This window comes from Daucus carota, chromosome 6 (assembly GCF_001625215.2).
Source record: "Daucus carota subsp. sativus chromosome 6, DH1 v3.0, whole genome shotgun sequence".
Taxonomy (NCBI): Eukaryota; Viridiplantae; Streptophyta; class Magnoliopsida; order Apiales; family Apiaceae; genus Daucus; species Daucus carota.
The window spans coordinates 8,479,217-8,550,471 of record NC_030386.2 but is presented as its reverse complement, the minus strand read 5'-3'; the positions used below and the strand labels follow the sequence as shown (position 1 = coordinate 8,550,471).

The 71,255-nt window shown below is 36.3% G+C and overlaps 7 protein-coding genes and 1 long non-coding RNA gene across 13 annotated transcripts in view; 3 read left to right on the top strand and 5 right to left on the bottom strand.

Moving 5' to 3' along the window:
• Positions 1-961, top strand: part of LOC135147177 (uncharacterized) — a 17,347-nt gene extending 16,386 nt beyond the window's left edge. Inside the window, exons 4-5 of the mRNA XM_064080029.1 lie at positions 1-200; positions 578-961. The exon at positions 1-200 is cut by the window's left edge and continues 128 nt beyond it. Of these exons, the coding sequence (XP_063936099.1) occupies positions 1-200; positions 578-961 (584 nt within the window). The remainder of the gene's footprint in view (positions 201-577) is intronic.
• Positions 962-9,383: 8,422 nt separating this feature from the next.
• On the bottom strand, positions 9,384-14,039 carry LOC135147176 (uncharacterized). Its single transcript, XM_064080028.1, has one exon. The coding sequence runs from the start codon at positions 14,037-14,039 to the stop codon at positions 9,384-9,386; it is 4,656 nt and encodes a 1,551-aa protein (XP_063936098.1).
• Positions 14,040-28,763: 14,724 nt separating this feature from the next.
• Positions 28,764-30,316, bottom strand: LOC135147175 (ankyrin repeat-containing protein BDA1-like). Its single transcript, XM_064080027.1, has 2 exons — positions 29,690-30,316; positions 28,764-29,471 (listed from the first exon to the last, which is right to left on the bottom strand). The coding sequence occupies exons 1-2, from the start codon at positions 30,314-30,316 to the stop codon at positions 28,764-28,766; spliced, it is 1,335 nt and encodes a 444-aa protein (XP_063936097.1).
• A 1,902-nt stretch (positions 30,317-32,218) lies between these two features.
• Positions 32,219-33,611, bottom strand: LOC135147174 (ankyrin repeat-containing protein BDA1-like). The gene is made up of 2 exons (XM_064080026.1): positions 33,036-33,611; positions 32,219-32,920 (listed from the first exon to the last, which is right to left on the bottom strand). Exons 1-2 carry the CDS (start codon positions 33,609-33,611, stop codon positions 32,219-32,221), a joined length of 1,278 nt encoding a protein of 425 aa, XP_063936096.1.
• A 4,558-nt stretch (positions 33,612-38,169) lies between these two features.
• On the top strand, positions 38,170-40,252 carry LOC135147153 (uncharacterized). Its single transcript, XR_010284685.1, has 3 exons — positions 38,170-38,233; positions 38,311-38,480; positions 38,836-40,252. It is a non-coding gene; the product is annotated as an uncharacterized LOC135147153 (long non-coding RNA).
• Positions 40,253-47,548: 7,296 nt separating this feature from the next.
• Positions 47,549-50,133, bottom strand: LOC108224424 (uncharacterized). Its single transcript, XM_017399047.2, has 3 exons — positions 49,588-50,133; positions 48,187-48,393; positions 47,549-48,043 (listed from the first exon to the last, which is right to left on the bottom strand). Exons 1-3 carry the CDS (start codon positions 50,080-50,082, stop codon positions 47,951-47,953), a joined length of 795 nt encoding a protein of 264 aa, XP_017254536.1. The 5' UTR covers positions 50,083-50,133; the 3' UTR covers positions 47,549-47,950.
• Positions 50,134-50,621: 488 nt separating this feature from the next.
• LOC108227745 (uncharacterized) lies at positions 50,622-52,802 on the top strand. Of its 2 annotated transcripts, XR_001808049.2 has the most exons (4): positions 50,622-51,502; positions 51,608-51,796; positions 52,245-52,408; positions 52,480-52,802. XR_001808049.2 is itself a non-coding variant. In XM_017403059.2 (3 exons), the coding sequence occupies exons 1-3, from the start codon at positions 50,840-50,842 to the stop codon at positions 52,263-52,265; spliced, it is 873 nt and encodes a 290-aa protein (XP_017258548.1). In that variant the 5' UTR covers positions 50,622-50,839; the 3' UTR covers positions 52,266-52,802. The 2 variants fall into 2 exon arrangements, 1 of the variants encoding a protein (XP_017258548.1); XM_017403059.2 differs by having other exon boundaries at positions 52,245-52,802.
• A 145-nt stretch (positions 52,803-52,947) lies between these two features.
• LOC108227744 (D-ribulose kinase) lies at positions 52,948-58,237 on the bottom strand. Of its 5 annotated transcripts, XR_001808048.2 has the most exons (10): positions 57,906-58,237; positions 57,397-57,629; positions 56,978-57,117; positions 56,644-56,896; positions 56,412-56,544; positions 55,630-55,718; positions 54,930-55,207; positions 54,525-54,842; positions 53,971-54,040; positions 53,228-53,298 (listed from the first exon to the last, which is right to left on the bottom strand). XR_001808048.2 is itself a non-coding variant. In XM_017403058.2 (9 exons), exons 1-9 carry the CDS (start codon positions 57,970-57,972, stop codon positions 53,107-53,109), a joined length of 1,404 nt encoding a protein of 467 aa, XP_017258547.1. In that variant the 5' UTR covers positions 57,973-58,232; the 3' UTR covers positions 52,948-53,106. The 5 variants fall into 5 exon arrangements, 4 of the variants coding, with proteins under 4 accessions (XP_017258547.1, XP_017258545.1, XP_017258546.1 ...); XM_017403058.2 differs by lacking the exon at positions 54,525-54,842 and having other exon boundaries at positions 52,948-53,298; positions 56,412-56,493; positions 57,906-58,232; XM_017403056.2 differs by lacking the exon at positions 54,525-54,842 and having other exon boundaries at positions 52,948-53,298; positions 57,906-58,226.
• Between the last annotated feature and the right edge of the window lie 13,018 nt (positions 58,238-71,255).

The window sequence follows — 71,255 nt, the reverse complement described above, 5'->3', positions numbered from 1 at the left end:
CTTCTCAGAGGATGTTAAAGCTAAGCAGAAATGCAAATATAATTACTAATGTATCTGATCAAGTGGAAGAAAAGGAAGCTGGTTTAACCAGAAAAAGAAAAGGTGATAGCAACCCAATCTCTGATATGACTTTAACCACTAACAATGCTCAAGTTAAAGTTTCAGCAACAGAAGAGAAAGTTGAAGACAATAAAGCCTCGGTACAAATCTATACAAGGAGAGCCCAATGCTCACCAAAGTAAGAACTCATGGAACCAGAGGAAAGGAACCTTATGACTCAACTGGTCTAGGTCACAGAAAAGAGAAAATTCAAACAGGCTCAGCAACTACTTTCAGAGATCCTTATCCACTGACTGAGAAGTTGGGAGAAGCTGTTACACAGAAAGATCTTGACAAAGTTGAGTCAGTACAAATTCTGATGGATACTCATGATGGGCCAGAAGATAAAGAGAAAATTACTATATTTCTGGAGTCTGGCAGAGTTTATAGAATCTCAGAAGCTGATTTATTACTGAAATCTCTGAGAGAGCTGGAACATTTTCACTACATGTTGGAGATCAAGAATAAAACTACTCAGAGATGGTCTGATCTGATGAAGAGGACAATCAGTGAAAAGAGAAGATTTTATGGAGTAAAGTCTAATGAGGAATACATTTCACAAATAGCTCAAGATGATGGTTCTGAAATTAGCATGGAAAAGAATAGCTCTGTGATGGAGACTATTGCAAATACCAGAATCTTGGGTTATAACAATGAAGCAGACAGGCCAAGAGTAATACAGCTTGGAGAGGCAATGCAGAGAAGCAAAGTGAATGCTTTGAGAGCAGCTATCTATAAAACTGGGGATGAAACTGAAGAACTCAGAAATGTCAAAGCTCAGATGATCCAGACTTTGAAGCTGAAGGAAGAAAATCTGATCAACCAGTTTGTCAGAGAAAGCTATGGATATAGGTTGATTTGATAGATAGTTCTGCTGGTTCTGTAAGTTGTAATTAGTTCTGTGATTTAATTATTTCATGTATTTGTCCTTGATTATTTTTGACATCATCAGTAAATATATAGAACTTGTTCATTCTGTCTAATGTACAAGTTGGGGGAGATTGTTACATATTTGATGATGTCACTGGTATCTAACTTGTTCTTGTGCAGAAGCAAATGTCAGAGTTTATCTGGAAATCAGAGTTTGATGACTGCCAGCTGGATCAGAGTTTAACGAAGATCAAAGTTTGCAGGCGGCTGATTTCTAGGAGAAGATCTGGATAAACAAGGAAGGAGAATATCAAAGAGATTATGCTAATCAGAACAGGAAAAGGATAGCTACTGATTAGATTATTTTAGGAAGCAGATAATTGTAAATCAATCAGTAGATATCGTGAAACTGTGTATATAATCACAGCTTAGGGTTTACTCTAGAGGAGTTATCAATTGAATATCATTCGTGTAACCTAGCAGCTCTTAGTGATAAAATATAAATCACTAAGAGATTATTTGTAACCTACTGTGATTTGTGAATAAGAGTTTAGTTGAATTATTCTCTTATACTGGTGTTCTGTTATTGATTGTGTTAACTATATCAATCTATATAGTGAGTTTATTCGGCCTAACAGTGATTGGTCACGGCGTATACTTCTGGTAGCTTTTGGGAGGAGCTTTGGCCATTTTGATTATTTGTTCAGGATACGTGGGTGCACCCAGTTCAGTTTGATTTGATTTGTGATTTGACGGTGACGTTGTATATGCCGTACACGTTATCCGATTTGTTGCACACATTAGGTACCCTATGATGTGTGTATCTGAATCTGTTCTGATTTGATCTCGGTATGAAATATCCTAACCCCTCGTTGCTTCAGCCTATTATTTTAAAATAACTGATTTATATTATCGTCAAAATATTTTAAATGTTTGTTGTTTTAAAATAATTCCAATCCGTACTGGGCATTTGGCTCATGCCGTATTCTTCTTCTTGCAGGTATTTAGGGGGATCCGGGACTGTGATGGAGAGCTACCCTCATTTATAGTGATTAAGATTTATGGACCTTTAGTATTATTAAGATTTTATTGTTTAGTGATTCTATATACTCAAGTTTATCGGATATTAGTGCTCTGTTTGTAGATTTTGGATCTGTAGGTAACCTCTCGTCTTAATTTAAGATGGGGGTGTTACAGTACACAATTAAATATTGATGAGTTTCAAAACAGATTATCTTATGTTCAAAAGATAATGGAATTTATTTTTATCTCTGCAACTTTAAATTCATATATTGATGCAGTATTTTTTATTATTGTATATCATTTCACTCTCTTATACTAAACTGTTGATTTACAACATCATGTTTAACCCAGAGTTTACTTTTACTTCAAACATTCTAATTAACTTAAAATTTATATCTCTTGGCTTTCGCCTATCATATTCTTGCTGAGCATTGTTGCTCATTCTTGCTATTCCTTCTAACCCTTTTCAGCTAGGGATAAAGATGATTCACTTAAGACTAGGCAAGGATTGCAAGTGGTTGAGTTTCAGACAGATGGTCACGTAGATTATCCAGGATGATTTAAGACTAGATGCAGTTGGAGTTCTGCAATTCAATTGAGTTGGAAATTAGATTTGTTTATTTGGTTATCAGCTACTCTTTTTATCGAGGTTTGGCTCATAATGTAGTTTAATTTGTAATTAAAATTTGATAGTTTTAGTTTCTGATTTCAAAGTTGTAACTTGTATGCGATCCTGTTTTCAGGGGGTGAAATTGATTTAAATTTAAATCATTTTTTTTTAAATATCCAGGTTTTGAAATATTTGTTTTTACTTTCTTTCAAAAATACAGGTTTTAAATTATTTCTATTTACACGTGGCACCAGATCCAGACCCCCGGATCTGAGGTATGTCACAATAACAAATAATTATATTTATATTTTACACAAAATTTATACATCATTTTATACATTATTCTTTTTATTTGTCGTTAGGTTAATTTATATATTAGTGTAACATCTAAACTAATTAAATTTAAAAACAATTATAACACAAAAGATAGAAATCACATAATTTATAATAACATAATACTTATTGGAAAACAAAAATAGATATTGTTGATAGAGGAACTTGGTGAATCAACAAACGTGAGGTTCGTCGACGGACTTAGGTGTTTCTCGGTGATTATATGACGGAGATTCGCTGTGGGTGGTGGTTTTAGGTATTTGAGGGTGGCTGAGATCAAGGGAATATATTTCTGCTCTCGTTCTCACAACTCTCGATATATCCCCTTGATGTGCCTACGTACCCCTTTATATAGGGGATCAAGCCGTACGTAGTTCTATTGAACCAAGACTCCTAGTTTGATCAGGACTAGGCCTCTTGGGGATAAGACCAACCGTGGGTCGATGACTTATCACTTAGAGTTCTACTCCAGTTAGAAGTAAGCCTTGAGGCATCTACCTTAGACTCCTAGTCCAAGTACATCACGGAAACGGTATCATCTCCACTACGAGAGATGACACTAACCGCTACTCTTCGTAGCATGGAGGAGACATCGGATAGAGCCGTGACCACTCCTACGAGGCGTAGGGACGCGTCCTTACCCCCTAGTGAAGGTTCCCACTAAAAGGTAAGACAAATGAGGAGCCAAGTTACACGATCGTCCCAGTCCCCCAATGAGGACTAACTCACCAGAATACAGGACCCGGACATATGATCGGCCTTCATGTTACCCCTGAGGGCCTTCTACAATCATGATCACCCCAAGCCCCCGCACGAGGACAACCCGGCAGATAGCAGGATTGGGGATTATAGATCACGCCCGGTCGTAACCCGGGAACTACCAGATGAGCCTGATAACTACCGGATGAGCCCGGCACTAATCTTCATATCCCTCGGAAGGGTAGGTCTTCGTATCCCTCGGAAGGGTCGTCATCGAGACTCACTCAACCTCACACACATATTACCTTTCTGTGGGCGCGACCACGGAGGGCGCGCCCTTAATCTTCATCATCTACTTCTTCTTATACTTCAGACATATGACACCTGCTCTTGAGACAGAGGGCCGCGCCTCCCGGGATCACCCCGTGGAGGGCGCGCCCTTCCTTATCCTCTTGTGGCCAAAACTGGCCATAACAAGTACTCCCCAGATTTGTTAGATATTGCAAATGTCTAGGAAATCTTCATAACTAATTCCTGTATTCTCCAAGCTCAACTGTTAACGCCCATGGGCGCGCCTTCATCGAACGGCGCGACCTTCACCCTTCAATGAATTTGAACAGTTTCTGACCGTTGCGAATGGACAGCTGTCCTTCACACTATAAATACCCTTCAATCTTCCTCATTTCGCCATTTCATCATATCTCTCCTCTCGACGGCGACCAGCGGCGATTTTCAAGTTTCAACCGGCGATTCACTATTTCTCGGCCACTTTTGTCGATTTTCTTCAAGCGAATCGACTCCCCAGTCATTAAGGTACATTTTCATTACCTCCTTGTAGGATTCCACCGTGTATTTAGTTAGATCTAGCACTTTGTCTCTTCATCTCCCACTGTGTTCTTCGTGTTCTTGATGCTGTGTATATGTATATATATATCTGTACGTAGATTAATTTCGCGTTTGATCCATAATCACTTATGAACAACGAAACAACATTTGTTTGTTCGATTTTATCAAGAATGTCGAGGGCGCGGCCTCCGTCTAGGGCGCGCCTTCCTTGTACCTTTTATCAAGCCAACCACCCTCACAGTAATTTTCACCCAACCGTCCTACCAGCCAAGGGAAGCGCCCTTAAGCGAAAGGCGCGACCTGGAGGGATACGTTCGAACCATATTCATCTACACCCTTTACTTAATCCTTTCATACCTTCCATTTATTAACCTCAAGGGCGCGTCCTCATGTTTCCTTTCATTTTCTTTTCAGCTGGCAGACGAGGGCGCGTCTCCTCCTTTTCATCCTTTCAGAGAATTCCTAGGTCGCATCGGGATCTCTGTTTCTCCTCCCGAGGTCTTTCCTCCTTCCCCCTTGAGAAGCCCACAAAGAATTCCTCAAGAATTCTTAGACAAGGTTAACAAACAAATAGCAGACGGCACCTTCTGCTCTGATATGGACTCTTCTTCTCCTCAACCTCAAGATACGCAGAATACCCAACAACCTACAGGATGGGCGCGCCCAGCCGACTACGATTCGAAGATCGAGTCCTGGTTTGATGACATTCCCGCACGCTCCAAAGCCGACAAATCAACCCAGGGCGCGCCCTCTAGGACAACCAAGGCCGCGCCCCCTAGAGTCGACAAAGGGAAGAAAATTGTTGAAGTAAGCTCTTCTCCGCCCCATCCTTCTCCCAGGTCCGAGGAAGATTCCTCACCTTCCCAGGGCGCGCCTTCTAGGGGCTTCATCATATCCTCGCCTGACACTTCTCCAGAACCGTACGAACATCCCACAATCGAAGCATGGGAAGAGGATGTTGACTGGGGACAATTCGAAGATGCAGATGACCTTTCCCCCAGGAGGATCGAAAACATTAAGAGGAAAGCAGGCAAGCTATCCTGTGTAGACCAGGACTCCTATATCTCTTGGGATGAGTTAGATTGGATTAAAGCTTACTATCATATGGAAGGGAAATCCGTTGTCCCTAAGGATGGAATACGTCCTCATCGATTCGACAAGGATAACATCAGAATTCCGCGCATGGTCACCTCTCAGGCACGTTCCTTTAGGTGTGACCGCGCCCTTGCCACAGTATTACATCGACCTCTGTAACTGGTTCGAGGTCGCGCCCATACAACTTTCACCCAATTCTTATATGCTGGCGGCTGGGCTCTACATACTTTTTGACAAAGTAGGTCTGGGCGCGCCCTCAATGCGAGAGGTGAGCTATTTTTTCAGACTCGCCCAAAGCCAACCTGGGTACTTTTACCTCGTTGTGCAACACGAGCATAATAAGAAGGGGCTCTCAGAGGGAAGAAACACGCATGTGAAGAAGTGGAAAGACACTTTCTTCTATGTGTATAACACCACCCGGGTCACCACCCGATTCAATCCTAATCCAGGTATGCCCCTGTCTCCTTTACCGTAAGCGGGCGCGCCCTCGTATTCGTTCGTGAAGGGCGCGTCCTCTGCTTCTTTTTAATTCCCAATTTTTTACCCCTTTCATTCTTCCTATAGTTTATCGCGTGAAGACATCTCTTACCACGGAGGAAACTGCCCGTGTCAACAAAATATTTGACCTCCCGGCTGCAGAAAGAAATATCCCTTCCGTTGTCACAGAAGAAAACTTAGTAAAAATCAAACTTCTACCTGAAGAAGTCGGTACAACAGTTGCCTGGAAGAGATTCATAGACAGTCGCCCCGTCGGTGAGAAAACCAAAGGGGTTAAGAGGAAAAGATCCGAGTCTAGTGACTCAGAAAGTGACAACGAGGAAGGTAGGGCAACGGCGCGCCCCCATAGAAGGGCGCGCCCTTTTTCCTTATTATCTTTGTTGGGCGGCATCATTATTCATACTCCCCCGATAACTTGTGTATGCCAAAAATATCTTGCTTTGTATTCGAGGTTGCATCTGCTTCTTTTCACGACGAGCGAGGGCGCGCCCTCGCACCTTGCTATTTACCTCATATTTACCATGCATTTTTCACTTGTGTTATTCTACTCGCATGTCATACAAATATTGACTTGTATATCTTTATTGCGAGAGAAGGCGCGCCGTTCCTCATGTGGGCGCGTCCTATAATGTGTTTAAACCTATTCTAACCCTTTTTCTTGGTTTCAATTATGCAGATATGCCTCGTCCCAGCTTTCTCAACAAAAAGACCAAAGGCTCCCAACAACCAGAGAAGGGCGCGCCCTCCAACTCAAAGCAGCCTCAAGAGAAGGCCGTGGCTTCGGTTTCAACCAAGACCACCCTTGACCCTCCTGAGACCCTTCCCCTTGAGCAGCCAGGAAAGAGAAAGAGGCAGCAAAGAAGGGACGCGCCCTTCCTGAGCCAGTCGGCGCGTCATTTTGCCGACATAGGGGACACCTATGTCGAGGACGAAGAGCTTTCCCAATGGAGGGGTAAGCCACAGCAGGAAAAAGACTCTTTTCTCTTAAAGAGTGCGGCCGAGTTCCTGGTTCATCTGCACGACAAGGAAGAGCGTCGGCTGGAGGACGCGGCTGCCGCAAAGAAAGCCGAGGAGAGGTTTTCCAAGCTGAAAGAAGACCTCAAATCCCAACGGGAGGAGCAGAGAAAGGCTCTGGAAGGTTGGAAGAACTCTCAGAAGCTGTTGAAAGAGGAGCAGGCGCGCCTTGCACCTTTGCAGGCTGAGGTGGAAAGGCTGAAGAAAGCCAACGAAGACTTAGCCGATTCTAACAAACAGCTTAAGGAAACTCACACTTCTATCACAGCCGCTGAAAGAACAGAGATTGAGGGCGCGGCCTTTGACGACGGTGTCAATAGTTATGTGGCTACTTTCGTGGCTGGCGCGCCTTCGTTCGACTGGGCTACCCATTTTGGCTCAGAAATGGCCAAGTGGGTAGAAGAGTTCAAGGCTGAGCAACCGGAGCTCATTGCTACAAAAAAGGTGGAAATCGAGGAAACTCTAGCTAAGGAGGCCTCTGCTCGTCAGGCGGCCGATGAACAGGCGCGCCCTCAAGATGAGGTTCCCAAGGACGCGTCTGTTGATCATGCCTCTTAGTCTCCTTTCTTTACTCTTCTGAACTGTGGTACAATTTGAGGAGCGGGCCCTCTTTTGATGCCTCGCAAGTTGTACTTAAGCATATTTTTGTCTGTTTTTTTAAACTTAACTGCGCCGGGGGGCGCGCCCTCCAGTTTTAATTGCTAATATATTATGCTTTCTTATTTATGAATGACAATCGCCCCCCATAATTATACTAATTGCAAAGTTATCCTGGTCGTACCAAGGTTAACGAGGGCCCGGCCTCTCTGTAATTAGTACCTACTCATGTTATGATTGCCTAAAGGGTGCGGAGATTCAGTTATGTAACCTTCACCACTTTGCCCTCAAGGGCGCGCCCTTATGCCGTGTCATCTATATAGATGCTGTTACTTTAAATAATAACACGCTTTTGCAGTTGTCAGATTTTGAGAGGGCACATCCTCCTTGTTATGAGGAGTATTTTACCTGTGACATACTTAATCTTATCCGGAGGGCGCGCCCTCCGGTAACTTATTGCCACCGTTTATTTGGATCATTACCGTTGTTATTTGTTAGTTATCACCTTAATCTCACAAGGGCTCTCCAGGGCGCGGCCTCTCATGAACAATTTTGCACCAAGGGCGCGCCCGTTTGTTATCTCGTAAGAGAGCTGTATCTCAGGAATTGCCTTGAATAGTGTTTCTATAGCGAATCCATAAAATCTTTACTGTCTTTTTGGTAAGTGAATCGTTTTGTGTGTATTAAGGGCACGCCTTACCAGCAAGTATCTTTTATAACCCTTGGATGAAGGGCGCGGCCTTTGTTTGCCTGAGCATATGGTTTCAGGGTTTATCCCCTTTTATGGAGGGCGCGACTTTAACTTGCCTTAAGATATTTTTAGGGCTTGTATCTTTGTGTTATCAGCAAGGGCGAGGCTCTTGAGCCAATTCAATCAAACAGTTTAACAGCACACTGCCAACACATCTTTTTTGTGGAAAATAGACTGGCTCTAGGCCTTTATTAAGATGGTTGAAACATAACATGGCCTCTGGCCCATACCTAAATATTTCTAGGAATAATGCGCTCGAGTACGAAACTGCACCCGTCCCAGGGGGCTGTTAACCCCAAGGGGACATAAAAGACTTAGCAAAAAACCTTACAGAAAGACAATGGATTTAAAAGAAACCTGATGTCAACTGAACTATAGACAACAACTGAACTAAAGAGATGATGTAAAAGAACACTATAGACATCAAGTGAACTAAAGAGATGATGTAAATTAGGTACATATACATTAGTTAGATAAGACACGGATGTGAAAGACGAACATAGACATCGGCTAATTTAACCAGATGATGTGAATTACAGTCATTTACATCAGTTAATTTAGGCAACTGATGTTAAAAATGAATATTACATCAGTTCCACTGCAAATGTGTCCATTTTTCTCTTGTGTGTCTCATGTTTAAGATCCTATGCAGCCTCTATTATTACCATATTTCATATTAGAATCATGCAAAAAAGATGATTTTTAATGCATAGACATCTGGTTCTTTATTAGGACTGCTGTGAAAGGTGGTGGTAGACATCGGTCAGAAACCGATGTCTAAGACCCCTACCTTTTACATCACATGCGAAGACATCGGTCCTGTTTTCAATAGACATCGGTTTTTAACCGATGTCTAAGCCCTTTTTTCTGGTAGTGAGCGTATATGCATCGCCACTCCCCTAGACTAGGGGTGACATTAGTGTCATGGCTAGTCTATGCAGCCTTTGGCTACTGGTAGTATTTTTTTAGGTGCTCCGCGTTCCAAGGACGCGGAACAGGCTTCCCATCGAGGTCTTCCAACCTATAGGTTCCTTTCCATAGTATCACCTTCACTCTGTAGGGGCCTTCCCAGTTAGCCCCGAAGACTCCATGCGAAGGGTTCCTGTTGTTGAGCACAACTTTCCTAAGGACGAGGTCCCCTACTTGGAATGGGTGAGCCTTTACTTTGCTGTTGTAATACCTCGCTGTTCTTTGCTGGTATGCAGCTAGTCGTATCTGTGAGGTAGCTCTGATTTCTTCAATCATATCCAAGTAGAGCCTTTGATTGACGTCGTTGTCGTGTTTTTCAAAATAATCTCGCCTGAATGATCCAGCTCCAACCTCTATTGGAACCATGGCTTCGCATCCATAAGCTAACACGAACGGCGACTCCCCAGTCGTAGTCCTAGGAGTCGTGTTGTAAGACCATAGCACCATGGGGAGCTCCTCCGGCCAGTTTCCCTTGCTATCCTCCAGCTTCGTCTTCAAGGTGTGTTTAATGATTTTGTTCACTGCCTCTGTTTGCCCGTTGCCCTGGGGATGGTACACTGCTGCAAAATTCTTCTTGATTCCTAGGTCGTCACAGAGGCCTCTCAATTCCTTGCTGTCGAATTGCTTTCCGGTGTCCGAGATCAGCTTGTAAGGGATTCCAAACCTGCAAACAATAGAGTTAAAAACAAAATCCTTGATCTTTTTGGCTGTGATGGTGGCTAGGGGTGCAGCCTCCGCCCACTTGGTAAAGTAATCCACAGCTACCACCGCATACTTCACACCTCCCTTGGCTTTAGGGAGTTCCCCAATCAAGTCTATCCCCCACATGGCAAAAGGCCAAGGACTGGTCATGCTGGTCAAGGATGTTGCTGGGTTATGGGTGAAGTTGGCAAACCGTTGGCACTTATCACATGCTCTGGCAAAACCGAAGGCGTCACTCCTTAGGGTAGGCCAGTAGTATCCTTGCCTCAGGACCTTCATAGCTAATGAGTTGCCTCCCGAGTGGTTTCCACATATGCCTTCATGGACCTCCCTCAATACATAGGTGCACTCATCACCGTCTATACACTTCAACAATGGCTGGTTGAAGCCCCTCTTATATAGTTTGCCATCATACTCGACATACCTGGCTGCCTTATATCTTAGCCTCCGTGCTTCGGCTTTATCTTCGGGTAACTTTCCTTCCTTAATAAAATCCCATATTGGTGTCATCCATGTTTGATGTTCGACGCCGTCTCCTACCTTCATGACATCTAGTTCTGGGATGCTAGGCACCTCTTGAACTTCCAATCGAATTACCCCCAATAAGGAAGCCTCTTTCTGAGACCCCAATTTTGCCAAGGCGTCGGCGTCTCCGTTGAACTCCCTAGGTACCTTGTTTACTTGCACCTCCTCAAATTGATCTAGCAACCTCTGGACGCATTTGAGGTACATGGCTGTCTTAGGTCCCTTGGCTTGGTATCCTCCTTTTATATGTTCTACCACCAGCATTGAGTCGAGCTTTACTACGAGCCTTCTAACTTTCATCTCGAGGGCTAATTTTAAGCCTCCCACTAATGCCTCATATTCTGCGTCGTTATTAGATAGTTGGAAGGTGAAGTGGATGGCATTCAAGAGCCTGTGTCCTTCGGGGCTTACCAACACTATGCCAGCACCTGCCCCATCACTATTCACTGCTCCGTCGGTGTGCACCGTCCACCATAGTTCGGGGATGTCTTCTTTCGGGGCGTCCGGTTGTGGCGGTAGGTCTGGGTCATATTTGATTAATAGGCCGGAGTTCTCTCCATCTTCTGGGAATTCTAGAATGAAATCCGCCAGGGCCTGACCTTTGATGGCGGTTCGTGGTCTGTAATCAATGTCGAATTGTCCTAACTCAACTGCCCACTTCATCATCCTACCTGTTACCTCCGGTTTATGCATGATTTGACGAAGAGGGTACGCGGTCCTCACCTCTACCTTATGCGCTTGGAAGTAGGGTCGTAGCTTTCGGGATGCATGTACCAAAGCGTACACCAACTTTTCCATACTTGTGTAGCGAGTCTCGGCGTCCAACAACCTTTTACTCACATAATAGACCGGGGACTGACCCTCCGCGTCCTCCTTCACCAAAACGGCACTAATGGAATAATCTGAGACAGCTAGGTAGAGTACGAGCGTCTCACCTTCATCTGGTTTAGCTAAGAGGGGTGGCTCGCCCAAGTGTTTTTTGATTTTCACGAAAGCGCTTTCACATTCTACCGTCCATTCAAAATCCTTGGAAGCACCCTTCACGGCTTTGAAGAACTCTTTGCATTTTTCGGAAGACTTCGACACAAACCTGTTCAAAGCGGCGATCCTCCCGGTTAAGCTTTGGACCTGTTTGACATTGGTTGGAGACTTCATCTCTATCAAAGCTTTGATTTTCGTGGGATTGGCCTCGATACCTCTGTGATTTACCATGAAACCAAGAAACTTCCCTGACTCTACTCCGAAGACACACTTTTGAGGGTTGAGCTTCATCCTGTACTTCCTTAGGATTTCGAACATGTCAGCTAGGTGGGACACATGATCATTGGCCTTCTTGGATTTGACCAACATGTCGTCAACGTACACTTCCATGGTCTTTCCGATTTGATCTTTGAACATCATGTTTACGAGCCTTTGATAAGTCGCGCCTGCGTTGATAAGTCCAAATGGCATGCCAATATAACAATATAGACCTCTATCTGTAATGAATGAGGTGTGCTCCTGGTCAGGCTCGTACATGGGGATCTGGTTGTAACCCGAGTACGCATCCATGAAACTAAGAAGAGCGTGGCCGGCCGTTGAATCTACCAGCTGATCGATCCTAGGTAGTGGGAAGCTATCTTTAGGGCACGCCTTGTTGAGGTCTGTGAAGTCTATGCAGGTACGCCACTTCCCGTTGGGTTTTTTCACCAGTACAGGGTTTGCTAGCCATGTTGGGTAGAACGACTCTTTTACTAGTCCCGCTTTCATGAGACGGTCTACCTCTTCCTGGAGGGCCTCAGCTCTTTCCCCACTTATTGGTCTACGCTTCTGTCTAATACCTTTTTTGGTGGGGTCGATGTTGAGATGGTGACACATAACAGCCGGATCAATCCCGATCATGTCTTCATGACTCCAAGCGAATACATCAAGGTTGGCCTTTAGGAACTCTGTCAGCTTGATCCTTACCTCAGAACTTAGTTTCGACCCTATTTTGAGGACCTTGTCGTCACTCCCCGGTGTAACCTGTATCTCGACTGTGTCCTCGGCTGGTCCCGTGTTCTGCACGAGCATAGGCAACCTAGGGTCTAGATCAAAATCAAATTGTTGGGGGGTTGCCTTGTGTTCTGGGGATGCATCCTCGGGTGTTCCTTCAACGGGTACGGGATCATCCAGTTCCATCACTACCTCTGCCTTGTCTATCTTCCGGATTTTGGTGGGGGGTGTGACCTCTACCTCCGCGACTTTTTCTCTACACTCTCCCACCTTTGGCTCATGTGCGAGGGGTAGTTTATCCTCGAAGTGGATGTGTTCTTCTGATGGTAGGGGTGAGGGCACGCCCTCCGTATCACTTTCTGGGTATTCTATGAAGTAGATGGCGTGGACCGAATGGAGTTCTTCGTGGGGTCTCACTCCTCTTTTTTCTTGAAAATTTTTGAGTGATCGGCCATAGCAGTCGCGAGACTCGTACTGAGATCCCTTTACGCACCCAACCCCTCCGGGAGTAGGGAACTTTAAAGTGAGATGATAGATGGAGGTGACTATCCTCATGTCTTTCAAGAGGGGGCGCCCCATTAGTGCATTATGAGCTGACGGGTGGTCGATGATTACGAATTCAGATATCTGTGTGGCCGCCCGTGGGGCTTCTCCCAATGTCACGGGTAGGCGGATGGTTCCTTTAGCCTTGATGGCCTCTCCTCCGAAGCCATAGATGTAGAGATTCTCTACTGTCATGTCTTTATCTGGTAGTCCCATCTTCTTGTAGGTGTCGTAGTAGAGGATGTTAACCGAACTTCCATTATCCACGAATACCCGGTGAACGTTCATAGTGGCGATGCGCATGGCGACCACCAGGGCATCGTTGTGGGGATGGTGTACCCATCTAGCGTCGTCCTCTGTGAAAGTGATGTCCATGGTCTCTCCTTTGAAGACTCTCGGGGCCCTGGCTGATAAATGGTTCACGTTGGTAAGAGGGTAGTCCCTTGCCTCCTTGGCGTACCTCTCCATTGCCTTTCGACTGCCTCCACCTATGTAGGGGCCTCCGAATATGCTCCTAATGCTACCTTCCCTCACAAACTGGGTATCGTTCTGCTTCTCATCATCTTTATTTTCGGGTGACCTTCCGCGGGCGCGCCTTTCCGGTGGGTGATCCATTCTGTATTTCTTCACCCATTCCGTTAAGTAGCCTGCCCTGAGTAACTCCTCGATCTCCTCTTTAAGGTGTCTACAGTCCGCGGTGTTGTGTCCAGCTGATTTGTGGAAGTCACAGTACTTCTTCTTGTCTTTGGCAACATTATAGGGAATAGGCTGCGGCTTCCGAAAAGGGGCCTTATCCTTGCTTACCGCATAGATGTGCTCGGCTGACGCCACGAGAGGGGTGTACGTGCCTGGTTGTCTCGGGGGGCTCCAGTTCCTTCTATCGCTAGCCATGTGTACCCTTGCTGGGGAACGTCCACGCCCTTTTGGTTCCAGGCTAGGTGTGTGTTCCTTTCTCTTACCCCGTGACTTAGCGATTTCTTTCTGATTTTCAGCGAGTGACTGCTCTACCTTCTTGAAGGACTCAGCTGCTGCGTATAGCTCTGACAGGTTAGACGGGTCTTTCCCCTGTAGGTGCTTCCAGAAATCAGTACCGACCTTTAAACCGGCGATGAGGAATTTTTCAAGGTCTCGTCTGACGCTCCCGTAACCCCCATAGATTCCTGGTTGAACCTTTTGAAGTATGCGGTTAAGGATTCGTTATCGCGTTGCTTGACGTTGGCCAAGGTGGTGACCGGTGGGGCGTATTTGGTTGCGGCTTGAAACTGCATCATTAACATTCGCTGCATGTCTACCCAAGAAGAGATCACACCTTCCCCTAATTTCTGAAACCATTGCTGAGCGCTTTCCCTCAGACTTGCCGCGAGGAACCTACACCTGACGAGGTCTGGGATTTGATACAAGTCCATCTCAATGTTGAACCTGATTAAGAATTCCCGAGGGTCTGAATTGCCATGGTATCGAAGGTCTGCATTCACATGTCTGAATCCCGTTGGAAGTTGGGCGTCACGAACTGCAGCGGTAAATGGTGAAGGGATGTTCGGTACCGCGGTGGAGTGTCCAGCTTGTAGGAGGGCAAGCAGTTTCTTAAGGTCTTCTCCATTGATGGCTCCGAGTCCAGGGATAGTTTGCGTAGTCGTTTGGGTAGTAATGGGTGTAACCGTTGTGCCGGTATTGTTAGCTAGGGTAGTGATAGGTGTGGTCACAGTATTGGTGTTGCCGCTTGGGGTTCGAATGACTGTCGTAGCAAGGGTCGTTTGCGTACCCGTGGGTGTTTGTTGTTAGGTTGCAGTGGTCTGTTGGTTGGTCGTGATGGGAGTGGTTTGCTGAGGGTTGGTGATGACAGGGACAGTTTGTTGAGTATTGGCTTGGGGGTTCGCGCCCGTATGACCGTGGGGAGTGGTTTGAGTAGTTACGCCCGTCTGACCATTAGGTGTAGTTTGTTGAGGATTATTTTGATGGGTTGCGCCCGTCTGATCATTGGGGGGGGCGCGACCTTCTCCGACCTAGCTGGTTTGGCGTGTGCTGGCTAGACTCGCTCTGCGAAGGGAGGTATTCAATTATGGTGGTCCGCGACCTCTTCCTCCGACCGACGTATGGTCTCTGCCTCTACCTCTTACTCCCCGGTAGGTTCTGCCAACACCCGTGACACGCCTTTGCTCTGAGGGCGCGCCTTGGGTCCCCTGGCGCTCTCGCTGTTCCTCTCCCGCCAAATGCACAATCATGGCTAAGCTGTCTTGTGTGATCCCAAGTCTTTCGGCCAAGGGTCGGGCGTTCGTGTTCTGATTTCCTCTTCCTTGCCCCGACCCTCCTGGCTGAGTTGGTGGTATGGAGACGGTCAAGGGCGCGCCCTGAGTGCCATGAGCCCCGTGGTTGATGGTTGTTCCTTGGGGATGATTAGCGCCGGGAGTTGCATCTCCATACTCCAACATCCGAGGTGTAGGGCGTCTGAAACGTCTGCGTCCCCTCCTGTCATGGCTCCTAGACTGGTGAGGACGTCTAGGTGCGAATTCTTCTAGGACGGACTCCAGGGTATTCAACCTTGTGTTGTATCTTGCTTGATTTTGTTCCATTCGGTGAAGGGCACTAAGAAGCTCCGTATTACTGACCACAACCGGAGGTGGGTTATTTGGCAAGGTGCGGGGGTCTTGAATGTGCACCGGTGAGTACGGCTCTACTGGTTCGTCTTCAACGTAGTACTCTCCTTCATACAAATCATCGTCGTGATTGGTCATCTCTTCCTCTTTGAGATTTCACCTGGTTCCCCTCCTTCTAGCGCCAATTTGTTGATAGAGGAACTTGGCGAATCAACAAACGTGAGGTTCGTCGACGGACTTAGGTGTTTCTCGGTGATTATATGACGGAGATTCGCTGTGGGTGGTGGTTTTAGGTATTTGAGGGTGGCTGAGATCAAGGGAATATATTTCTGCTCTCGTTCTCACAACTCTCGATATATCCCCTTGATGTGCCTACGTACCCCTTTATATAGGGGATCAAGCCGTACGTAGTTCTATTGAACCAAGACTCCTAGTTTGATCAGGACTAGGCCTCTTGGGGATAAGACCAACCGTGGGTCGATGACTTATCACTTAGAGTTCTACTCCAGTTAGAAGTAAGCCTTGAGGCATCTACCTTAGACTCCTAGTCCAAGTACATCACGGATACGGCATCATCTCCACTACAAGAGATGACACTAACCGCTACTCTTCGTAGCATAGAGGAGACATCGGATAGAGCCGTGACCACTCCTACGAGGCGTAGGGACGCGTCCTTACCCCCTAGTGAAGGTTCCCACTAAAAGGTAAGACAAATGAGGAGCCAAGTTACACGATCGTCCCAGTCCCCCAATGAGGACTAACTCACCAGAATACAGGACCCGGACATATGATCGGCCTTCATGTTACCACTGAGGGCCTTCTACAATCATATTCACCCCAAGCCCCCGCACGAGGACAACCCGGCAGATAGCAGGATTGGGGATTATAGATCACGCCCGGTCGTAACCCGGGAACTACCAGATGAGCCTGATAACTACCGGATGAGCCCGGCACTAATCTTCATATCCCTCGAAAGGGTAGGTCTTCGTATCCCTCGGAAGGGTCGTCATCGAGACTCACTCAACCTCACACACATATTACCTTTCTGTGGGCGCGACCACGGAGGGCGCGCCCTTAATCTTCATCATCTACTTCTTCTTATACTTCAGACATATGACACCTGCTCTTGAGACAGAGGGCCGCGCCTCCCGGGATCACCCCGTGGAGGGCGCGCCCTTCCTTATCCTCTTGTGGCCAAAACTGGCCATAACAGATATTATTTATTTAAACAATAATTTTTATTATATTTAGTAAGTACTTACACATATCTAGAAAATTCAAAATCTATTGATTCATTTAATTTTCATTTTTTTAGTTAATATTATTTATTTTTATTAATATTCCATATTTTATATATATATATAGGGGTGGGTTCTGGTACAAACAAACTTACAAACTTTCTGCATTCAACACATATATAACTTGAGTTCAACATTTTTTTAACATATTTTGTTGAACATCGATTAAAATTGTGTTGCAGAAATACATAAACTAATTTTTCAATGTAAAAACTAAGTTAAACGTATTACATAACGAATATTTATGTTTCTATACCTTACCCAAACCCCAGAGGTATAGTTCAAGCATATTTATAGATATATTCAACACAATGATAATTAGTGTTCTACACCCGATGTTGAACCCCAGTTACAAATGTGTTGAATGCACGATTTATTTATGCGTTATTTTTAAAAATTGAGATGTTTTTTAAGAATTTTCAACATGAATACTTTCTATAACTAGGGATTAACACGATGGGAGAATAAAAAAATACAAAAAAAAAGTTTGTAAGTTTGTAGCTTAAAAAAGTTTTTATTTGATCATATCCCTATATATATATATATATATATATATATATTCTTGTTAAAGCACAATAATTCATATTTGTTTTAGATATATTTTTTCCATAAATACTTTCCAAAATTCTGTTGAGGAGTTGGTTCTCAATTACTCCCTCCGTTTCAAATTAGATGTCCAATTTTAAAAAATCACACAGTTTAAGAAAAGTGAATGTTCACAAGTTAATTGCATTAAATGACCATAATATTTGGAATGAGGTTGATCTAAGAAATATAAATAAGAAATATGTGAGGTAGGATTCATTATGGAAATATGATTTTGCATTTAAAGTTGAAGTGGATAACTAATTTGAAACAAATTTTTTTCTTAAATGCGAACATGTAAATTGAAACGAATGGAGTACTTCTCAAAATGTACTTTCCATCACCTCCTTGTGACATTAGGGCAAGTCCAACAATATACTAGTAAGTGCCTTATAAATATAACAAAAAACGGGGTTCTAGTGAATTAGGACATCATTTTGATGTATGAACTCGAACAACATGTCTTAAATTGTGCCTTACTAGTAAACTAATAATTTATTTGAATTAGTATTGCAAAGAAGTAAAAAAGTAAGAGGAGAGATATGCAATGGAATCGAGGCAAGCTAATATTTTATTGAGAAAATTTGTTTAGGACATGCCTAGCAATTCCTTAAAAACGGGGCTGTTGTTTGATATCCTAGTGATTTAAGACATTACTACAAGACATTGTTGGAGCACACATTTCATCCACGTGCCATGAATTTGAGCTTAGCATGTCAATTTAGTACATTCTTGTTCTTGCATCGATCAAATCCTAATTTTATGGACCTCTAATAATGCGGAGATGACAATTACTACTGTCATGTTACTGAACTAGATTAGTCGCTTGCAGATGCATGGTATTTCGCAAATAATTTATTAATAATATTTACAAGTGTGTATATATATATATATATTTATTTATTTAAAATAATATCAAATATTTTGAAGGTTTAATATAGTTATCTTAAATATATTTTCAGTTTATTATATATTTAAATTTATGAAAAGTATTTGAAATAGATATAAATATGATGAGTAAATTATATGAGGGTAATGGAAAATGTTATTATTATTAAAATATTAAATATAGAATTTTAAAAATTTTAATAATAATATATTTTAATAGTTCTGAATAAATATAAGTGTGTCAAGTAATGTTATTCTAAATACCAAGCTATTAACTTATTTATTTTTTAAATGATAAAATTTTGGGGAATTATCTTGTATACTATTTTTTCAATCTTATTTTCAAAAATACTACCTTCTCCAATCTTATTTTCAAAAGGACTACTTTCTCTAAAATATTTTCAAAAATACTATCTTTTTGAAAATATTTTCCAAAAATACGGTGGTTGCATATGCAAAATATATATATATATATATATATATATATATATAATAAGTAATCAGGAATTGTAGTTGCATATATGGTTGCATATGGTTGTATTCAGTTACATATGGTTGCATTCAGTTTATTCTATTAAAATCTAATTGCCCCGCCAGGGGCACATCCATTGTAACTTACAGTTTTCAGTTGCATTTAGTTGCATATGAGGTTGCATTTAGTTGCATATGAGGTTGAATTCAGTTGATTCTATAGCAATCTAATGGCCCCGCCAGGGGCACCCATACATCAGTTGTTTATAGTTTTCAGTTGCATTTAGTTGCATATGAGGTTGCATTCAATTGATTCTATTGCAATCTAATGGCCCCTCCAGGGGCACCCATACATCAGTTGCAACTTACAGTTTTCAGTTGCATTTAGCTGCATATGAGGTTGCTGCATATGAGGTTGCATGCAACCTCATATGCAACGGAAAACTGTAAGTTGCAACTGATTACAATAGAATCAACTAAATACAACCTCATATGCAACCATATATGCAAATGAATTCCTGATTACAAGTTCCAGTTTTCAAATGTCATTTTCGACCTCATCTTTGGACTCGATATATATATATATATATATATATATATATATATATATATATATATATATATATATCGCATATATGGTTGCATATGCAACCACAGTATTTTTGAAAATATTTTAGAGAAGGTAGTATTTTTGAAAATAAGATTGGAGAAGGTGCTATTTTTGAAAATAAGATTGAAAACGTGGTTATGAATAAAAAAAGCCCTAAAATTTTAGTAATAGCTTCAAAATAACATAAATTTTATAAGTTATTTAAGTATATATAATTATAATAATACACACTACAAAAATTGTTAGTTGACTAAAATAATAATCTGCGTCGTTAAGTTATTTTATTTCCATTTTCCTATAGAATTATATTATCGTTTCAAATATTCTTCTTTTTAAACGCGGGAATATTATATATAAAAACGGCAAAATTAGGCCTTGGAGCTTACACCAACCCCCTCTAAAGGCCTCCCCTTCCACAAAAGATCATAATCATAATTAAAATAGGACATACCCTAAGGTATGAACTGGATGAAGCCTAACCACAAAAACTTACCTAAAACTTGACCTAACTTAACTAAATAGCATACTTAACTAGTTAATCAGAAGAAAACCAAACCTTAAACAAGAACATGAAAGGGCTTTGCTTCCTTCTGCCATCTCCCCAGCCTAGATGCGACCACCCATGCCCGGCTGATCTGCACCAGCCACCAAACCAGATGTGTCCTCCACTTCATCCTCATCATCAGTTATTTCAATCACTCCCTCCCCCTGCACATCTTCTTCATCACTTGCCCACAACCAGTCCTCGTATTCTCCCTCAGAAAGGGCTTCAAAATACCCTTGGTAGTTCCCAACCCCATGTCCAGACTCCAGAGATCCTTCACCTCCCCAAAAAGCCTCTTGATCACAACCAGACGGTACCTCTGCAGCGGACCCATCTCTGCCAGGTAGCGTGCCAATGCATTCTGCGAAGCCTCCACTGGGCGCACTATCAGAGTGAGGTTGGGGTCGCTCTTCCGTTGGTTCAGCTGTTGGATCATATTTTCATGATTAAGGTCATGAAACCACATCCACTCATCCCACTCCTTGATGGCTTCATGGTTGTCGGACTCCAACTCCACCATATGTTCATCCTTAATAAAGGCTCCCTTGAGCCCTACCAACATGGCCCAGAGTTCATTGGCCCTCCTGTTTAGGTTTCTTATTGTGCCTGAGTACATTCTGAGAATGGTTCCCTTGCTCTCTAATGACAATGCCAATGCCCGAGTCGTTTCCATTAGAGTATGGCTCTGGAAGGGTGAATTCATGGACATTCACCTTCACAAAACCCCTGAGGCGGAAAACCCAGGACTTAGGCATGCTTACACGATATGAGAAAGAGAAACTGGAAAAGAGAGTATTTGAATAAGTGAGCCAAACTAGAGCAAATGGCCTGTTAAATAGCCGATTTCTTATCTTTTGAGTTTCCCAGCGTAATGATCACTTGGGCTGCCCTAGGCTTTAATGACTGCTACAGTTAATGCATGCATGACTCGGGAGTAGAGTTCCAAAGCAGAGATCTTTTAAATCTCTTCCCACGCGACCTCTGAACTTAATCCTATTGGGCTAGGGAGGAAGTGGATTGCACAGTCAGCTTCTTGCTACTTATATCTGCACCAATTAATTTATCTCGAAACATAAATTGAATTTTAAATCTTCTGTCCTTCACCAGATTTTCCCAATCTTCCCGAATATTTAGAGTTTCTTCCTCCTCATACCCAGCTCTGGCCTTCAAGAATTATTCCTCCAAAATTTTTAAGTCTGTACATAAGCTGAAGATACCATCTAGCTGGGAGGACTGAGTAATCTGAGTGTATAGAAATAATAATGCTTCCCTTTCTGCTTCCAATGGACTATTAGCTTTTCCAGGCCTTGAGAAAATAAAAATTAAATTGTCTTCCAGGTCTGTTATGCAACCTCCTACTCCACACCTAACTGAATTATCTGGCAAGAGCTTTCAGGGGCCATCTGAATATCCTATAAAATTTGTGTTGCACCAGATGCAATCTTTTCCTTTCTGATTCTTATTAAATAAAAGACAAGAACCTCTAGGGTTGACTTTCCACAGGGATTCTAAACCCTTAGCCATTTTCCAAGCTGCCAGCAACCATTTAAAAGCTCTAATCTTAATTAACCAAGCCAGTTTCTCCTCATTCCAGTCTAGTTTGGAGAAAATCCTTTCATTTCTAGCTAGCCAGATTGTCCATAGCAATGCTATCAATGAGGTATACCAATCCTCTCTGAGTGCTACTCATTTAAGACATTTAAGGAGTAAGAAAAGATCACCATGGTCAGTTATAACATTCTTGTTCAAGCTCTACCAATCCAGGAAGATTGACCAGACTTTTCTCACTAGATTACAATTCCAAAATAAGTGCTCCTTTGTTTCCTCCTCTATGTCACATAGAGGACAATTGGGGCTGAATTTCAGTGGAACTCTGCTATTTAAGACTTTGTGAACCGGGAGAATATCATGCTGATATTTCCAAAGGAATAAAGAGATTTTTGGTGGTATCCTAAAACACCAAACTTTTCTCCAGTGGTTAGTGAAGGAATCATCTAACCCCATTATGAAATTGTATCCCAACCTTGTGGAGTAAGCTTGATCTCTATAAGGCCACTTAATTGCATCATTCTCATTTTCCAATTTAACTTGGCTAATTCAGGAAAATAGCTCTTCAGCTTGCTCTTGCTCCCATTCCCTTAAAGGTCTCCTCCAATTAAAGTGATCTAAAGAAATGCAATTGCTAATTACCTCTTTAACTGAAAAATTCTTGTCCTGAGCCAGATTGTAAAGCCTGGGATAGAGCCTGGCTAGAGGCCATTCCTTGCACCATGAGTCCTCCTAGAAGAATACTGATTCTCCATTCCTGACTTGCCATCTAATGGATGAAACAAATAAAAATTGACTCCGCCAAGGCTCATCCTTGACAGAACAAATGTCCTTTGTTATATATGAGAGATCCTCTCTACTTGCACACTTTTCAATCCCTTTGTATGGGAGAAGATTATACTTGTTTTTAATCACCCTCCACCAATAGAAATCTATATCTTTAAACCACCTCCACCACCACTTAAGTAATAAGGCATGATTCCTTGCCTTCAAATTACCTATACCTAAGCCCCCTTTACATTTAGGCATACACACTTGTTTCCAGTTGATAAGATGCAGCTTCCTCCTGTCTTGGGCATATTTTTGACCAATTTCCCCCAAAAAGAACCCCCTCCTAAGCTTATCAATGGAATCCCTTATGCCTTTAGGTATTTTGTATATTTGAAACCAATAAATGGGAATACTGTTGAAGACTGATTTGATTAAGGTGGTCCTGCCTGCTTGATTTAAGGAGCAACATTTCCATGCTGAGAGCTTATCTTTGCACTTATCCACCAAAAGTTTCCAGAATACTTTTCTCCTTGGGTTAGAACCTAACTTGGCCCCTAAATATGAGAGGGGCCATTCCCCTTGCTTGCAACCAATAATATCTGTCCATGCCTTGCAGCTTTCCTTACCTCCATAATATAGAGAACTTTTATCCATATTAATCTTCAAACCTGACACTAGCTGAAGAATTTGCAGAACAGTTTTCAAGTTGCATATGCTCATAATTTTTAGCTGGAGGAATACTATTGTATCATCTGCAAACTGGAGATGAGTTATTGATTCACCTTCCTGGGACCACTTAATCCCTTTAATCAAACCTAGGCTTTCTGCTCGCTTCATCAAGACACTAAAAAATTCACCAGCCAAATCAAATAGGAGAGGTGATAATGGGTCCCGCTGCCTTAGACCTCTCTGCATTTCAAATTCTCCAATATTCTATATTGGAGAGGTGATAATGCGTTTCAAATATTCCATATTCAATCAAATAAAAAATACAATTAGCTTATATTATTTTAAAATATCAAAATTAATATATACAAATTTGTTTATAATAAAACTTAAAAAAATCTAAAATAATAATCTATAATAATCATCCATCTTATTTGGTGCATTGAATCTACTTAACGTAATAATTGGGGGAATAAAAATTATATATTTGACAAATTATATAAAATATGATATATCTTTTTAATAGAAATATAAATGTGCGTAGATGAAATACTTATGCATCTTAATATAAATAGTATATTTGTAACTTTATAATATTAATATTACGTTTTTTTTGAATAATATTAATATTACGTTGTTCTTGTAAAAAAGATTTGAATAGATACTTCGATATTAATTATTAAAGATGTTACGAAGATTTCTTTAAAAAGGAAGAAGAATATTTTGTGAAGATATATATGAAAGATATACATGTATAAAATTAAATATCAAAAATATTGAAGAAGGGGAGATATACATAGGATGATGTTAGGTGATGTCAGGTAAGGTTAAATGTTACTCCTTCTGTCCCTCTTATTTCTTTACCGTTACTATTTTGGGATGTCCTTCTCATTTCTTTATGTTACTATAAATAGTAAGTTTTTCTCATCATTACACCCACTATCTTCCTCCACTATCTCATATTTAACAATAAAAACTACTATTACACCCACTACTTTCCTCCACTATCTCAATTCTATTATTAAATATTGGTAGGCCCCACCATTTTACCCACTTTTCATCTAACTTTAATCATTTTTCATACATTGTCTTGGTCTCCGTGTCCCCTCCAATGTAAACAATTGAGGGGGACGGAGGGAGTAACAATTTGAGAAAGTGACCAGTGGAGAGTATGATGTCACTAGGTGTTTGTTTTAGTAATAGAGTAATAGTATAGACACATACGTGTATATTACATTATCTTTATCAACAATTGTGGAACTTCCAAAATTATTCAATCAAAAGAGCATTGAGTTATTAATAAAACATTTTGCTGATAAACTAGATGAGGGGCCTGCTCAACAAAATTTGAGGCCCTAAACAATACTTAAAAATGAGGCCCTTTATATATAAATTTTTTAATATAATATAATTTTTCTATAATAGTTTAATAACTTCAGTAAAGCCGCAAAGGATGAGTTATGAACAGATGAACACTCAATTTTCTATAATAATTTAATAACTTAAGTAAAGTCGCAGAGGATGAGTTATGAACAGATGAACCCTCAACAGTGAAAATTGAAAAGATAAGTTAATTTTTTGTTTTTAATATTTGATCATTCATATACACAAAGAAAAAAAAGACACGTTAGTAAATTTAATATTAATAATTAATATTTATTTTAATGAAGTTGATATTATATTTACCTAAACAAATTATTTATGATATTTTTGTCTATAAGACTTCTGTTTGTTACTATCTTTTTTTTATATTTGATTCTATACATTTTATACATAATACATATTAGTAAATGTAATAATTTTTTCATCACAATTATATGTGATATATATTTTAATTGTTTTGAAAAAATATTTAAATAAATATGATATATATTATTTACAGTAACATAATAAAAATAATTTATATTTCAAAAATCTTTCAAAAAATTGATTAAATTATATATTTAATTATTCTCATTTTTAAATAATAACTCATTTTTATATTACTTAAATATATTAGAAAAAAAATATTTGGTAAGATTTTGTTTTCAATAATTTTTTTATAAAACATATACATATACTAGTATTTGTGTATACAAATATATAAAGGGTTGTTAAAAATTTTGGGGCCCTTTTTTGTTTGGGGGCCCTAAGCCACGGCTTATTTTGCTTTGGTGTAGAACCGGCCCCTCAGATGTTCCTTGTAACAAGTGTCTGTGATGGGAATAACAAGATAGATGTATGATTTTGTACAGTTGACTCAATTTATCATGGACTCATCAGTTGGGGAGAGCATGAGCCGGTTAGGCTCGGTTTCGGAATGAAATCGGAATGGGAATCATATATTCTCGGGTTTTAAAATCAAAAACCGCAATCGTTGGTTCGGATTCGGTTCCGGTTTCGATTTAAAATATCCCAGTTCGGTTTCGGTTACAAAACCGGCAAATTTTTTTATATAAAAACTCTTTAATCTTATTATTAATGTAAAACCTAACTATGACTGTCAAGTTTTACCAGAAAGCATGATATAATGCAACTATCCATAAACAGTCTTTTTATATACATTTTGTACCCCAGGATGATAGAATGGCAAAATAAAAAATAAAAAAAAATACCACATTGTCTGTGCAATGGAGTAGCACAGCAAACTGTTCTGTTGGAATTTGAAACTGTATTAGAAGTCTAGACCAGATGAATGTTAAATTGTTGGACTTTGCACAGTGCATTACAAACTTAGATGAATTAATATTGGACCAACTTATTATATATGATACATTTATTTATTTGTAATTATTTTTAAATTCATATAAATTATATGTATATATATATATATATAGTCTTACTCCACTACAAACCATCTTATTCTACAAACTAAAAACTCAGCTACAATATCACTAAATTCTGAATACAATATCACTAAAATTTTAAACAACCCCACCTCCACCTCCATCTTCTCTAACTCCACCTCCATCTTCCCCAACTCCACCTCCACTTCTGGCAACTCCATGTCCGTCGCTCTCTCCACGATTGCCGCCGCCTGCGGCCCCATTCACGTCATCCAAGCCTCGGTCCGCCTCCATCACCAACTTCCACCCCACCTTCACTTCTTCCACCACCTTCATCTCGACCTCTGCCGCCACCACCACCACCACCTTCACCTTTGCGCGCTATCTCGTTCCCTACTTCTGCCATACCTCCACCTCGACCTCCACTTCCATCTCCGGCATCTCAACCCTACTCCCGCATCCTCTATGCCCCCGCCCACTCCATATCACCGCTTCCATCTCCACCACCGCCACCGCCATCATCACTAGAATCAACAAACAAGAACAGATCTAGAGGTTTGCATCAAGTTCTGGAGATTTTAACGAATATCACAAATTTCTACAGCGAATATCACTAATTTCTAAAGCGAATATCACTAAAATGTACAGCTGATATCACTAACTCGTACACCAGAATAGCTACGATTTCTGTAAGTATATCAATAACAGGTGGCAGGCGTGGCAGAGGTGGTGATGATGATGGTGAATCGGAAACAGTGACATGGGTGGAAGTGTCGGCGGAGATGTGGTAGCAGGGGTGGAGGAAGAGGAGAGAAACGAAGTGGGTTTGATGGAAGAGATAAGGTGGAGTTGTTGGGTTGTATAAAAGGAAAGGTTCTTAGTTTTTATTTTAAGATTGGTTTGTATTTGATCATGAGCCTATATATATACTAGCTTATAACCCGTGCAATGCACGGGTGGTTAACATATTTGTTATTTTATTATATATATTTTAAAGTTACCTAATTTTATTGTAAAAATAAAATTATGATAGAATAACATGGTTTAATAAATTTTTTACTTAACAGTTGGATAAATTCTTCATAGTTAAGTCCGTCAAATGGCTAATTGAAAATTAGGTCGAACATATATATTTTAATGAGAATGTTAAAATATTTTCTTTTACATGTTATAATTTAAGGTGGCCTATAAACTCAGATATAAACTAACCAATCAACCTTTGATATTTAGTTAATATAATTAATAATATGGTATAAAACATACGCATGAACCAAATACCTCCCCATCATACTAACCTAAATTTGATGTTTTGGTTTAATTGATAAAAAAAATATACTATAACATGTTATAAATTTAAGAGCTCCGTGGGTCGAATACCAAACGATTCACCAAACTCAACTGACTGACCAACCAAGTGAATTTTTATTTTTGGCTTTAATAGTGTAATAATATATAGTATATGACAGATTTGTAATATTTCTTTTAATATGAGATCATTAGAGTATTTAAAAATAATGTTATTAATGTATTTTGGTTGAATAATATCACATGTTATTTATTAATAATTATATTTAATGATATTATATTTTTATATATATGGCGCCCGTGTTGATTGTAAAAACTCGGTTTTTTTAGTTAGAAAATCTAAAAAAGATAAAGCGTTTTGATTAAAAAGACAATTACTATGTTGCTCGATATTATTTTAGAAGATTGATTTTTTTTATCTAAAAAATATATAAAAGATAATTTATTTTAGTTAAAAAGAATAATTGGTTATATATATATAGATAGGCCCGTACTTCGGCCCAAGTACCGACCGCCCGACCAATATAATAATACTCCCTCTATTTTTTATTATTTGAATTTTAGACTTTTGGCACACATCTTTACGTATAAATATGTCGCCCATGTCCGTATTAATTGTAAAAGATTAATTTTTTAGTTGGAAAATTTATAAAAAGATAATATATTTTAGTTAAAAAAGTAATTACCATGTTTCTCAATGTTATTTTAAAAGATTGAGTTTTTTAGTCAAAAATATAAAAAAGTAATATATTTCAATTAAAAGGATTATCTGGTTATATAGATAAGCCCGTACTATGACTCAAATTAAAAAGAATAATTGGTTATATAGATAGACCCAGAATAATTGGTTATATAGATAGGCCCGTATTTTGATCCAAGTACTGACCTACCAAACTTTTAATGTTTCAGTTTTAAAAGGATTATTATTAATTGGTTATATAGATAGGCCCGTACTTTGACCCAAATTAAAAAAGAATAATTATTTATATAAATAGGCCCGGAATAATTGATAAACTTTTAATGTTTCAGTTTTAAAAGGATTATTATTAATTGGTTATATAGATAGGCCCGTACTTTGACCCAAATAAAAAAGAATAATTATTTATATAAATAGGCCCAGAATAATTGGATATATAGATAGGCCCGTATTTTGGCCCAAGTACCGACCGACAGACTAAACTTTTAATGTTTCGGTTTTAATAGTATAGTATAGATATATATATATATATATATATTAATTATTTAAATAGTCGGTTCGGTTCGGTGTTTTTGGTTCGATTTTAATCAATAACCGGAACCGAACCAATAACATTGGTTCGGTTTTTTATTTTTCGGTTTCGGCTCGATTTTTTCCGGCTCAGTTTTTGTCGGTTTTTATCGGTTTCGGTTCGGTTTCGATTGTTTTTCGGTTTTTTCCTCAACCCTACACCACTACCCATGCAAAGCAGTAATATGATTTATACTGTACTTATTTTCTCAAAACAAAATCTAGACTAGGACACTTGCACCAGTAACAGCATGTCTTAACATATCGATAAAACTAGCGTTTACAACATTACATGTTACAAAATCAAATAGCCGTTTCATACTTATACCCTTTCTTCTCCAATTCCCTGCTAAAACTTGCACCGTGCCTCAGTAGAAAGTGTCTCTCTCTCCTGCCATTTCTATCCCTTCTCCCAAACCTCACAAATTGCCAAAGAAACAAGAAGAGTGAAATCATAAAGAGCCCGGTCTCAAGGTTCGAGAGATAGAGCCCAACAAAGTAGCACACGATGATAGGAATAATGAGTTGCAGCACATACGTAATGCCAGGAGGCAGTAGTATAAAAATCAAGGACATGGCTGCAACAAAAGCTGTAGTATTGAATAATTGGAAGATGAAAAAATAATAGTGTGTTGTATAAGCTATTGAGGCTGGGTCGAAAATTGGTGGAAGTTGAATCACAGCTTGATATGCTGTGGTTGCTATAAGCACTGCAACCACTAGGACACCATTTTTATCTACTAATGATATGTGCCGATGGTTTGATAGTATCCACCTTTTGTGCCATGGAAATCCTTTTCTCAAGGACTCTTTCAGCGACGTGTTATCGTTGGTATCACAATAAAGCGTTGCATTGTAATGTGATTTTTGCCTAACCAACCACTGCATTATTGTCACCTTCTTATCATTCGGTAATAGGTCTGGGTTTTGAGCTTCAAAAATGTCCCGAGCACTCTCGTTATCAGAGTTCCTCGCGTGCATGTCAATCTTTGGAATTAACATCTTTACCATCTGCTAGCAATGTAGTATATTATTAGTATCTAAAGCTAGATTGCTTATTTTTATTAGTGGAATTGGTGTGAATTCAGAGGGTCCATTAATATTTATTATCCATCCACCAATCAAAATTTACAATTCTCATGAAAGTTAGTGATTATTATGTGCCCTTGGTCACACCATAAAAAATTCGTATGTATTAAGTAAAAGCTGTCACAAGATGCATAACTTACTTCAACATTGTTTTTGCGAGCTGCTATATGCAAAATAGAATCGCTTTGATCATCAGTCCACCCCAAAATAAATTGAGCATCAAGCAATTTCAACCATTCCAGCATAACCTTAACAGTGTGAATATCATTTTGCTGAACAGCAAGATGCAGGGCACTCTGTTTCCTGGCATTGACGTCAAGAATCGATTCTGGACAAGCCAACAAAAACTCAACGATAAGTTCAACATTTCCTTTGTCAGCCGCACAATGCAAGGGAGTGTTGCAGTTTTTCCCTTGCACGCGGACTAGTTCTCTGTCAACGTTTATCATACGAATCACAAGACGTTCATGATCTTCTTGCACCGCGAGGTGGATGGGGCTAGAGCCATCTGGATTCAGCTTTCGAGCAAAAGATGGTTTAAGCCTCATCAGTTCAACTGTGAAAGGAATATGTCCTGCCTTAGCAGCTATATGCAAAGGTGTGTCAATGAAAGGGATTTTATCGATATTCTCTAGGATATATGGTTCCTCCCGAATCGAATGATATAATTCTTCAATATCCCCCGCCTCAGCAACCTTATTCAGCTTGTGAATCGACTTCGTAATCGCCTTCATAGTGATTTCTGAGCGGAACAAATGGAACGCCATCTAACGAGAAATGCATTCTCATCATAAATACTAGGCCGAGACGGCAATAAGTTTCGTCCCTGTTATTTTTTTTGGTTTGATTAATTGTTGAAATCTCAGTCCTGTGCCCAAACTGTAACTTAATAATTGTCGAACAGAATGTGAAGGTAGTTTAGTTCAGAGGACGGAGGGAACCATAAAGAAATTAAGTAGCCGGCGAGCTGACATGGTTAAAACAATGATGATGATAGATTGGGCTGGCATGTATGAGAACCAACTATTATTGCCATTCGTAAACTGGAAACAAGAATGTCAATCAACTAGGTACAATTACAACAATGTAGTTCTATTTTTCTCTATGATCTGGCTGTTTGTCAATAATTATTAAAAAAATTCTCTACAGGCGCTTATTTTATTTTACTATTGAATCGGCACTCAATTTTTAATGTTACCGACACAGATTTATGTATATTTAATAGAAGGGGTGCAAACTGTTTTTTCTCAGATTAAAGTAATAGGGTGTGATTTGAATTTTTATAATTGTGATACAAAATCATTTTTAAACAAAAATAATGGGATGCGATTACTAAAAGAATAATGACATAAAAATTCGGACAAAAAAAGATAATGACTTATAAAAATTTGGACAAAAAGAATAATGACATATAAAAAGAGGTCCACAGGCTATTAAACTAGTTTTTAAAATAAACCATGATAGTCCGTCTTATTTGAGCAACATGTGTTATAGATTTGACAAGTTACACCTAATTAATATTTTTATTTAATCATTTCAGCCATAAAGATGTTGTTAATATATTTTATGAAATAACTTCATTATTATACCAGTTTCCTTAAAAATAAAATTATATATTCTATTGTTGTTTAGATGTTTGTGATATAAACATTTCTTTTATTATGAACAAGGACAAATATATTACAATAAAATTTTGTTTTGTATTATTTCTCCCTACTTCATCACATATAGAAAAACATCTATACTATACTATAATAAGCCAACATGGGTATAATTTGTAGTCCTATGTTTTAGTTATATTTTTTGGTTTGGTACTCTCCTTTTGGTACTACAAGTCTACAAATATGGAGTCTATTAGTCTTACATTGTTAAACAGTTTCAAATATTAAAAACACTCCAAACAATACCTTATCATATAATATTTCACTAAAAAATTATAATGACGTTATAAATAAAATTATGAATAATAATTTTGAATATCTTTTTTAACAAAAAGTTTTATATAACTCTTTTTAACTTTAACGTGTTCTATATCAATATAAACACCACACATTACATAACTCTTTTTAATTCTAATCTTAAAAGTTTCTGTTGTCAAAAAAATCAAGATTACAGAATTATGTTGAAATTCGATTGATTAGATTACTGAATTTTTCAAATGTATTACAAGATTGTCTATGTTTGGAAAAGATATGAATTTTCTGATTTTTTTTAATTTTTAAATCTACATGTACTAAATTCGAATTAAATGTATTATATATATATATATATATATATATATATATATATATATATATATATTTGTTAGGGTTTGTCAATTTTCAAGTAATTGAGAGAAAATATAGTCAGTTGAATAATATAATTTAATTAAATTTAATCTATTAATATTAAAATACTAATAAAATGACGTTAAAATTTAAATTATAAATAATAAATTAGGAACTACATATCCGCCCGTGCTTCGCACGGGTTAAAGGCTAGTAAAAAATAAAAAAGAACATGGAGTTGTGAGTTACAAAATTCTTGTTGCTAAACTTAAATGGCTAAACTTAAATGTTGTTAAAAGCGTGTACAGACTGAATATCAAGATATCTGATCGATTTCTCCTGTGATTAGGAGACCATTTTACTGCAGTTCCTCCACTTAGTCACTGGTATAAACATCTTGGACTAGAGCTGATATTTATACCCTTTCTTCTCTAGTTCCTTTCGAAAGCTTGTGCAGTGTTTCAGTAAAAAGTGTCTCTCTCTTCTGCCATTCCTATCCAATCTGCCAAATCTCAATAATTGCCAAATAAATAAGATGAGCGAGAACATATAGAGCCCTGTCTGAAGATTAGTGAGATAGATCCCAACAAAGAAGCATACAACAATGGGAATAATCAGTTGTAGCATATAAGAAATGCCAGGAGGCAGTAGTATGTAAATCAAGGACATAGAGGCAACAAATGCTGCAGTATTGAAAAACTGGAAGACGAGGAAATAATAATGTGAGGCCGAAGCTATCAATTTATTGTCAAACACCGTGGGGAGGGCGACTATAGCTTGATATGCAGTTGTTGCTATAAGCACTGCAACGACTAGTATCCCGTCTTTATTTACTTGGGACATATGCCGGTGGTTTGCTAATATCCATCTTTTGTACCATGGAAATCCTCTTTTCAATGACTCTGCCACTGAACAATTATTGTTGGTATCACAATAAAGTGTTGCATTGTAATGTGACCTTTTCCTGAACAACCAGTGTATTATTTTCAGTTTCTTATCCTTCTGTAACAAAGTTAAGGTTTCAGCCTGAAATATATCAAGAGCTCTCTTGCCACCTAAATTCACCGCGTCCATGTCTACCATTGGAATCAACATCTTTATCATCTGACAGCAATGTAGATATTAGTATCTATACGGGGATTGCTTTCTTAAATAGCAGTAATCAAATTTGATTTTGTACTTGTGAGTAAATAAAGCAAGCTTAAGATCATCTACTTACTTGAATGTCATTCGTCGAGGCTGCAATATGGAGGATAGTATTGCCTTGCTCATCAGTCCACCCCAAAAGAAACTCAGAATCAAGCAATTTTGACCATTCTAACAAGACCTTAACAGTGTGAATTTTATTGTGCAGAACCGCCATATGCAGAGCTGTCTCGTTCCTGACGTTTACATCCAGAATTGATTCCGGACAAGCCAACAAGAATTCAACCACAAGCTTAACATTTCCTTTCTTAGCTACACAATGCAGGGGAGTACAGTATTCTTTTCCTTGCACTCTAACTAGGTTCCTGTCTATGTTTATCATACGAATCACAAGATTATCATTATTACTTTCCACAGCAAGGTGGATAGGGCTAAACCCGTCTGGATTCAGCTTTCGCGACAAAGATGGTTTAAGCCTCATCATTTCAAGTACAAAATGAGTGTTCCCTACCTGTGCAGCTATATGCAATGGAGTGTCAATGAATTGTAATTCATCTGCAGGCTCTAGCAGAGATGGATCCTCTCGAATCATACGATATAATTCATCAATAGTACCAGTCCTAGCAACCTCATTCAATCTCTCATCCATGACTTTATGTTAATATCTGGAAGTCGATTCTTGAAAATGGAGTGCAACACATGAAGTGGTACAAGAAAGAATGCTTGCCGATTATTATACTCCCTCCGTGCCACTAGATTCTTTATTCCTCTTTTAGACGTCCCACTCATTTCTTTACATTACAAAATTTTCCTAAAATAGCTAATGAGTCCCACCATTTTACCACTTTTTCTTCTTTTTGACACTACTTTTACCCAACTATCTCTCTTTTATATATTAAAAATCAATGGATCCCACCACTTCACCCATTTTTCTTTCTCTTTTCCACTACTTTATACATATTTCTTAACCTCCGTGCCCAAACTCGATGTAAAGAATTGAGAGGGACGGAGGGAGTATATGTGACTCTTAATAATACTCCCTCCGTCCCAAAAAGAGTGAGCTGGTTTGACTTTCACGGAGATTAAGAAAAATGTAGTAAGTTTAGTTGAAAAGTGGGTAAAGTGGTGGGACCTACCAATATTTAATAATAGATTTGAGATAGTGAAGGAAGATAGTGGGTGTAATAGTGTTTATATTATTATAGAAAAGAGATAGTGGAAGAAAGTAGTGGGTGTAATAGTGAAAAGTAGTGTTCAAAAATAGTAAGTATTGTAGGTTCATTCTTTTTGGGACGTCCCAAAAAAGAATAAGGGTCACATAAAATGGGACGGAGGGAGTATATTTTCTTTCCATCTTGGGAGGCGGAGGCAGCAAGAAAGCTTGTCACTTTCGCATAATAATTGTCACTGTAAAGATATAAATTTAGTTAGAGCGAGCCAGGAGTCTGAAAAAACAACATACAGTTGCTTGTACACAATAAACAGTGTAATTATATTCTTAACTTGAATAGCTAAAAACTGCAACCATAAATATATGGAGCAAGTAGCATGGTCTGTGCGCTGCACTCAGAATTTTTTTATTATTGTAATGTTAAAGATATTTTTTAGTTTGTTTTTCTTTTCTAAAATTGCTTTGATTATATTTGTTTGAATCATAGTTATTTATTTCTTTTGTAAAATATATAAAGTTATGGCTTATGTTGGTTATGGCAGGCTTAAATGAAAATTTTAAAACCAGACGTGATTTTCTATAGTTCTGTTTTAGTAAGAGAATATTTTATTTATGATATTCAATTTATATTACTTGAAAATTATTTAAAATTGGTAAAAGTATTTTCAAATTTTCTTAAGTTTTAATAAGAGTACTACAATAATTCTCAAATTATTATTATTTAATTTAATTTTATAAATTATACCTCATATTTCATATAATACTTGAATATGTAGTATTATTTATATCGTGTCTGAAAGAAATAATAAAATGAAATGAGTATAAGGGCCCATTTGTTTTCTGCTTAATAGAGCTGAATGAGTTTTATATGAATCGCTAAGATTATTTGGAGATGTATTTTATCTTCTGAATCGTTCATATAACAACTAAGCCGAATCGCTAAGATTATTTGGGGGTGTATTTTATCTTCTGAATCGTTCATATAATAACTGAGCCAATCATTTTAAATTTCTAAAAGACTCATTCAGCTACATCCTGTGTATGTTCTGTCAGAGCAACTCCGAGAGAATATCTTCCTTACTTATAATGAGTCTACGTGGACAAATACAGGAGTTTAAGTAATAACTAGCCCTAAAACCCGTGCAAGGTATGGGTACGGTTTCTAGTAATTCAATTTATAAATGAATTAATTTTTTTTCTTTTTGAAGAATTTGATGCGACCAGTTTAATATTATAAAATTTAAAATGATTGTTGATATAAATATATTTTTTTATAAACATTTAGTTAATTTATCGTCTTGACTATCGCTGCAACTTTCTAATATTGTCGTGTTCTAACCATAACATGTATGCCTCTTTTATATTAATTTTAAGAATTTTACTCCTTTGAACAATTTTATTTGGCTTGAATTTTCTATCTTTCTCCATTCATGGTACAAAAGGTTCAACTTACGAATCCCATCAACAATATATCACAATAAATTATTAATTTAAACACATATAAGAAACATATCACAATATACACACGTGCATCGCACGGGTTATAAGCCAGTTTATTATTAAAGCTAAACATGAAAAAATTTAGTCGTCGATTTATTATCGGTACGGTGAGTTATAACCGTTAGATCACTTAATTAAATTGATCGCAACTATCAGATTTAATTTTCTATATTCCTACATCTATGCCACTAAAGGTTAAGTGCTCGAATCCCGTCAACAACATATCAAAATAAACAATTAATTTCAACACATATAAAAAAATTATTAGCAATTTAGACACAAACATGTATCGCATGAGTTATAAGGTAGTATATTGTAGCTGACAATATAAAATATTTAATTATAGTCAATTATATTCCGCTCTAAAGTAGAGTAACACGGCTTTACATGTATTTGTAAGATATTGTATTCGGAATGACCTACTACATGTCAAATACAATATTTAAGTATATTATCTAAATTATAGAAGTTAACTTGACAAAGATCTCATAAAGATTGTACTACAAAAAGTAAGAACAAATAATATACACACATTATTTTAATCAAATCTAAGGCGGTCCATTTGTAGTTTCGATTTATTTGATCAGTATTGCAAATGATCAGTATACCTTATATAATTATGTACAATCGACTAATCTACTACATTATTATTAAATCTTATCTTGTATAGACACAAATTTATATTTTAATTCGATTAGTTTGCTTGTTAATTTTAATAATCATATAATAATTTAAAATGAACAATAATCCAATTATTGGACTATAAAAGATGTATAATTTAAATGCAAACTAATTTAAAGATAATACACGACTACTTATTTATATGATATGGGAAGAGAATGACTATTTCCTTATATTTTTTTTTTTAAATCTTGACACATAAAATTGATTTTCGTTATTTTAACCTTATAGGCTAATTTAGTATGTATATTTCATTTATGTATTTTCAATCATAACTATTATACAAATTTCTGTTTCTTAATTCATAGATGACTTTATTTGACTTTTCACTTAAAAAAAAAATTCAGTCAAACATATATTGTCCATGAATCCGATCAATCATTTATTCATAGCTGAAGTTTTAATTACTAAATATATATTATCATATCTATGTATACGTATATGATAAAATACTAATTTATATTCAATCGTAGTGCTCTATCTTGACGAAATGCGGGTGAATGTAATGTTATTGGTCGTATGCTGCATTCGAGATTCAAAATTAACCATCATTTAAGTTTAAAATAATATTTTAGCACATAGCGTGTCTAATTCATATACCATTTCCGCACCTGTGTTTTTTGAAGATAACGTTATCTCAGACTTAGACAAATTATTCTTAATTAATATATTTTCAGAATTTACGATTTTTAATCCAGTCACTTTTACGATACCGAAATTTTCTCTTTTTTAAATCATATATTATAAATTTATATTATTAGATGATATATTATATATTAGTAAATATATAAAATCAAATCAAATCATTATTGAAAATTGGTGGTATTTAAGTTTGTTTAAATAAAGTATCAAATATTCTTTTGTTCACATGACATATACAAATTATATGTAATATATTAAAATACAAATGTCATTTGACATAGTGGTAAAAAGAAGTAAATTTTAGTGGATGCATGAAGTTCAATTTTATCAAAGCACAAGGGTAAATCAGTCTTTTTAAATGAATAAAATGTCTCATGATTTAAATTTTTTAGTTTAATTTCATGAGTATATGTGTGTGTGAGAGAGAAAAAGAATTAAATTTGTCAATATTTCAGGAGTATTTTAAATATGAATAAATTAGACATACTTGTATTTTGAAATTTTAATCAATCACATAAGGTATGAATAATTTTAAAATAGATGATTTTGATGTCAATATGATTAGCTCAAAAACGATCATGATGTTGAAACATTTTTAATGTTTACACAACTTGAATTCGTGAGTTAAAATAATTTTAAATATTAATTTATTTAAGTGCTATCAATTTTTTCAAATTATTTGAGAGTTTGTGTCTCCATCCTCTTTTCAAATAATTGAAATAACTCATGAATTAATTGAAAATTGATGGTAATTAAGATTCTCAAAATAAAATATCAAATATTCTTTTGTTCACATGAGACATACATATTATATGTATGATATTAAAAGACAAATGCAAGCTAGCGTAGTGGTATGCAAGAAGTCGATGTTAATGGATGCACTCAACTCTGATTCTCCAAAACTACAAACTTTTTAACAGATACTCATTGTGCCCCATTGTTCACATGAGACATAGATATTATATGTATCATACTAAAACACAAATGCTAGCTAGCGCGGTGGTATGAAACAAGTCGATGTTAGTGGATGCACTCAAGTTCAATTCCTCAGAACGCACATGCTCCATGTTGGGCTATTATCTACTATATCTATTATACGAGAACACGTCGTTTTCCTGAGCAAATTAATTCTCGGCTCGGTGATTCCAAACCTGATTTCCAACCCTGCTAATTAAACCCCACAAATAGTAATACCCATAGACATACGTACAGACTTCTTGATATTGTTGTGTTCAGTAGAGCTTGTGCAAATGGGGTAGCAGAGATCCAAAGACCAGGTAGCAGTTAAATTGATATAGATCTTAATTGTGGAAGTGCGGTAGGAGTTATAATGGCTTCATATGTCGTTGCGCAGGAGCAAAGCAAAAGCCTTTAGAAAAAGATGCTGGTTCCAGGACAATGAGTGGTTAGAGAAGATAAGAAATTCAAATGGCTCACTTCCAACCTCAAAATTCCAGTTGAATATGAAACGAGTAATGCAAACTAATGATGCTGTATTCCGTACACAAAAAACTCTTGCAGAAGGTATATCACCTGACAACTCTCTACCCCTGACCCTCAGCATATTTATATCTGAGCAAGAATGACTATATACGAAAGGGCAGTTTAGCTCCTTTTTTGTATAGAGGCTCAGAACTTAGATTACTGAAGTCTGAACCTGTCAAATTTTTTAAAATCTAATTTTGTGAGCTTATCCAGAGATTACTGCTTTGACTTGTAATTTCAATTATTTTTCCTGTCCCGCTCATTTTCCATCGTCCCTTGTATCTGTTGTGCTTGAGACTATCTCGTCTAATAGGCCAAGCCCTTAAAATTTTGCTTTGACAATTGATCACATATAATGGCTCTGCACTTACATGATGATTGTTGTCATCTTCAGGAGCAAAGGAAATTGCAGTCCTCCTACTGATGGAAACCCCCACCATAGTGATTGCAAAAGAATGAGGCATCCATACTAGTCAAAGACTTACAAGGTGGAGATTTCATGTGCTACAAAGATCCCAATGCAGGCCATTGAAACAAGCTTTACGTGGTCAGGACTCTGACAACTGTCAAGAAGGCCTAAGGGTTCTAGACATCATCCTCTGACAGCATGCAGCTAAACAGTATGTTATTGTTCCTGATCATGTTCAGGTTTGTTATGAAAAATTGATTGTAACAAGGTGAAGTGTAGAGGCTGCCTCATGGTGCGAAAATCACTTTTTCACAATGATGTGAATAACTGCACTGATGTTGGTGGTGGTGTCCTTGCTTCATCGTGTATGTAGCACTTATGAATCTTGATATTTGAAGCACTAATCAGTAATCAGGCACATAATATCTCTTTTACTGTGCATACTCCTAAGTTAAGCTCATATAGTGAGACATTATAGGCCATAAGGGGTAGATTCATGAGTAATTTAATCTATTATTTTTTCCTTCCTGTTGCGAGCTCGAATGTTTATATTCTTTTAGCTTTTCTAAATAAAACATGCATATTTGTTTCAGGTTGGTGGAACTGTAAGGACTGTAGGAGGCGAGTTTCCAGAGCGACTTGGTCAAACAGGATGCCAGGTTTCAATTGCTTTGAAATACAAGTGGTTTCATCATTCATTCTTGGCGATTACATGCTACACTAAATTATTATTAAGATTTTTTAGTTTCACTATCCACATGATGCACTTTGTTTCTCTTATTGCATTATTATTTAAGGACTGGGAATGTAAATCCGGTGCTACATGGAAAGTCCATCATCCCAGTAAATATTTATGGATTCCCATTTACGTTTATTTCTCTTGTACTTGTATATGTAGTTTCACTATCATTGTAAAGGACACCCTTATACAAGCAATTTTATGTGCGTCAATTATAATATCATTCAAGCTTTGAATATCTCTTTTATTCTAATTTTTATTTCTAAATGAATATATCCTCTTTTATTCAAACAGGGGGAGAAAGAATGTGCGTGCTATATGAAAACAGGCCACTGCAAATTTAGTATAACTTGCAAACACCATCATCCTCAGATGCATGGCGTATCGGTGGCAGCACCTGCACGCCCATCTTATGCAGCTGTGCAGTCTTCAGTTCCTACTCCTGAACAGTATGGAGGAGATACAACAAACTACGGGGTTCCGATACCTCCGCTTTTTCCGGGGTCATATGTATGAGGTGGTTATGGCCCACTGCTGCTTCCTCAAGGGTGATGCTTGTTCCAAACTAGAGTCCTTATACGGTAAGTTAATTTGCTATAATATTGAGGATATAACCCATCTATGGCTCTTATTCTTATGGTGAACGCAAATGACTCCTGGTGTGCAACCTTCAGTCAGAGCGGCTTCCTTGTATGGCATGACACCGCTATCTTCTTCCGCCCTACATTTGGAGGACCTTATGCTCCTCTATGGAGGCTCTACCTTCATCTGCTAGACCTGCAACTAATAGCCAGAAGGAACCCTTGTTTCGGCATAGACCAGGCCTACCGGAGTGTCAATATTACATGAAGAACGGGGACTACAGATTTGGGCTCTCTTGCAAGTATCACTATACAGCGCACTGGTTGGCATCAAAGAAAAATTCTTAGCCACTTAGGGCTACCTTTGCGCCAAGTATGATTATTATGCTTGTCTGGAATGATTTAGGCCCTGTTTGTTTACCAGAAGCAGCAGCTGCTTCTGGCTTCTGCTTTTCTTGACCCGTTTGTGTAAAGAAGCAGAAGCACTTTTAAGAAGCTGGGAATCTTAGCTTCTCTCTCACAGCTTCTGCTTCTTTTCCAAACACTTTATTCACTTATTTACTTCTCACTCCTGCTCCACTTCTTTAGTTTAAGCAAGAAGTCACTTCTTTTAAGCTTGCCCAAACGGCCCCTTAATACATACATTATAAGTTTCTGCTAAAACTTAGTAACTCTTGGCCGAAACTTTGTTTGTCCAGTGAAAAAAAAAATATGCATGGACTCATGATAGAGCACAATTTGTATAGTTGTATTTGTCTTAAATTCTAACTTCATTCTGATGTTGGAGTTACAAGCTACATTGCAATACTTTCTCCTTATGTCCTATTCATAAGTCATAGTTTTGTTTAGGTGGTCAAATTAATTTCTGTTACTCTTTCTACTTTTGTGCCTTATTGCAATGAAATGAAGCCGAGTGGCAAACACAATCAATACTTCGTGTTACGATTATTTTTCATGTAGTTTTTTAAATGTATAGTAATGTCTTGAGTTTAGCGTGTAATATGCACTTTTGGAGAGTCTGCTGGTCTTTTAGAATTTACAAGGACTTTCTCTACTTCATCTGTCTTGAAACCTTTTCAGGTTTGGACCTATGTATATGTATATGGTCATGATAAAAGTTAGATCATATTCATGTTATCCTCTAAGTAATTAAAATCTTATATGTATATGTTGAAGTAGCACCCGACTTTAATTATTTGCAACATGATACAACTCAGGTGAACTTGGTTTTTTTTTTTATGGATGAGTAGTTAAAAGAATGTGATTAGTTTTTGGACAACCTCATTTCTCTGTTTATCCATGATCAACAACAATTTGATAGTCCTCGGATGGCTGATATATATTTCCCGTTTGTTTTTTCTCTTTCCCAATCTTGACATATTTGAGATTTTTGAGATACTCCCTTGACCCTTCTAATGTTGCATATCGAAGAATGAGAGTATCTCTTGGAATCTCAGTTGTTCTGCAATCTTATTAATAAAGACTTGTCACTTTTGCTTATCTTATATTATGTTGTTGTTATTCTTTCTCTACATCTTGGTCGTATTCTTTGGAATCCTTTCTTATGGATTCCTCCTTTAAGCAAATCCCTTTTAGTAGAGCCAGCCCGTGTCCTCATTACTCTTAGGTACATTTATGTTAAAGGCTAACTCTCAACCTAAACTCTATGCTTTCATTGATCCTTGGCTCTTGATTGATTTATACAGGATTGTGTTTGGGAACATACAATTCCTTTCAAATGATGGGTTTTCAGTGACATCAGTTGCGTTGTCATCTTAAATTCTTTAACTTTGACATGCTTATATTTGAATGCCTTGGGATTGAACTAAATCCAACTTCTTTTTGTTATACACAACTGTCATTTGTACCAAATTCAGAATTTGAACTGAACTCCAAGTTCCCAAACAAGCAAGATAACGTATCAGTAGTTATAAAGGAATATTACTAGCGCTCGGAGTACCTGCTTCATAGTCTGTCGAATTGTTTGTAGAGTTTTTGGGAACACTTATGTAATACACAAACACACATATGTATAGGCAACAATGTACATATATTTTTAATCACATGTTGCTTGTAACGAATGGATTATTACCAGTCTGTATTCTGTAATAGTTTTTTTTCATACTTGCTCATATTTTCTGGGTGACTGTTATATGTATTGGTACGAAGTGCTAATTAGATCAAAAGGCTATGAGATAGTGCATGCAACATTGGGTTAAAGCAAAACCTTATTGTAGCACATTTTACATCTAATTTTCTTTGTTGAACAGGGTGTGCAGGCCTGCAGTTTCGGCATGTAGAACGGATACTGCAAATCCAGTCATACTTGCAAGTTTGATCATCCAGCGGCTGGTTCAGATACCATACACCAGTTTCACCTTCAATGACATAGCTAAATGCACATGTGTTTTAGGTGTACTAGGGTGTAAACTGGATCCTCATTAAACTTAGCTTACATTATTGGAATTTGGAAACACAGCAAGCTGATACAGCTTTTACATATTGAATGTCCAGCTCTACCGTCAAATTATCTGGTCTTGAACATTGAGTGGCAGCAGAAGGAAATCTCGACATCAAGCTACAACTGTACAGAGTGCTGCTAAATATTAAGAGTTAAGGTCTTGTATATTAATGCAATCTCCTGCATTCCTTCCGTTGGACGGTGCATTTATATTGTACAGTATATATTTTCTCCAGCTTCATATAACATTTTTTTTTTATTGAGCATGTTTCTATAGATCATGTTTGTGTACAATAAAATTAATATGAGTTTCATACTAGGCCCGTGCCTTGCACGGGCACTAATGCTAGTTAATATAATAGATAGATAGATTGTTCACTCCAACCATCCTTCTCTTACCTAAAATTTTTAGGTGAGAGAAAACAAAACCCCCATGTTGGGCTATTATTAATATAATAGATAGATAGATTGTTCACTCCAAGTCTCCAACCATCCTTCTCTTACCTAGAATTTTTAGGTGACAGAAAACAAAACCCCTTCTTTAGGGGATAAAAAAGTAGGGTCGCGCTCAAGAAAGAACCAATGCTTAAAATTGAACCATAGAACCACTAAGGTTCTGCTGCAGGACCCTATATATTTCATAAATTTTTAGGATCTAAATCTAAATACATATTATTATTTTTTGCAGCGTTGCGTGTGTTCAAAAGTAATTTCAAAATATAATACATAAATAATACTTCTTTTTTATGTGTGGTTCTGCTGCAGAATCCTAACTAATACTAGAATTAAGGTAATGGTTCTAAGTATTCTCTTCTCTCTGGAACATGACCCAAGAAAAGTAAGCCTATGTTTCTTCCACCACATCTTCTTCTCTCGTTTCATTCATTTTTCATTTCCCCTCCTTTTTTATCTCCCCCATCATAGTAGTAGTTCTAATAAAATATTATGTTTTTTAAAATTTAGGGATGACTATAGGGAATATCATTAGAGTAGAACAACTTTTTAATTACATTTATATTTTAAGTAACCATTAATTTATTATATTTTAAGGTTTAAAATAGGTAACACCATTGGGGTTGCTCTTAATACTACTACTGTAAAGCACCGTATGTATGTCAGAATGTCCAGATCTTATAGAAAAATTTACATTTTTTGTTGATTTGTTGCATATTATATGTAACAATATTAACACGGATTTTGTTTGTTATAATAAATTTATCTAAAAATAATAGGGCTTTTTTTATTCATAACTACGTTTTCAATCTTATTTCCAAAAATACTACCTTATCCAATCTTATTTTCAAAAATACTACCTTCTCTAAAATATTTTCAAAAATACTGTGGTTGCATATGCAACCATATATGCAACTACAAATCCTGATTTCAAGTTTCAGATTTCAAATGTCATTTTCGACTTCATCGTTGGAGTCGATATATATATATATATATATATATCGATTCCAAATATGAGGTCGAAAATGACATTTGAAAACTGGAACTTGAAATCAGGAATTCAGTTGCATATGAGGTTGTATTCAGTTGATTCTATTGTAATCTAATGGCCCCGCCAGGGGCACCCATACATCAGTTGCAACTTACAGTTTTCCGTTGCATATGAGGTTGCATATGAGGTTGCGTGCAACCTCATATGCAACCTCATATGCAACTAAATGCAACTGAAAACTGTAAGTTCCAACTGAAGTATGGGTGCCCCTGGCGGGGCCATTAGATTGCAATAGAATCAACTGAATGCAACCTCGATCATATGCAACTAAATGCAACCTCATATGCAACTAAATGCAACCTCATATGCAACTAAATGCAACTGAAAACTGTAAGTTCCAACTGAAGTATGGGTGCCCCTGGCGGGGCCATTAGATTGCAATAGAATCAACTGAATGTAACCTCATATGCAACGGGTTAATAATCAAGTGAGTCATCAAAGTGGACTTAATATATCAAGTTGGTCACTGAACTCAAAACCGTCTCAAATTGGTCACTTAAGTCAGTTACATGTATCTTTAAATATGAGTTCAAGGAGTAAAAGTATTATTTACATAGATTTACACATTATTCTTGAATGTTACCCCAACTTAGTACAAGGTTATGACTTCTAGTATTTATGATAATATATTTAGATTTTATCAAGTTTATTTGTTATTTATTTTTTATTATATAGTTAATTCCTTTATTTTAATTAAAAATAAATAATAAATAAACATGATAAAATCAGAATATATTATTATAAATACTAGAAGTCATAACATTGTACTTAGTTGTGGTAACATTCAAGAATAATACATAAACCTGTGTAAATAATATTTTTAATCCTCTAGCTCATATTTAAAGATACGTGTAACCGACTTAAGTGACCAATTTGAGACGGTTTTTAGTTCAGTGACCAACTTGATATATCGAGCCCACTCTGGTGACTCACTTGATTATTAACCCCATATGCAACTAAATGCAACTGAAAACTGTAAGTTGCAACGGATGTATGGTGTGCCCCTGGCGGGGCCATTAGATTGCAATAGAATCAACTAAATGCAACTGAATACAACCATATGCAACTATATATGCAACTACAAATCATGATTTCAAGTTTCAGTTTTCAAATGTCATTTTCGACCTCATATTTGGAATATATATATATATATATATATATATATATATATATATATATATATATATATTCCAAATATGAGGTCGAAAATGACATTTGAAAACTGGAACTCGAAATCAGGAATTCAGTTGCATATACGGTTGCATATGCAACCACCGTATTTTTGGAAAATATTTTCAAAAAGGTAGTATTTTTGAAAATATTTTAGAGATTTGAAAATAAGATTGGATAAGGTAGTATTTTTGAAAATAAGATTGAAAAAACAATATACAAGATAATTCCCCAAAATAATATAATTATAATTTAACTATATAAATTTTTGGATAAAATATATATAATATGTTTCCATATATCTTTAAATAATTTTTTGTGTTATGAAACATCAAGTGATGTATTTTCTTTGCAGATTTATATAAATTTGTTTTGTTAAAATAAATTATTATGTATTTAATATATTATTCAGATATTTCGAATTTAATTCATCAAACAATATTATTCATACAGGTGTCAGATAGTTTAATGATTCAGATCATTCGGGTATATTGATCATTCAATTTAGATTTGTCAAATGACCACTAAGTTATAAAAATAATAATAAATTAAAGGAAAGTTTTGAGAGAAAAATGAATGAGTGTAAAATTGTTATGAATATATTTTTGGGTTTTTTCATAAATACCCAAGGCTAAAAGAATTTTGGCAAAAATACTGTCACCTTTTGAGATAAATTGCAAAAATACTATGGGGCCGTTTGGGAGAGCTTAAAATAAGTGCTTCTTGCTTAAAATATATAAGTGGAGTAGAAGTTAGAAGGAAGATAGGACTTATAAGTTATTAAAGTGTTTGAGAAATAAGTAGAAGCCCTGAAACAAAAGCTAGCATTCCTAGCTTTCTATAAGTACTTCTTGACTTATTACACAAATGGTACGAATAAATGCTCATAACTTATAATCCAGAATCTAGACTTATAAGTCATAAACAAACACCCACTATATTTCAAAAAATATTTGCAAAAATACAGTGGTTGCACATGCAACAATATATGCAACCGCTAGCAACCACATACACAACCACAAATTCAACTTTGAAAAAATCTTTTAAAAATTACATTTAGTTACATAATAAGTTGCAAACGATTGCAAATGTCCAAAAAAGACCATGCAGGACCAACAGCCACAAAAACAACTTAAAAATAATAATAATAAATCAATTAAACATAACCTCTGCAACTCACCTGCCGCCATCTCCCAAACCTTGAATCTCCCTTTCACCATCTATTCTACCCCTTGAATCTCACTTTCACCCTCTATTCTACCCACAACCCAGACTAATATCCCTGCTCATTTTTCAATATCAACTCCGCTCTCACGCCGGCCTCTTATACTCCATGTTCATGCCGTCTTTTCACCCGATCCAGCCCCATTCTTTTCGAAATAACTGCGAAATTGTTTAACTCAAATTCAACACAACTCTTATAATATGATTTGACTGTTTTCTTGAATCTAGGAACATGATATTCCTCACTATTGAGAGAATTAGTATTGGCACGATGGCGATAGGAAAGAGATTGAGAAGAGAAAGCGGATAGTGAGAAGAGAGAGAGGAGAGAAAAAACGAGCTCAAAGTTGTAATTGAAGAGAAGCAGCGAGAAGAAAGGTCATAAGTCTGCAAATGTTTTTATTAAAGTTTTATAAGAATCGTATTTTTGCAATAAAATAAGATAGACAGTAATTTTGCAATTAAGATGATAAGAAAGTGTATTTTTGCTAAATTCCCTATATTTTTCCTCGAAAATAGCACCATAACAAGATGAAAAGGCTTATTCAACCTAGAGGGGCAAAAAAAGAGTCCCATTGGATATTGAAAAATTGAACCAGGGCTCGTGAAGATTGAAACGATGATGGAGTTGAGGAATTTAAAATTTTAGAAGGTCATCCAAGCATTGATCAAACCCTGTAGCCAAAAAGTGAGGTTACTCTAGGATTTGAACAAGAAAAAAAAAAGCCTAAGATGGCCAAAACCCACGTGAGCAACAAAGGAAATAAGGAATCTGCTGCAGACATAACAATAATGCCGGCCGATTAGTCCAAGATGAAATTGAGTCACCGAAAATTTGTAATTGACTTGTGATGTTGAAAAAAATTTCAAACACATCACCAAGTAATTAAAAACTTTTAAACGTGTCACTCTCTATGTTCCGTTAAACACTTGACGGGAAATTCAGAAAAAGTTTGAAACTTCCCAAAAAATCAAAAAAAAATTGAAAAAGAATCCGAAAGAAACCTGGTACAACCTCATTCTCAGATAACAGGAAATTATAGCATTTATGTCAAAATCCTGGTACAACAACATTGAGGAAAGAAACCAACCGTAGTTTGATTCGAAACAGCATACATGTGGCAATGGCTACAAAAAGCGCATATAAGTACATTAAAAGAAAACTATGCTACTCTCTGTATGGCTATTCTAAGAGGAAAGCAGTCAATTACAAAATACTATCCAACCACGATACAACATTGGTTTCATATATGGAGTTGGATAAGTGACTTTTCACAAGTACTACATGACACAAGCATAATTGTAAACTCAATTTGCAAAGTTCTTTAAAGCACTTTACCGGCTGAAAGCATTAACTGAGCGCCGCGATCAAGCTGAGTATAACAAGCATAAAAATTTAGTCTCCTCCGCAATACTTGAGATTATAAAGATGGTGAGGCACGACTCCTTCCTCGGCGTGCACCAGATTGTCCTGCAGCTTCTGCTCTAGATTTCCCAAAGGCTTGTGCTTTGTTCTGTTTTTTTTTTCAAAAAAATTTAAATAATATCAGAAAAAGAAATATCAGGCAATGTATTTGATGAGAACAGAAGAATTTACAGGAAAAATAGTATTGAGGGTACAGATTTCTTCATATAAATAGAGAAAATTATTAAGAACCTGCAATGAGGATCTATATGCCTGCTGTCTTCGCACGAAAACTCTCCGAGCTTGAAGCTTTTTCTCCTCCGCCTTCAACTTTGTTAAGCTAGGCCTGTAGAGAATCACAGTCCGACCGATTCGACCAACTGCAACAGAGCCAGTTGCTCCTTCCAGTTGCTTTACAGCATCATCCAGTTCTGACGGAGAGTTGCTATGTATTTTAACCTGTTTCAGATTTTAGGCAACTTTAAGACGATATCAGATTCAGATACATGTTAGGAGCTTTATTAAATCACGGAAGAATACAAGCTAGGGGTCAAAATTTAGAATTGCAGACTACACTTCCAAGTACAATTTTCCAAACAAGAACCTGAACCCCTGTATTTCAGTGCTCCCTTGCCAGCATTACCCAGATACATAATCCCACGTATAAGAACCTTTTTTTTATGGTTTTTACTATTAGCACACTATACCAAGATACGCGTCGACTAGTATTATTGTGTAACTACAGTCTGTTTTTTGCTTTCTCAAAGACCAAAAATCGGAAACTCGTGCAATAATCTCATAACTGCATCCCTTATGGTAAACCAATTTCTTTCTTAAAAGTGTTGCAAGTTAGAGCCAACATCAAGTGTTCACTCACACAACTCAACAAACATTTATCCTAAATCAATAATTTAGCCACTTGAGTCCTGTTTGTCTGCAACATGTGGGTCGATTAAACCAATATATTACACTTCTTCGCAATAACCACCCACCAAGGATAGATTCCTTATACCATGCAAATAGGCATCCCTCAGGAACGGATGGGAGCCTATCGTGAGGTTATTGTAACCTGGGCAGACCACTGCTGGTTGCTACTATATGTATTTAAATCCCAAATTCTAGATCCTAAGTCATCATACTCGTGGACCAGAAAATTACAGCAAGGCATTTCCTCAACCACTGTACCATACAGAAGCACTAACAACTAATTGCTCAATAATAATATCAAAAAATCCTAGAAGTATAATAGGAAAGTAGGTTAGAGAAAACATAGGAACTGGGCACAAATGCCAGGATTGTACCTCATTTGCATCAAAATCCAAATAAACAATCACAAGCTCAACTTTTCAAAGAAGAAACCCAGAAAATATATTAAAAAAAAAAAAAAAACAGTAGCAAGGTCCGAACCTGAATATACGCTGAAAAACTTGGTTATTATCAAATTTTAATCCTTAAGCTTAGATACTAATCTAAGCAAAATTTACCAACACACATTGTTACCTTCTAACCTAAAAACCCGAAATCAACACTCCTAATCCCACCACAACACATCAAAAGCATGACTACTAAGCAAATAACTAAATACCAGTAAATCATTAGAATAACAATAATAAGAATAATAATATAACTCTTATATGATATATACATATATACCTTAAGAAGCTCATTAGCTTCCAATGTTTCAACCAAAGCAGTAGCAACAGCATCAGTAACCCCACCCTTTCCCACTTGCTGAGACTTGAGTTTTTTCCCCAAACTATGTGCATAAGAAGCCAATTCCTTCTTCTCTTTGGTAGAAAGACTAGGCAAATTAGCCACCAATTCTTGATATTTTTCCGAAGAATCCCAGTCCACTTCACCCACTGCCTCTTTCGCAGCTTCGACAACCTGGGTCTCCTTAGAATTCAATTCTGAATCATCTTTGATAACTACATTTTCGGGGGTTTCTAAGGTGAGTGAAGCAATAGGTGCTTGACAATTAGTTTGGGATGAAGAAGATAGGGAACGGAATAAAGTGTGGAGAGGAGTTGAGGAAAAAGAAGGGGGATGGGATTGTTTGAATAAGAGATTGGGAGGAAGAGATGGAGGTTTAGGTGGAAGAAAATGGCGGAGCAGGGAAGAAGATGAAGATAGAGATAACGCACCCATTTTCAGTTTTCTAATTTTCACGGGTTACAACAATTCCCCTCAGCCTTATTAAATTAAAGTAACTATTTTTCTTATAAACTTTTCTTTTAATATTAAATTTTAAATTAAATATATTAATACTCAATCAACTAATAAATCCCTCTCTTGCGTATCCCGATGCTTCCTACAATCAATCGATCTGTTTGATGGTGATTCGAGAATACTTTTGCAGAATCAAATCATGAGTTATCAACCAGGGATCACTTGATAATTAAATATATCATACTTGATTGTTTATTACTAACTTATGAGATTATGAGATGTCGAATATGAGCTCGTTCCCGCACTTTCAAAATAATTTTATTTAAATTTATCCAAAATATTTAATAAATTATCTCAAAATTTTAGTAAAAGTCACTTTTTTAAAATATACATATCATTTAATTTTAAAAATTTTAATATTTATTAAATAATTAAAACTAAACTTTGAAAAATTTAAATTTGAAAAGTTGATGTTAACAATTACAACACTTATATACCACAGGGGCCTGATTAAAATCAAAGAAACCCAATACAAGTCGATTTGGACAAAAAACCCGGCCGCTTTTGTTCTTTCCATATCTGCTTCCCCCAAATTATAACATAAACCTAGGGTTTGTGATTCACAATCGGTGGCTCGTGCAATCCGCTAGTCGCTGCTCCGATTGTTTGGTAATTTCTTGAAAGCTCTAATTTCGTATTCGAATTGTAATTGTTTGAATATAGAGAGCAATTTATCATGGATGTGGAGGTAGATCATTATGTGGTTTTGGGGTTACCCAGCGGTGAAGAGGGTTCTAAATTATCAAATGAAGATATTAAAAAAGCTTATCGATCCAAAGCCCTAGAATTGCATCCTGATAAGAGACCTGATGATCCCAATGCTCATGATAATTTCCAGAAGCTCAAAACTTCTTATGAGCTTCTCAAGGACCAAAAGGCTAGACTTGTTTTCGATGATTTGCTTCGTGTTAAACGTGAAAGGGTTATGCGTCAATCGCAACAGAGTTCCAAGCGCCGTAAGATGATGTCTGATCTTGATGAAAGGGAGAGGGCAGCTTTTGCCAATGACTCTAGGGGGAAGGAGCGTGATGAGGAGGAAAGAATTGCCAAGAAACTGAGGGAGGAGATTGCCAGAATACGTGCTATGCATTCTAATAAGGGAGTAACGACTGGGACTGGAAAACCGAAAGAGAGTAGTGGTTCTGGTGCTCAGAGTGGTGGTTTGGATAAGGAGAAGGTGCTTAAGGTGTCTTGGGATAGAATTGGTGGGGAGGATTATAGTGCTCAAAGGTTAGGAGATTTGTTTCGGGAGTTTGGTGAGGTTGAAGACGTGGTCATTAGAACTGCGAATAAAAAGAAAGGATCGGCTTTTGTGGTAATGGCTTCAAAAGATGCTGTTGTAAGTTTGTTATATCACCTTACCCATTTTTGTGCGAATTTGTATCTATTGCTCTTAATAGTTGTTGATAGTTTCTGATGTTAATTGTGTTTTTCCTCTTGGCAGGCTACTGCAACCAGGAGTGTCCTTGGGGATCTTAGAAATCCTCTTTTGGTATTGCCTCTTCAGCCAGCTGTAGCTCCCACTTTCACAAGTGCTCAGGAGCCGGTGGAATCTAGAACTCCAGAGATGAGTCATCTTGTTGGTGCTGGATTCCAGGCATTTGAAGATTCAGTGTTGGCGAAACTGCGAAAGGTCCAACTCTAATCATTAATCAATATCTCAAGAGTTTGCATTTTTTCCAATCACTTTAGTGGTGACAAGTATTCATTAGAGTTTATTAATAAAAAAAAAATATGTAGCTGAAACAAAAATTTACACTATATTCATGTAATATGCTTACTTTTTGCCAATTCTATACTTGACAATGTGTAGATACTTATTGCTAGAGGTGCTTTTGGTATGTCAATAGTGGCTTCTCAGTAATATGATATATATTCGTTTTTTTTGGCTACATGATCTGAGTCTGATGTGTGTTCGTGTATGCAAAGGAATATTTTCTGTTTAGATGTAATTGGTCACAGACTCACAGTCAGTCAAGTTTAGAAAATATATATTATTACAGTAGTTCAAACTTTGTATTATTTGTATCTCATTAATATGTTGTCTCCTTTTGTGATTTCTTGTATTTTCTGATGAACAGGCTGCGGAACGACAAAAATGATAGTTTGGAGCACTTTGATCTTTAAAAGAAGAATCTCACTCAGGGTCATAGTTTTGAAGGAATGCTATCAATATTGTTGTCATATTCTGTTCAGAATAACGACGGCTATGATTTTATGTTGCTTGTGAGCTATATCAGTTTAGGTAAGATTATTGTATATCCAGAATTCTATGACCTTGTTAGACTTCCTTGTAATGATCACTTTGGCTTGCAGAAGGACACTGTACTCTTGAGCAGTGGTCGCCAGTCATGTTATTTGAATTGTATGATATTCCCATACCCATGATGTGCCTTTTGGGGACAATTACTTGTGCTGTAATGTTGATATCATTTTGACTTTCAAATTTGTCAATTTATGATCCTGAAAAAGAAAATAGATTGCTTGAGGAATGATGGAGAACAAGTTGCAGTTCTTGAGCTTGTTGGAGTTGCTCACAAATACTGAAACTTGTCGAAAATTGTGGTCATATGACTTCTTTTTTTTTGTAAATTACTGAATTTATTCATGCTGCGTCATATCATTGTCGTGCTTGTTAATTGCTCTCTATTCAAGCTAAGTTGTAGAATAACATCACAATTTGTAAATTGTTGCCAGATTATTTGTCATGAATGCAGGTGCTTGTGTTCCCCGACTCATCATCACCAGATTTATAATTTTTAAAATAAAATTCCTTCTAAATAATGGGACAAAGAGCTGGTAATTCCAATGTTGTGGACCATTGAAATTCCAGAGGTTGATATTTGTTTGTGCATATGATTATAGCCTTTTGCTTTACAATTTTATGTATACACAACAATTGACCGGGATTATCTGTCTTCTTTCTGCCAACTATCCTGCAATTTATTCTACACCTTTTAATGCCAAGAGTGCAGCTCCATATGCAGCCTCTGTTTGTTGTGCTCGACTCACTGGCAGACCTAGTATTCGCTCCCTTATTCTTGTCCATGTTTCATTTTGTGCACCACCCCCTGCTGTCAACACTTCTTCAACTGGGGTTGCCCCTAAATCCGTCAACAATTTATAACCCTCTCCCTGTTAACATGGAAACAGGGTAATTAATTTAATAAACTTTAGAGAAGAATAAAATGAATTTCTTTATTTTCATACAGAAATGATCTTTGAAATTGACAGACACTAGCAAAATTTGTAAAAAGCAGGTTTTATTGCTACGCCCAAACAGAAGTGTCACAACAATTACATGTAGCATAGATGTCATTGCAAATCAGATCTGAAAGTACAAGAAAGTGGTCATCAAGGATCTATTTACAAGTAACAACAGTATGCCAGGCCAGATCCAGATATTTCTACATACATATCTGCTGAAATACGATATATATAGTTCACATCTCCTTCAAATGGCTTTATAAATTTTACGTACAAATCCATTGAAATACTGTATATGTTCTAATATATCTAATGTCAAAATTATGCATATGCGTCTTGCATAGTCTAAACCAGTGCTCAGTTTTTGTGTTTTTACATAGTAATTAAATAATATTTTCTTCATATTGTTACATTTATGTTCAGGCTTATATATCATACACTTAAGACTCAGTTTATACAACTGAATTCTGTTAATAATTTATAAGAAGATATAGGCTGCTTTAAGAATATATACATATACCAATTATTAAAAATTTTGTAACACAGTATAACAAACACCGAACCATAAAGTGCTCATACAGTCTTGTAGATTATATATACCTCTATGCGTGCAATAGATTCTAAAATTCCATGCAAGTAGTCCACATCACTTTTTGGGCGGGGAGTTAACCTGCCAAAACACAAGTCAATAGTCACGCAACTTAACAGCATAATAGTATCTTACTCAAATGGTGGTACTAAAATACATATAGCTATTGCTAATTTTAGCATCAAAAAATGACTTGTGATGTTAAAATAAAACTTCTATTCCAATGGGTAGATTCAGAATAGCACCGAATAATCTATATTTAGTTTACTTTTCAACCACCTTGTACATGAAATGAAACAAAAATTATCAAACTTGCTATTTCTATCCAGTTTCCCACTTGCATGCCTATGTGGCAATTATAGCAACATCTATACTTGGTTCTATATTTAGCACCAAGTATAGCATTTTGCTATATTGAAACCAAGTTTAGCATCCCATTGGAGTACATTTTTTGGTGAGTACTATATTATAGATATAGCATCACTTGGACTTTTATGCATGCCACAAATAACTTACAGTAGTTGGATAATATCATGAAACAACAAAAGAGATCTGTTGAAATTACATTCATGATGTACATGTGCAGACTTCCGTGACCTGATGACAGGAGAGCTGGCTACCGAAGCTGTGATACTAGTCAGTAGTCACCAAGCGTACACTCTGTCTTTATTCTTTTTTGTCCATCTAGCCTTGTTATTTAGAATGTTGGGAAATAAAAAAACTGATGTATGGTTTCATTGCATCCTAATGGAGGTCCGCGATTCTTATTGAACATTATCCTTACAGGCGGAATACGTCTAGAAAGAGCAGATTCTGATCGTGATTTGACATTAAATTGTTTACTTCATAGCAGTTAGGCGTAGAATCTTCTTTTTAAGACAAACTGAGCATACACACAAACCATCACCAATTAAGATTTAAGATCAATTAGAACAAGTTCTGCAACTAACTCAATTGACAATATATGTACCTGGGTGCTAACTTTGGGTCTGCTACAGGAAATCTTTCTCCCACTGTTTGGAGAGGGTAGTAGTCTAATGGGGAAACTTTCATCGGATCAATCTGCTCGCTTAGATTCTTCAGCTGCTCGTCGGTAAATATTTGCTTGAGGACTGCTCCTCCTGTATTTGAAGCACCTCCGACAAGCCATTTATCATCAAGCCGATGGCTATATACCCCATACCGTGCATCGTCTATTCTATTAGTGCTTAGGAGTTTGATAGCAAGTGTTGAGCCCAGAGATGTTACCTAATTGTCAATATTAGCATATTAGATTACAATATGCTTGTAGTATGAAGAAACTTTTAAGGAGTGTTTGAAAATGCAAAATAAAATAGACAAATTGTATAAGCAGTTTTATTTACTGCCAATTTTTCAAATTATTTCTGATTTTTAGGGGAAGAAACCATAAAGGATTTCATTTATTAAAGCATTTTCAATTGCAGCCACAATATGAAGAACTTAACATGGCTTCCGGTACAGAAATATATTTGACCATCTCACACAGATTATTCAAGCATTTTCAATTGCAAGTTACAATATGAAGACCTTGACATGGGTTTCAGTACAGAAATCTATTTGACAACTCACACTATGGTGAATCGGTGATAGATACCATATTTGGATTAATGGACAGAGGATCTCTAAAACTATTTCAAGAGATATCTCACAGATTTTCCTGTTTGAGTAGCACGTGCAGCAAGAAATGCAGCAATGCTGTCAGTAGTACCAGTGCAGATAGCACAATCCTTTGGTAAGCCTGCAGAGAGAAAGTGCAAAATTCAGGTGTCTGAAATCTGCCAGGAAAAGTTTATTATGCAACAAAATTAGGAGTCTGTTTGGGTAGGCTTAAAATAATAACTTATGGCTTATACTAGTTTAATGTGATAATTGCTCAGCTTAAATTGTATGTTTTGGTACTTTTATTATAGGCGACTTGTGTATTATTAAAAATTTATATAATAAAAAGAAATTTGATAGACTATTCATTTTAGTGTTGAAATTGACATTTATTTGAGAAAAATCTTAAAAATAAAATAAGTTGTTCAAAAATGTACATCCAAGGCAATCAACTTCTTGCTTCAAGTCAGTTGCTGGCTTATTTTTAACTTTAAGCCGGCTTCTGTTACACAAATAGACATTTTTGAGCTTAAAGTCGAAAATGGATTTAAACTCGGGCTTAAAGCACAGGCAAACGGGCTCTAGGAGTGTAGGAGATGATATGTTTTAAATTAAAATACAAAACGAAGAGACAAACATAAATATTTTCTCTTGCTACTTGAAAAGGTATTCAACTTATAAGTATGCAGCCACCAAGTATCACTCAGAGCATGCCACCATACCAGGTGCATGTTGTGTTCATTGCATCGTCTCAAAACTGGAAGCTTCATAAGGATATTTTCGATATGAATTTGTAACACTGGCATATAATTAATTTAAATGAGAACCATACCAAATCTTGTTCTAACATCTTCTTTAACCAAACCAATGAAAGTTCCTGGAGCTTGGACAGAAGGTAAAACATATGAATATGCCTGAGAGAGCAGCCATGGTGGATACGATTCAAGCTCAGGGTCATAACCAACCTAATTTGTTACAGATTTATAAATGTTTTATGGCACTAATCTTAATTAACCTGTAGAAAAAACAGAAAGGAAAATCAAGCGCAAGAAATATTGATATACCTTCAAAGCATTATTGTAATCAGACACTCCAAGCTTGCCATGAAGAAGCCACAATAACCAATCTGCTTGATGTAAGAGAACTGCAGAATCTTTACTCGATCCATAAGAGTTCCACCATGATACAAGCTTGCACAGGGTAGAAGTACTGGAACAAACTGTGTGGTTTACAGGAGCAATAGATGTAACTATAGACACTGCATCCGGACAACTTTCATTATATAAGAAAGGCCTACATAATGGTTCTCCGGTTGTGCTGCAAGGTACAAATGGAAATAAAAAATTAATACAGACGCAATTTATGTAGCAATGACAGGTCACAAATCTCAGTAATAACCTGTCTATAATCATAGTCGTTGAAGAAGTTCCATCAATGGAAATCGAAGCAATAAGTGCTCGAAATTCGTTTGGAATGTCTTCAAGAAGTTGAAAAAGTGTCAATTTCCATGAATGAACCCAATCTATGACGTCCTTGCTCTTTCTAACAACAAAACAGTTTCGAAATTCATTTTGAATGGACATATTAATGATTTAAATTAGCAAAAAAAATAAAATAAGAAGACATATGCATGATTTATAACTATTTCAAAGCTGATATCATTCAGCTTAATTAGCTTAAAGCACTCTAATAACTAGGAATATAGACCAAAGATAAACCTTAGCTTACATGCTAAAAATCACTTCAATTTGAACATGTTTTAAAAATTAATTTATCATCCAACTGTACATATGATGAACAAATACATGAAGGAATACCATGTACTTTGGGTACTCCCGCTTCTGTTCCGCGCGTATAATCCCATCCTTGTCAATCAAGGTATACCTAGCTCCAGATGTACCAAAATCCATTCCAAGATAAAGCCTTTTACCATCTACAAGATTAACATCCTTGGGGGCTTTACTGCCCACAACACGCATTCTTATATATCTAGAATTATTCACAATCCACAAACGACCAGCTCCCTGAATCCACTTCTTGGAATTATAGTCTAACAACAATCAAAAAATCATTTGACACATCAACAAAATTACATCAAAGTTGCAACTTTATACTCCTAATTGTTGTCCAAGTAACATTCTTTCTTGAAAAATTTCATGAAAACCACCATAAAATCAAGGTAAAGTAGGACTTCATTAAAATGAAATTATGAAGGCAATATCACAAGTTATACAGAAAAACATTATCAAGTAAGATTATACAGATAATGAAGTAAGCTAAGTGAAACATAGTACTGTTATGGCGTAAGAAGAGATAGAAAATGTACTAGGAAAGCCGAGTTGGGGTCTGATAAGTGGGTGGGAAGATGTGAAGTGGTCAAGTAGCGCTACCATTCTCTCTCAACTCTCGCCCTCTGCTATTGTTGCCACACAAACTGCCTGCTCCGAGGATTAAGAATGCTCTCGTCTTAGCAAGAACCCAACGACGTCGTCCAATGTATTTTATTCCTCAAAAACAAAATTTTTCTCAAAATCTCAATTTTTGTTATAGATAATATATAATCACATAGATAAAACTTAAGAAGAGCTGCGTATTAGAGAGAGATCATCACACTTTTCTATATCCATCCAACCACATATTATAAGGTTTAGATAAGACCATAGATTGTGAGTTACAAGTAAGTGAAAAGCTAAGAGGTGTATACAATACTGGAGATAACCCAAAAGCTATATGTATAATAGTGAAGGAAGCTATAAAGCTAGGAGTCATCCACCTAATATATAACAATTTTTGTGTTAAAATATTGAGGGATAGTAATAAATTAGGGAATTATATCCACGCTTACCGTCGTTACTTCTGAGTGATTGATTATTTTAAAAAAATGATTTGCTACATACTAATAATTGAGCTATTAAACAAGAAATGTTATAAAATAATATATGTAAAAAGATAGTTGAAAGAGCTAGACAAGAGATAAGGAAGTATATATTATTGTGTTATTCATATGGTTACACAAATGTCCTTTATATAGGATTACAAATGTCAGTTACAAGTAAACTGTTAGGTTCAGAAACGATTGTAGAAATGGGTTGAATATAATCGTCTCACAATAATGGCGGAAATAATCTGATTTGTATTTAACTTGATAATCTGATTTTAATTAACTAATATAACAATGTGAAAGTCGTTATATAATTAAAGGGGTTCAGTTTTAATGTTCACTAAAGTTCGTAGAATAAATTCGACAGGATGTATCCTAGTTTAGTGATTAAAACAACCGAGCGATCAAAACATAGAACATCCGTGAATATAACAAAAAGCAACTTGATCGAGGTTACAAGTGTTTGAACAAAAACAAATGAAGCGGGAGAGCCATACTTATAGGCAAAACCCATTGAACTAGCAAGACAAAGTTGCTAAGACACAAAAAGTGCCAAGACAATTCACTAAATGGGCAAGACAAAACAAGCCTTTGTCATGCTAAAAAAAGATGGGCAAGACAAACGGCTCCTTTGTCTTGCTGAAAAACTCGGTAGGACAATCCGAGGGATTGTTTGCCAGTTTTATTCGGCAAGACAAAGTGACAGTTTGTCTTGCAAGCTACTGAGGGTAAAACAATCACAAAGCACTACACCATAAAAGGGCTATAGCAACTCCAAGTCTGAAATTTGATCATAAATTGTTGCTATTTCTTAACAAATTTTGACAAACCAATAGTTCTTGCAATAATTTTAAAATATGTTACAAATGAGTGTAATTTTTCAAAAAACCTATAACAACTGCAACGGGTTTCTAAAGTTGTTGCAATGGAGTTCAAAATTTTGGGCCCAAAACTTTCTGTTAGGAATCAATAATTTTTGATGATAACATAAACATTTTGTAACATGTCTTACTTAGTATCTTTATCAAATTTCAGTTGTAATTGTTATATTTCTTGTCTTTGGGAATTATCAACGGATGGGTAGAATAGGATGGCTAATTGTAAATATCCAATGCCATGTAATTTTATCTAAGTGAAGGATATTCAACTAATGAGATGTAACTATTCAACTGATGAAGACTGGATCATGTTTCAACTGATAAAAACCAAGCATTCAACTGAAGACAAAGTATTCAACTGATGATGCTAAGGAATTCAACTGATGAGATTGGAACAACATTCAACTGATGAAGTTTGTAATTCGTTCAACTGATGAGCCTAGCGCAACATTCAAGTGATGAAGTCAAGAGCAGTTGAAAGTAACCAGAACTTTCAACTGATGAAGCAAAGAGCAGTTGAAAGTGACTAGAGTTTAAGTCTGACAAATCATATGGATCGAAAATCACATGGATCGAATTACACTAAAATGGACATGGAAGCCTGATTAGGAAAATAAAGAAGAAGCGGAAACATTCTTATCTCATGCAATGCAATCTGGATCAAATCAAGATGATGGTCAAAGATGAAGACATCTCCGAAAGCATGCATAAGACAAAGATGTGCAGCATTGTTTTTAGATTAGAGTGCATTTTGTAATCTAGCTAAAAGCTTTGTAAAACTTGGAGTATATACCCAAGTTAGAAGCATCAGTTGAACTTGTTCAAATTACTTGAGAGAAAATCTGAGAGTTAGAATTTGTTCAAGTGATGAACCAGCAGCTGTGCGAATTGTAATCAATCCACAGATTCTTCTATATAAAATCTCACGGGTGGATCATTCAATCCACCCGTATTTTTAATACTTGGTGTTTTCTGTTTTATTGTTTTAAAGTGTTTGTTCTTGAATCTTTTAAATTTGTAAAAGATTGTATTCAACCCCCCTTCTACAATCTTTCTTATAGTTGGTGTAAAATAACAATTGGTATCAGAGCCAGGTTCCCAACAAACAGGGAAAAAGATCAACACTGCTAAAGAAAGATGGGTAAGAAGGATGCTGGAGTGAAGATTCCTGTTCTTGACAAGGACAACTACTTTCACTGGAAAGTGAGAATGCATTTGCATTTGTTGTCCATTGATGAAAGCTATGTGAACTACATTGAGAAAGGACCTCATGTCCCAATGAAGGTCTGCACAAGTATGGGAGCTGATGGTGAAGATATGGTAGGTAAAATGATTCCAAAACCTATCCATGAGTATTCTGAAGAAGATACCGAAGAAGTGCACAAGGACAAGAAAACCATGAACCTTCTGTTCAATGGTTTGGATCAAGAAATGATTGATAGTGTTATCAGCTGCACAAGTGCCAAAGAAGTTTGGGACACCATCAGGACCATCTGTGAAGGGAATGAGCAAGCAAGAGAAAACAAAATGCAGCTTCTGATTCAACAATATGAGTCATTTCATTTCAAGTCTGGTGAAGGTTTGAGTGACACATTTAACAGATTTCAAAAACTGTTAAATGGTCTAAAACTTTTTGGAAGAGTATATCAAGTTAAGGATTCAAATTTGAAATTCTTAAGAGCTCTTCCCAAAGAATGGAAACCTATGACAGTCTCTCCCAGAAACACACAAGAAATTCAAAGACTATACTCTTGAGAGACTGTATGGAACCTTAAAGACTTATGAGCTTGAAATGGAACAAGATGAAGAGATTGAGAAAAGCCAAAAGAAAGGGCATTCATCTGTGGCTCTAGTTGCATCTCTTGATGATGCTGTCAAGGACAAGGGAAAGTCTCAAGTTGAAGAAACTGAGAAGTTGGTCAAAGAAGAGAGCTCAGAGTCAAGCAAAGGAAAAGGAAAAGAGAAAGATGTAGCTGATTCTGGTGGAAAAAGTGATGGAATTGATGAGCACCTAGCCTTCCTGTCAAGAAGATTCTCCAAACTGAAATTCAAAAAGAATTTCAATTCTGCAAAATCATTTAAAGGCAATCCCAAGTCTGATAGAAGCATGGTTGACAGATCAAAATTCAAGTGCTTCAACTGTGGGAATGCATGTCACTTTGCAAATGAGTGCAGAAAGCCTAAAGTTGAGAAGAGGTCAAGTGAAAACATTGACTACAAAAAGAAATATTATGAACTTCTCAAACAAAAGGAAAGAGCATTCATCACAAAGGATGATTGGGCAGCTGGGGATGATTCTGATGAAGAGGAGGAGTTTGTCAATCTAGCTCTAATGGCCAACTCCACAGATCAAGAAGAAAACACTGGAAGCAGTAGTCAGGTATTCACTACAAACTTAGTTGAGTTAACTAAAATGCAATGCTACCATAAATGAAATGTCTACAGAATTGTATCATTTGCATGTTTTTTTAAATCTCTCACTAAGGAAAATAGTAGGATTAAGGAGGCTAACACCTTTCTTAGTGACAGAATCAGTGTTTTAGAAGCTCAATTTATTGAGTTTGAGAAACTGAAAATTGAGTGTCAGACAGCCAAAGATGATCTCTTGGTTGTTCTGAAAAGAGAAGAGATCATAAGAAAACAACTTGATAAGGAACAAGAGATTATTGCTAAATGGAAACAGTGTTTTAGAAGCTCAATTTATTGAGTTTGAGAAACTGAAAATTGAGTGTCAGACAGTCAAAGATGATTACTTGGTTGTTCTGAAAAGAGAAGAGATCATAAGATAATATATCCCTCTTATCTTATCATCCAAATCTTATAACTCTACTTTTACAGGTATGCTTCTGATTCAATTAGTTTTTAATTCTTTATTATATTCATCTTAGTTTTAATATTTTTTTTATCGTTAGATTCAAATTGTTATTTGGATTTAGTTTTATGAATAGTTTAGTGTTTGATATAATTGTTTGTGTGGGTAGTTGCGAGATTCGGAAATTACTTTTGTGCTGAATGTAAATCGAAATCATCTCGATTTCTAGGTGACTGTGTGTATGAATAGTAGTCTGACTGAATTATATTGGTAGCTCACCTGTGTTTTTGTATATGTAGGTGTTTGAATGGCGAATAGAGCTCAAATTCCCACTAACAATTCAGCATTGATCGCGATAATTGTGGATGAGGTAATTGTTTTCTTATTTTTAATGCTATTATTTGTTTGTTTGGTATGTTTATGTTGGAGAAATATTGATTGGCCAATCAGCTTAAGTTGTTTTGTGCCGCCTGATTATGGGTTTGGGAATTAGATTTTAACATTTAATCTTGCATCTGATGTTGGCTTGCAGGGTTATGTAAAATACTACGAAAATGAGATCAAAGCATGCAATTGATCGCTTATTTGTTTTGTGTAACCTGGTGAAGTTTTGGTCATGCAAAACTTTGACAGAACACTGCATTAATTTTAGGTTGCTCCTGGCAAGGTGTGTGTGACTTTCTTTGAGATGCATATACGTGTAATATTCATCTAGGTTATGTTCTACGATATTGCTTGCTTGCTGAAGTGTTCCTATCAAAATCAACTTTTATAGTTGGTTTAGATACGCATAGTTGGATAAAAACCATCATCTCACATAGAAGTATTGAATCTACTAGCCAGAGGCATGCTCTTGGCAAGGTGTGTGTGACTTTCCTTGAGATGCATATACGTGTAATATTCATCTAGGTTATGTTCTATGATATTGCTTGCTTGCTGAAGTATTCCTATCAAAATCAACTTTTATAGTTGGTTTAGATATGCATAGTTGGATAAAAACCATCATCTTCTAATCTTTTCATACATGCAGGCCATCTATTTCTTTTTTATTTCTCATTCTTGGCCTTGTTTGATTCAGCTATATTCAAACTAAATCTGGATTACAGTAATTTACATTATTAATGTAATCCAGCAAGAAAGATGAAAACCAAATTTACTTTTTCTAGCAAAGCAATTGTTCCATTTTTTTAAAAAACAGGTTAAAAGTTTGGTATTGCTTCTGATAAAGTTTAAAATAGTTGGACTGGTAACTTATGGTTATGTGCCAATTTTTTCTTATATAAATTGGATCAATGTACCTGTAACATTCCACATCGGTCAGATAAAAGGTATTTGGGTTTTTATAAGCACAAACCACTAACTAATGTATACCAATTTGCTAGAACTTTTGAGCCGGGCTGTGGTGGATTGTTGGGTTTGGTGGTATCCATTTAGTAGGGGCTTTTGGGATGTTATAGGCATTCTGTAATATTTGTCCCCACAATGTATCCGTGTTACTTTAGATTGTTGCCTCAATTGTCTGCTTAAATTGTTTTGACTTCTGACCACTATATTTTAGGATTTAGTTTCTTTCAAAAGGGTGTAATCTTAAATTTACCTAGGCAATGGTAATTGAACAACACAAGTCAGATTCGAAAATATCTAGGGTAGACAAACAATTAAACCCACTTTTTCACAAAAATATTTGCTAAACTTATATATGATGACAATAACTTTTGTGTTATGTTTTAACAGGTATTTAAAGGCAAAAAGATGCCTGGTCATATGGGTGGGAAGCAGCAAAGTGTTAAAAATGTTTGGGTGTATAAAAAAGAACCAGCAAGGAACTTGAATAATGTGAAGGCCAAGTATGAGTCTCTTCCTCTATTTCATTCATTTTCTATATTACTTTTGTAAGTTTATCGAGGCGGTAGCTGAAATTGAAATGACACATACTGAAATTTAAACAATAATCTTTTTACTGATTATTTGAAATCAGTTGGGTTTTATGCGAAGAACTCTGCCACGGATGTAAATCTGCTGCTGCAATCTGCTATCGTCGGATCAAAACCAGGCATGAATCATCTTCATATCCAAAAGATGTCGAGGCTTTCATCAGGAACTATGCATCTTAAAAACCCTGCAGATTTAGATACGCCAACTTAGTTTACATGTCTTCAGGGTAAAGTTACTCTACTCATGGGATGTCTTTCGGCTTATCTTACACAATCCATTAACTTCTATTTAGATATATTTTAAAATTATTTTCAAATCATTTTTTTTGCTAGTTGATTACACACGCACACGTGGGGAGTCGAACTCCTAACCTCCCGCAAGACCAACACCAACACACCAACACCTTGTTGGCTTTCAAATCATTTTTATGTAAGACTTATAATGCAAGTGATTTAAAAACTTAATATTATTATTACTGGCAAGAGTCGTTTTAATAGAGTTATCCAGTTTAATGTGTGGAATAATTGTACATATCTTCAGCTGTTCTAAAACTTAGTATATGTTATTAAAGTTACAAGATGAATGCACTATGCTTTGCTTTAATTTTCTTATGACATTCGATCACACCTATATATATAGAATCAACATGTACATGCAAGTTGATATAACATGGGGTGCCACAGAACATGTCAGATCATGGTGCTGTTTTAGCAACATACTTTGATGTTACTCTCTTGTTATGCAAAGTGGATCCAATAGCTCCAAACAGGTTGATCCGAGTTTCGAAATACTGATGCAAAAGACTAGGTATATATAATAAAAGAAAATAAGGCCCAACAAAGTTTGCATACATGATAAAACCTTCTGTGCAAATATAATCCAGGTCTAGATATATGCATTTTGGTAAACAAGACACAGGAGATGACAAAATGTCTCAGACAAGACTTCTCCTAGATAACAATAATTTAAACAACTGATTTTCAGAGTGTTCAGTATCACCTCTAAGAACATTACAATCGAGTTGCTTATTTGATAGTAATAAAGTTAACAAAAACAATTGCAGAAGTTCGAGCCACCTGCATGGACTTAAGCTTTTCTCCTGAAACTCCCCATCACTGACCTGCAAGTTCTACCTGCACAGATGAATATATAAATCTGTTAGTTCACCTTCTCCACACATTAGACAAACAAGAATACAGTTATTGACAATGAGCTCTTGCTCTGGAGGGAGGCATCACCCTTATTATCGTAGCATTTTTCAATATTATCATATATTAATATTAAGAAAAAAAATTCACATATGGATAATAAAAACATTTTAATAACTAAAATTTTTAAATGAATAGATTTTTTTCCAATAACTAAAAATTTTAGCTCAATATTTTAATATAACTAAAATTTTCAAATACAATAATATCATGTGCTATGCAATGAAATATAAAAAAAATGAGGTAATATTAATCAAAAACCATATTATCATATATTAATATTAAGAAAACATTCACATATGGAAAAAAATTGATTGTTTATACTAATATTTTATAATATAGAAAAAATATTGTACAAGACAAACTTTCAAAAATGAATATAACCAATCGATTAATATAATTTAATACCATTTTATTTAAATAATGATAAACACTAATAAAATGATATTAGGTTTATAAATAATCAAATTAAAATTATATGGTCACCCGTGCTTTGCTCGGGTTATAGGCTAGTAAGCTTAATGGGTTAAACCGGGAATCAGTTAGGCTCAGCTTTGTTGTACGTTTTCATCAAGTCATTGAATCCCACAAATCAATATACTTATATAAAGGAGAAGCGAGGGGCGTGTATGTGGCGCCTCTCACATCGCTCCGTTCTATTTTTCTAATTATCTAGAATTTTTGGATGAAAATCAATATACTTATATAAAGGAGAAGCGAGGGGCGTGTATGTGGCGCCTCTCACATCGCTCCGTTCTATTTTTCTAATTATCTAGAATTTTTGGATGAAAAATATCAAAAATTAGAAGTACCTTTTTTAGTTTTGGGTATATTAGAAGCAAGTTTTAGAATCTGATTTTGTTTCAGATTATTTATGGAATATAGTAGCTTGAAAATTTTAATCTGATTTTGTTTCAGCTTATTTAATTATGGAAAAGAGTAACATACAAGTCTTTCTGCATCTATAAATACCCCTATAGATTGTAGGGTTTTGGATCAGCTAAACACAACATGCTCACAACCCTACCTCTCTCTGGTGATAGTTCCCTTGCTCAATTTCTAACTCGGCACCAGCGAGGGGCGTGTATGTGTCGCCTCTCACATCGCTCCGTTCTATTTTTCTAATTTTCTAGAATTTTTGGATGAAAAATATCAAAAATTAGAACTACCTTTTTTAGTTTTGGGTATATTAGAAGCAAGTTTTAGAATCTGATTTTGTTTCAGATTATTTATGGAATATAGTATCTTGAAAATTTTAATCTGATTTTGTTTCAGATAATTTAATTATGGGAAAGGGTAACATACAAGTCTTTTTGCATCTATAAATACCCGTATAGATTGTAAGGTTTCCGAGTTAGAAATTGAGCAAGAGAACTATCACCAGACAGACGTAGGGTTGTGGTATTGAGAAAGAGCATGTTGTGTTTAGCTGATCCTAAACCCTGCTCTTTACACAGTATTAAAAAAATAAAGGTTGTTGCAAACAAACGTAGTTATAGACCGTTATGTGGGAGTCCACAAATCCAAACACGTGAAAAGAATATAGTGGTGACATGATATTGATGGATGATATCGATAAATTAATTATCGGTGATGTATGTTTATTGGTTATTCTTTTATAATATTTGTTTTGTTCATCGGACATGTTTGTTGTTGTTAATTTTTATATGATTTACTTTGTATGTAGGAAAAAAGTATTCATGCATTATATGTTTGCTCCGTTCAAGCAACTTTTAAGTGAAGGCTGTTTATACAATATTTAAAAATAAAGGTTGTTACAAGCAAGGGTAATTATAAAAACACTATCTCACCGATCTAAGTTAGATGTTTTTGTGCACAATCAATCCAAAAAAATTGGAGGAAGGTGACAATGTAAGAACATGATTACTTTTCAAAAAAAAAAAACACACAAATAAAATTAAGATTCATCGTACTTCAAATTGTTGATTACGTGTATAAATTTATTTTCATTTTTTTACCATGAATTATAGTCCAATTTTGCAATTTTATATATTATTATTGGTATTACATCAAGGTTTTTATAATATAAAATTTATTTTATCGTACAAAGATTAATTTTGAATCATTAATATACTTTTTATAGACAGCCACAAAATTATTTTATTCTACAAATATTAATATTAAATAATTAATATAATTTTTATAGGCCGCCGCAATGCGCGGCTTCTCAACTAGTATTATTATAAAATAGTGTTACAGGATTATGCTTTTGATCGCTTCATAGAATCGCAGAAACTGGGAGGGTTTTATGTGGTTGGACTGTTAGTGATACCCAGTCTTCTATTTGGTTTATATGGTTTGGATTGTTCCTGACGTTACTCTTGTTGCTACTCATAACAAAAATTATATATGTCAACATGATCATAAAATATAAGGATATATGCATGCATTATTAAATATGAAGGATTCAAAATCCTGTACGTACTTGGTCTTATTTCGCTAAAAAAAAAACATTGAAACTAATGTGATAAAAATATTGGCACTTGATAATGATCGAGATGATTGAGTTTTTAGAATAAGAGGGAAGAGATTATTGAAAAGCACGGACTACGGAGCATGGCGCATACAATTAGAGAAGACAGTCACACTCACACTCCGTGACCGAGTACGACACCAACAAAAATTCGACACGAACTCGATTTAAAAAATACGAATTGGAATCGGGGTTTCTTATCCGAAAAACTGGAGTTGGGTTCGGGTTGATCGTGTATATCAAAATAATCTATCAAAACAAATAAATAAATTACTTTGCAGTTATAAATACGATATGGTGGAGTTGTAGGTAAAAGTGTGAAGGTCACATTGTATTATTAATCCATGAACTTGATAGAGAAAAATAAAGCAACTTGGTGGATTTAGCATCTCATATATCAAAAATTTCTACATGTATGCTTATAAAATGATAATTTCCTGTTCCAGTAATTTTTTTCTCAATCATACGCAATCTAACTACTCAACTTAGAAAATTTTAAGTGAGCAAAAAACTACTGCGAATGGTCTGTTTTTAGCGAAAATCTGCAAATATTATGTGTGCGTGACTCTTTCCTTTTCTGACTATGTATACTTGTATTAGCATCGTTCAGATGTTGGGATCAGTTCTATTGCTAAAGTTTAGAATCGATAATATATATATCCCAAATTTTGAAAATCTATTTAAGCACTCGAATACGTAAAATTCGCTGGTCGGTACCGTTCAGACGGGGAGATCCGGGATTTTCAAACTACATAGAATACAGTTGAAGCCTCCCGTGTGCGTACAAATGATTGAGAAGTGTGCCTTAACTTGAATCAGGGAGTTTTTCAGTCCTAGTGTAGTGCTTGCTTAAGTAACAAATGGCACCCTCTACTAGGGATGTGCATGGTGTGGTTTGGTGCGGTTTGCACCTAAAACCGAAACCGGAACCACGAAGGTGCGGTTTCAAAAATTGAAAACCGAAACCAAACCAAACACCATTGGTGCGGTTCGGTTTATAACATGAGCGGTTTCGGTTTCATATGGTGCGGTTCGATTTTATAACCGTGAAAGTCCGGTTAATATTTCCGCGGCGCATCACCAGTAAGAAGAGTATCACCACATTCTGAGCTAATTATTTAAATTCGAGCAAATTAAAAGTGTAACAGGAATAATACATTGTTGTCATATCAGCAAGTGTAATAGCCTAATAGAAATAATCTGAATATTAAAAACACATGCTAATGTCAAAACAGTTGATATACAGGTGGTAACAAGCTTCTTCTGCCCACCAGAGATGCATTTTCTCATTGCATCATTCACTATTATATCAACACAAATGTGATACAGACTAGTGACTAAAGTATGTGAAAATTATGGCCACAGCTATGAGCAAACGAGAAAAGAGACCGGCAATAAGAAATAAGAACCCAACATGAAAATAAGAACTGTAGAATCCATAATACACTAAAGAATTTAGAATATTGAACATATAGTTTAAATTACAGAATTCATATAGTTTAAATTACAGAACATCGAAAGACTATAAAAGAGGCTGTTGCACATAAATATATAAATAAATAATTAAATAAATATAAATATTATTGCGGTTCGGTTCGGTTTGTATTCGATTTAAAATTGTCGAAACCAAAACCAAAACCAAAACCAAAGTATCGGTGCGGTTTTTATTCGGTGCGGTTTTATTTGGTGCGTTTTCGTGCGGTTTTTGCAGTTTTCGATTCGGTTTCTGCTCATCCCTACCCTCTACCATATTTGGTTCCGTGCGGTTTTTGCGGTTTTCGATTCGGTTTCCTTTTGAAATGTTGGAGACTATTCATAACATAAGATAAATTACTAATTTACGTCTAATTTATAAAATTAAATATAGTCATGAGTGATGTTGTTGAATTCGTATTCATGAGTACTTTAATACAATTAAGGTTTTATATTTAATACTAATACGAAATTAAAGATATCAAAAATCAAAAGTGTGTGTTGGCAAACGTGATAAAGGCAAACAGGAAAAGTATTATGGGACGAAGAGAGTACTAAGAGTATCTCCAGCAGAGTCCTAATCGGTTCCCTAAATATATAATAAAATATGTATCTTTTAAGGGATTACTACATTTTATTGAATGAAAACTCCAATACCATTCCCTATTAATTACATTCTCTATTATTATTATAATTATAATATTATATTCAACTTATAATGAGAGAGAGAAAGGAGGGAAAAAGTGGGAAAAAAAAAAGAAGTGGATATTTTTATTTTTCAAAATAATATGAAGAATGACTGCACAATCCTTAAAAACGAAGAATTAAGGGGGCAACTTAACTTAAGGAGATGCACCATCAATATAATACTGCTCGATTACTCCTGCCATTTTCACCTGGATTGATGTTGATTAGGCTGTAGTTGACTAGAAAATTAGGATAAAATTTTGTATCCTAGTTTTTAGTATCGTTCTCTTGTTTTGAGTGGTTGCGGTTTGTGCATCACTCCTTTCATCTATTTGTACCCCCTCTTTTCTTTTATGCAAAAAATATTCTAGAAAGTAGAAAAGAAAATATATAATACTGCTTGTCCTACTATTACTCTATCACATCTTTCTTTCTTTTATAGGACTCTAAAATACAATTATGGCATTAATTTTATTTTTTTTTTGACAAAACAATTATGGCATAATTATGTTTACCTGATGTATAATGAAATATGTGGCTGTAAAGGCCTTTGCCTTTTCTCTCTTTCTTTCTTTATTTACCTTTTTCAGACCACAGCTTAGATTCTATCTTTTTCACTTTTATCATTACCTCCCCTTTATAATTATCTTTGCCTTCCACTAATTTACACAGTACCAACTACATAAACAACCTATTACCACGTCGCATCATTTTACCTGCCTGGTAAATTTTATATGTTCGTGTGCATTAATTTTTAAGTGGGGGTTTACATGTGATATGATAAAATTAGGGTTTATCTCTCTCAGCATCTCCGATTATCGGCTGGGAACTATAAATTTTATTATTATGTCTTATATTAATATATCGAAACTGTTAAATATTTTTTTAGAAAATACGATTTATATATTTAAAATCAAAATAATATTACACTAAGTTTTTTGGAAAAATTTATATGTGTGTCGCGTAATCGGTCCCAACCGGTCCCGATCCAAAGACCGAGAACAACATGTCCGTTTCCCGGTCATCAGCTCCTCGATTCGGTTTAGTTCAGTCCACTTAATTCTAAAAATCTGTGGGTATACACTATTAGAAAAAATGATTAGTTTAAATATCATATGTAATATTTATTATATTATAAATGATGAAAAGGGATTTTGCTAACATGTTTATATGTAGTACCTTAGCATGTTGTGATGGGAAAAGATAATTGTATGAGTATATAACTTAGCTATATGTATATGAAGTTCAGGATTTATCTGACAAATTTATATGAGCCCGAGATATTCTTAAATTTTTGCACGAATGTTT

What these genes read in the sequence shown, in the direction of transcription:
- LOC135147176 (XM_064080028.1), bottom strand. Translation starts at nt 14,039, where the DNA reads ATGGCTAGCGATAGAAGGAACTGGAGCCCCCCGAGACAACCAGGCACG.
- LOC135147175 (XM_064080027.1), bottom strand. Translation starts at nt 30,316, where the DNA reads ATGGCGTTCCATTTGTTCCGCTCAGAAATCACTATGAAGGCGATTACG. An exon ending in CTCGCAAAAACAATGTTGAA is followed by an intron (nt 29,472 to 29,689) that starts GTAAGTTATGCA and finishes CATTGCTAGCAG; the next exon opens with ATGGTAAAGATGTTAATTCC.
- LOC135147174 (XM_064080026.1), bottom strand. Translation starts at nt 33,611, where the DNA reads ATGGATGAGAGATTGAATGAGGTTGCTAGGACTGGTACTATTGATGAA. An exon ending in CCTCGACGAATGACATTCAA is followed by an intron (nt 32,921 to 33,035) that starts GTAAGTAGATGA and finishes CATTGCTGTCAG; the next exon opens with ATGATAAAGATGTTGATTCC.
- LOC108224424 (XM_017399047.2), bottom strand. Translation starts at nt 50,082, where the DNA reads ATGGGTGCGTTATCTCTATCTTCATCTTCTTCCCTGCTCCGCCATTTT. An exon ending in AAGCTAATGAGCTTCTTAAG is followed by an intron (nt 48,394 to 49,587) that starts GTATATATGTAT and finishes AATCTGAAACAG; the next exon opens with GTTAAAATACATAGCAACTC. An exon ending in CATATAGATCCTCATTGCAG is followed by an intron (nt 48,044 to 48,186) that starts GTTCTTAATAAT and finishes AAAAAAAAACAG; the next exon opens with AACAAAGCACAAGCCTTTGG.
- LOC108227745 (XM_017403059.2), top strand. Translation starts at nt 50,840, where the DNA reads ATGGATGTGGAGGTAGATCATTATGTGGTTTTGGGGTTACCCAGCGGT. An exon ending in TGGCTTCAAAAGATGCTGTT is followed by an intron (nt 51,503 to 51,607) that starts GTAAGTTTGTTA and finishes TCCTCTTGGCAG; the next exon opens with GCTACTGCAACCAGGAGTGT. An exon ending in TGTTGGCGAAACTGCGAAAG is followed by an intron (nt 51,797 to 52,244) that starts GTCCAACTCTAA and finishes TCTGATGAACAG; the next exon opens with GCTGCGGAACGACAAAAATG.
- LOC108227744 (XM_017403056.2), bottom strand. Translation starts at nt 57,972, where the DNA reads ATGGTAGCGCTACTTGACCACTTCACATCTTCCCACCCACTTATCAGA. An exon ending in ATTACAATAATGCTTTGAAG is followed by an intron (nt 56,545 to 56,643) that starts GTATATCAATAT and finishes GTAACAAATTAG; the next exon opens with GTTGGTTATGACCCTGAGCT. An exon ending in CTACTCAAACAGGAAAATCT is followed by an intron (nt 55,208 to 55,629) that starts GTGAGATATCTC and finishes ATTGACAATTAG; the next exon opens with GTAACATCTCTGGGCTCAAC.